Source organism: Siphateles boraxobius, unplaced genomic scaffold, assembly GCF_051911475.1.
Source record: "Siphateles boraxobius isolate OS27281-9 unplaced genomic scaffold, OSU_SipBor_1 19, whole genome shotgun sequence".
NCBI classification, from domain to species: domain Eukaryota; kingdom Metazoa; phylum Chordata; class Actinopteri; order Cypriniformes; family Leuciscidae; genus Siphateles; species Siphateles boraxobius.
In genome coordinates this window covers 6,250,045-6,322,133 of record NW_027508799.1, presented here as the reverse complement: position 1 = coordinate 6,322,133, position 72,089 = coordinate 6,250,045, and the positions used below count along the sequence as shown (strand labels likewise).

Here is a 72,089-nt window from a genome sequence, read left to right as displayed (position 1 = left end):
TCTATGGGCAGTCTGGTGATCCTTCAGCATCACTTAAGGCTGACGCTGACGCAGATGAGGGACTCAGAGAAGGTGGACTTACTGGATGAGCCCATAAGCCCCATGGCCTCTTTTGTGGCACTGTGGGTTCCTTGTCAGACTGCTTCTGTGCCTAACGTACTTCTCTAAAGCTCTGAGCCATTTCCTGTCTAAAAGGAGTGCAGCTCCAAGATCATCCTCCGCTCAGCATTCATATAAGCGCTAGGACAGACAGATCCTGCTTTGGCAATCAAAAGATTCTGAGGCAATGTTGATGAGCGCCGAGCTATATAGCGCATGGCTCCACACCTAGCTTGCGCACTGAAATGCCATAATTTTTACTAGCGTGATGCAATCAGGCTTCAGTATTCGAGGAAGGAGGGGATACCCCATAGTGTTAGCACACAATGTCCTGTTTCCTCCTCTCAGGGAAACGAGGTTTCAAGAGAATTGACATTGAGCGGATCTCCACATGTTGAGATCACATGACCAGACAAATACTAATGCTGCCTTCAGTGGCACCTGAGAAGATCCTACTTCCAAGTTTGGCATTCGTTATTACATGTCACTTATTAAATTAATAGGCTAAATAAAACAATTATTTTGTGTAACATTAAACCCAGTATCCATCTAATAAATTAATGTTTTTTATTGTATTCAATTCAATCACTTAATGCAACTGTATCTAACAAAAACATTTATTTTGCTTAAAGCGAACCATAAAACGTGAGTGATCAACTTTACTTTTGTTGTCTATAAGTAGGGCTGTGCAATTAATTGAATTTCGATTTTGGCTCCCAACGATCACCAAAATAGAACAATCGAGTAAAAATGTTCTGCCATGTTCTGTTTTGCAAGAACACTCTTATTTTGTCTTGTGTTCTGAATGACACGTGCACGCACACATCCGCCCCTTCCAAAGACATAAACTCTCTCAGCTTGAATGCTTAAACTGATAAGACTTAAAAAGAAGTGAAAATTATCAACTTTAGTTATGATGCAATGCTGGCCTCATTGTGCTAATGACAATGTTTCGACGCCTGCCTTGTCCAACCCATTTTGAGAGACGGAGAGAGAGAAGACGCAGCATCGCTGGTTTGTGAAATTGCGTCTTGGAGAAAGTTTTAAAATGATTGATTTGATTTTATAATCTCTGTGGATTAATTTAGGCTACTCATACAATCTACATGCTAAAGTGAATCAATGTTTGCGGGGAAATTTACCGCATTATAAGTTGTAGACCTGCGGGAATTATTAAATACTTATTGAAGTATTATCTGTTATATTATTTATTTTAATAGTTAAAGTACCATAAATGTTCATATTTCGATTTTTTTCAAGAATTGTTGAAATCTTTTTAATAAATGCAACACGTTCCCAAAGTTATGTGAAGTAATCGTGTTACATAATCGTGATTTCAATACTGACCAAAATAATAGAGATTAGGATTTTTTTCCATAATTGAGCAGCCCTGTCTATAAGCAACTTTTTTCTTCTAATCTTCAAAAGCCTTTGGAGTATCAGGAAGTACCAACATTTAAAGGAAATAAGATTGAAAAACATAGCCTAGCTATCCAATCATGAAAAGACCAAGTGTAAATGCCCTCTGAAATGCATTTGAGATGGATTTAAATCCGATCACTTAAACCACTACAGGAGGTTGTTTGAGACCAGAGTTGGTTATAACGCGTTACAAAGTAACTGTATTCTAATTACTTTTCGTGATAACGCAGTAATGTAACTCATTACATTTAAAATTTATGTAATTTGATTAGTTACTGATGGCAATAAAATTAAGTTACTTGCGTTACAAATGTATTGTTAAGAATAAAAATGGTAAAATGCATTTCTAATCACGTTTTGCCGGCTGCGTCAGTTAATGAGCATGCGCTTTAATGAATTACTGGAGAACGTGCTTCTTGAGGCACACACACGCAAGGTCTCTCGCTCTCTCCCTCTCCGCTGTAAGCGGGCTTCACAGTTTGGAGCACAGTCTCTTCTGCCTCGCATGCGCACTCTTGCGCGCTCGCTCGCTCTAGATTCCGGGAGATCTTAACTAATTTGCGGGCATCAGGGAGCCGCTATCAATACGTGGGAGACTCCCAGAACTGCCGGGAGGCTTGGGATGTCTGCAATATTAAATTACGTAAAGAACTGAGTTTCACTTTGAAAACCTATTAAAACTACAAGAATACACTACAAAGTAACTTCAAAGTGAAGTAATTAGTAATCTGTTTACTTTTTACATGCAGTAATCAGTAATGTAATCAAATTACAATTTTAAAGTAGTTATTAGTAATTTGTAGTGGATTACTTTTTTTTTTGAGTAACTTACCCAACACTGTTTGAGAGGCATTGTAAATGCATCTGGTTGTTGAAGCAAAATGGTAATAAAATAAACACAAGAGCGTGTTATACAAGCTCTCGGTAGCCAGATACGACAGCGCTACTGCAACAAGTATTGCCGCACACTAAACCTGGATAAGTTGAATTTGCTAAAAAAAAAAATGGAGGTAGATAACTTGAGTGAATGAATTGATTACTTGAGTGAATTAAACTTAAAAATCCCAGCCCTTGCAACATCAGTTGCCTGTTGCACAAAGCCGGTTTCAGTTTCTACCAAGGTAAGTTCAAGATGAGCTTGAACAAACTCTGATTTTTTTGGGCTCAAGAAGGTCTGTAGGGTTTTTAGCGGGTTTCATTGCTATGGTAACAGCTAACCTGCTCCAGAGCAAGTTTTAAAGATCGCAGACCAAAACTCGTCCAATCAGCTGTGAGTAAAGATGCTATAAGCCTCTCCCACTGTATTTCTTACTCTGAATTAAAGTAGTTTCAGTGAATCAAACAATACACTCTCCATGTTCCGTTTATTTGGCTGTTTGCTGCACTTTCAGGTGCACACCCTTTAGAGTTAATCTCAAACCCTGGATTAAACCTGAGTTGACAGGGAACGAGCGTTGTGAGCCTGTTTAGTCTGATCTAAATCAGGTTGGATTTGTCAACTGCAAACCTTCTCTAGTTTAACTAGCTCCATGCAACAGGCCTCAGGAATCGTATGCAGTGATGTACAAACATTCCTGATGTAACAAGGAAATGGTTCTATTCTTGTATAACTTCCATGTTTGAGACTATAATGTTTTAATAGGTGTACTTACTACTCTCTTTTCACAGTTATGAGGGCAATATTTAAACTGCCAAATAATCTCTTCCTGTGATCTGCACAAAAAAAGATAGTATGTAATTAGAGAGCTCTTAACCTATATAAAACAGGAGTACATCCAACTGTTTTTGTATTAACCCTTGTGCATCAATTAAAAAAAGTTACACATAGGTACATAGAGGACAAAAATGTCCGTATCCAAAAACTGTCATAAAAATATTATAGATTTATATTTTTTTCCACTTTCACTGACATCATTTTTTTAACCAGCATCAGCTCTAATCATAATGACCAAACATTCATAATGACCAAACATTCAAAAAAAAGCTACCACTCAGGCCCATAAAGGACAAAAATGTCCATGTCAAAAAAGTGTCATAAAAATATTATAGATTAATATTTTTTTACACTTTCACTGACTTAGATTTTTTACTAGCATCAGTTCTAATCATAATTAAAGCTGCAAGCAGCATTTAGCGGTGTTCAAGCAGTTAAGGCCGTTAAGCACAAAAGCATCAAAAGACATTAAGTTTTATGTAGCAAGCATTTAACTACTGACATCATAGATGGAATAGACCATGTTTTAGCATGATTTACAATGATATACCACATTTCAGTTTGATTTTTCTTGATTTACCATGTTCCAGTATGATTTACCATGTTCCAGTATGATTTACCATAGTTTACCATGATATACCAAGTTCTAGTATGATTGACCATGATTTACCCTGTTTTAACATGGTTTATCAGAATTGAACACATTCTAGTATGATTTAATATGATTCTAACATGGTTTACCATAGTTTACCATGATTTATCTTAGTTTACCTTGATTTACCATGTTATAGGATGATTTACCATGATATAGCACATTCTAGAATGATTTACCAGGATTCTAGCATGATTTACCTTATTTACTATGATTTACCATGTTTCTGGCGTTATTTACCACGTTGATAGACATTATGTGAAGCATCAGAACAATTGAAGTGATAAACTCTGACAAAATATGATTGTGTTATAATAGTAATTGTTATATAAGTGATTTATTATTGTCTATATATATGAATGCAAAAGCACATGTGAAAAGACTATTAATAAGTAGAGAGGGCAATAGAAGACCACTTACTGACTCACTTTCATTTTGAACACACTTGATTTCACCAGTATTCTGCACTAAAACAAACCAGTTGTTAACTATATTATGCATGCTTACACACACACACACAAACACACGGGATATGTTATTGTGAAAATCTCTTTTAATGGTATATAAGCATTTTGACAGTTATAGCATGCTCTGCATGCTTCTTCACCATGTCATGACACATGTGCTCATCTGTTTTTGTGAAGTTCTGAGTTTTTATTTAACGGTCTAGGAGTTATGAGCAATTTAGTACTTTTGGTTGCTGTAGCGCCACCTATGGGCGCCCCCTTTTCTAAACGACCCTGTTACAGTGAACCAAAGGGCAAAGTTCAACTTTTTTTGATAATTATTGATCTAAAGAGTCCAGAGAATTGTCCTAGACTGGTCTGGTTCCGATCAGGCAAAAAACCAGGGACTAGTTCGCAAAAGTAGGATTTGGACAAAATCGGCCATAACACATTTTTTGTTGCTCAAATCAGGAATCCGAGATATACACCTTGTCCGTCTTGAGCCAAGGAACACAGTGGTGCAAAACAGTGGTGATTCCAAGTCAAACGGTCTAGGAGTTATGAGCAATTTAGTACTTTTGGTTGCTGTTGCGCCACCTATGGGCCAATCGGGGTCATACTCTGATAGGTTCTCCCCAAACTGAGGCCCTACCACCTGTCCAGGTTTCAAGTCTCTAGGCCTTACGGTTTGGGCTGCACGATGCGTTTTAGGTTTTTTTTTTTTTTTTCAAATAGCAATTACAATAGGTTTTCAGCACTTCGTGCTTGAACACCTAATAATAGGCGACCTTTTTGACAGTTATAGCGCCACCTATGGTCCGATCTCCATGAAACTCTGCATGCTTCTTCACCATGTCATGACACATATGCTCATCAGTTTTTGTGAAGTTCTGAGTTTTTATTTATGATTTATAGGCTTTTGAGTGTATTTTGACACGCCCCCTTTTCTAAACGACCCTGTTACAGTGAACCAAAGGGCAAAGTTCAACTTTTTTTTGATAATTATGGTCTAGAGAGTCCAGAGAATTGTCCTAGACCAGTCTGGTTCCGATCAGGCAAAAAACCAGGGACTAGTTCGCAAAAGTAGGATTTGGACAAAATCGGCCATAACACATTTTTTGTTGCTCAAATCGAGAATCCGAGATATACACCTTGTCCGTCTTGAGCCAAGGAACACAGTGGTGCAAAACAGTGGTGATTCCAAGTCAAACGGTCTAGGAGTTATGAGCAATTTAGTACTTTTGGTTGCTGTAGCGCCACCTATGGGCCAATCGGGGTCATACTCTGATAGGTTCTCCCCAAACTGAGGCCCTACCACCTGGCCAGGTTTCAAGTCTCTAGGCCTTACGGTTTGGGCTGCACGATGCGTTTTAGGTTTTTTTTTTTTTTCAAATAGCAATTACAATAGGTTTTCAGCACTTCGTGTTTGAACACCTAATTACCAAACAGTCATTAATTTTCAGAATTTTAACCCTTTTAACGTCGGTTTCTTTACATAATGCCACTGGTGATGTTTATAAAAATTAGAATAATAATAATAATTTTCTATATACTAAATTCTAAGCAGGATTTTTTTTCTTTAAATATTACAGCCTTGGATATGTCAATATTTAACAACAATATTAATTTTGATGCCATCATATTTTTTATGCAGTATCAGATAAAAAACAAAACTACCACTCAGGCCCATAAAGGACAAAAATGTCCATGTCAAAAAAGTGTCATAAAAATATTATAGATTAATATTTTTTTACACTTTCACTGGCTTAGATTTTTTACTAGCATCAGTTCTAATCATAATTACCAAACAGTCATTAATTTTCAGAATTTTAACCCTTTAAACGTCGGTTTCTTTACATAATGCCACTGTTGATGTTTATAAAAATTAGAATAATAATAATAATTTTCTATATACTAAATTCTAAGCAGGATTTTTTTTCTTTAAATATTACAGCCTTGGATATGTCAATAATTAACAACAATATTAATTTTGATGCAATCATATTTTTTATGCAGTATCAGATAAAAAACAAAACTACCACTCAGGCCCATAAAGGACAAAAATGTCCATGTCAAAAAAGTGTCATAAAAATATTATAGATAAATATTTTTTTCCACTTTCACTGACTTTTTTACTAGCATCAGTTCTAATCATAATGACCAAACAGTCATTAATTTTCAGAATTTTAACCCTTTAAACGCTGGTTTCTTTACATAATGCCACTTGTTTTTTTTATAAAAATTATAATAATAATAAAAATATTCCATATACTAAATGCTAAGCAGATTTTTTTTTCTTTAAATATTACAGCCTTGGATATGTCAATGGTTAACAACAACATTAATTTTGATGCATTCATATTTTGATGCAGTTATCAGATTTAAATAAAAAACTACCACTCAGGCCCATAAAGGACAAAAATGTCCAAGTCAAATCATTGTTTTATTACTCCTATTATCCTCCAAAGTTTTTACTTTTTGATAGAATATACCTTATATTGCACTAGAAATAAAGCAAAAATACAAGATCATTTTGAACAAGAACAAGATTTATTGTTCAAAACTCAAGAACACTCAGAACAGAAATGGTAGGCATATGTGCAGAGGACATAAGTAGAGAACAGAAATAGTAGGCATTTGCGCAGAGGAAATTAGTAGAGAACAGAGAACAGAAATATCAGGCATTTGCCTACTATGAGGGAATTCACTCACAGCAGGAGCTACAGTATGTGATTGTGTGGACTTTGCAGATATGCTTGCCACACTTGTTGCAGGTGGAAGCACTTTTTTTCTTTTTGTCAGTGCAGGACACGCATAACTTCCTATTTTTGGTTTTTGGGTCTCCCTGCTGTTGATCCTCCATCATGGTGGATGTAGATGGTGTGCGGGGGATGCGCTGTCTTCGTGACATTTGCGGCATCACAAGCGCTTTCCCCAGTTCCTCCAAAAACAGCCTCCGTCTGAATGTTTTGCCTTGGTTCCAGGAGGGATCCACGGCTGACCACAGAACAAAGGAGTTGAAGGAAGACACATCTACAAGGTTATAGAACAGAACCACTGGCCACCGACATGTTCTTCTCCTACAGCTGTAGGTGCAGCTCAGTGTCGTTTACAGCTGGTTCGCGGTGCTTGGTACTAAGGAGCAGCACATTCTTTCCTCGTTTGGGTACATAAGACACCAGTGTGTGCGTCTTAGTAAAAGCAAAGAGGGAGGACAGGAGTGCTCTATGCTTTATCTGCAGCAGCTGTGGGGGAAGCTCTGGCTTGTTCCTGCGAATTGTACCGACTAGGGCCATCTTCTCTTTAGAAGCTCCTCCGCCAGTCCATAGGAGGTGAAAAAATTATCGCAGGTGACAGTGTTCCCCTGGAGCCCCTCTGTCATTTCCAGAACGACCCTTTTTCCTTGGTTCACCTCCGCAGGACTTCCAGGAGACTTCCCCGTGTAAATTTGCATCTTCCATGCATAGGATGTGGTGACATCACAGGTGACCCAAATCTTTATGCCATACTTGGCAGGCTTGCTGGGCATGAACTGGCGAAATCCGCATCGGCCTTTGAAAGGGACGAGCTGCTCATCCACACAGACATCCTGGCCTGGGTTGAACAGCAGGGGAAGGCGATGTGTCCACTTCTCCCAGATGGTCCGAAATGCAGCCAGCTTGTCATGCATGTAACGTGCAGGTCGTGTCATTCTGTCATCGAACCTCAGGGTGGAGCTTAGGAGGTTGAATTTACGTTGGGACATGGTGGCTCGGAAAATGGAACGTCCATTTTCCACATCCCACAGGCTTCTTGTTGATTCATTTCGGGACCTGTACACGCCGGCCAGAATCAGCAGACCGATGTATGCCTGAATATCAGTGGAATCGAAATCAATCCAATCTGTCACAAAACGCCTCCCCTGTAAATTGGTGTTCTCCAGAAGAAGCTGAATGATTTCATCGGTGATGAAAAGGTCGAAGCAGGACTGCAAAGTTGTGATGCGGCAGTGGCGTAGTGTGTGGGACCAGGTGTCATACCCTTGGCAGGATTGTAGCGCAGCGTCTCAGTGTGAGTGGAAGACCAGAAAATATGCCCATTTTTTGAATTCCACTGAGGATCTGCAGTCTCTTCTGTGTCCTCACTCTCAGTGCTGTCATCAAAGGAACAAGAGCTATCAGAGTCAGACTCCAATGCAAACTCGACTTCACCCTCTGAAGTCAACTCTTCATCCGCACTTTCACATGTACCCGGGTGCTCACTGTTGGTGGGCACAACTAGCTCCAGAGCTTCCCTTGCTGTGAAACATCTCTTCATCTTGCAAACAATGAAATGACAAGGCCCTCAAGCATCACATATTTATAGGTTTGGCTGTGAGAGCACTTGTGTCAACGAAAATCTTCCAGACAAAACAATCACCATTTTCTCGAGGTGAAAACAAAAACAATGTGTTGTGGAGCTTCTAAACTTCTACATCAAAGTCAAGCTCACCTTTTATCTTTGTAAAAAAACAATAACATATGAAAAGGTGCAAGCAAGTAATAAGAAATGTGTTTGAATGAAAAAAATCTTCAAAGCTCAGTAACTTTTTGACCTTTTCAGTTTTCACATTGCAGGATCTGTGACTCTGCCAAGGGTATGACTCATTTACATGTGGTGGGATTTGTGATTTCCAGTACAATATAATTTCTTTCTTTCAAACTGAAAGAAAGAAAACCCACACACACACCTAAAACTTTCAGTACACACATACAAACCACACTCTGACATCCATACCAACACACCCACACAATTATAGCTTCATAATTTATCTAATTGGCTCTATAATATGCATAAGCCGAAAACAGCAGAAAACAACAATAAAGTGATCATTTGCTTTATATGCCAAACCTGAAAAAATGGCACAATCTGATAAAAAATAGTAAAAATGTAAATTTTGAAGCCTTGCCAACAGAATGAAAGCATGTTAAGAAAGATTGCATCATTTTATAGTTGAATGGCACTGGGATTAAAAATCGCAGTTTTAATGGGTTTCAATGGGGACATTTTTGTCCAAAAGGCGCTGAGTGGGAGTATTTTTTGTACCTAGTGCAAAATAGATTTTTTAAAGGAAATGAAGGTGAAATATTAAAATTCCAATAAAAATACACACCTGTAGCAAATTTCATGCAGTTAGCATTAACACAGACAAAGTTATCAAAAAAACAAAACTGAAAAGGACAAAAATGTCCATAAGGATGCACAAGGGTTAAAACTGTTGATTAACTTAAAAGGTAGAGTAGGCAATTTTCGGAGAGGCTAGCAATAGCAAGCTAGCTTTGAAAGTGTAAGTTGGCTTTCCCTTCAGAGCGTCTCCAAAGCCACGCCTCCTTCTCAACACATATGAACTTATTTCACTTATTTCGATATATAGATTTTTTTTGTTCGTTTCATCACAATCTTCTTGTGTTTATTTTCCTGTTTCATTGCTGTCTTTTTTTTCTTTCTTTTTTTGTTCACTGAATATGTTACTCACCTGTGTCTAGTTTAGTTCATTATCCTGTGAATTCAACTAAACTTATCCTCTGTTTATATACTTTGTTTCCTCAGTTATCTTTATATAAAGTTGTCACGTTTGTTTCTCCTTGGATCATCATCTTGTTTTGTTGAGTACAATTAAAGACTGCTGCACATAGTCTTGTCTGCATGACGTTACTGAACAACTGACCAAGAGCAATTAAAAATGTATTTGCCAGCAGCAGTTCATCTAATCCTCCTCACCAAGGAAGATCACTCCCTGAAGGATCACATCAACGTATTCCTCAGTGTAGCCAACCAGATCATTTCCAGATTTCCTTTTTAATTTTGCACTGAAGCAACCGCTGAAATCTGTTTATTAAAAACCTTTGAGGGATGCTGGCCCAATTTTTAGAACTGGCCCAGAAAGCAGTTGAATCTACTTGGACCTTGGGTGAGGAGGATCTAGACCCAGAGTCAATACCTCTACCACGGACTCAGAGACAGTGCCAATATCCCCGGGGCTAGAACCTGTCGCCATGTCCATCCCGCTGGTTCTGTCCAGTCTTCTAGCTTCGCTTCCTCTGTTGGTTCTATCCAGTTCCTTGTCTCCACTGGTTCCATCCAGGTCTCTGGCTCCTCCATATCCTTCCAGCTCCACTGACATGATCCTTAGTTTCCTCAGTTCTCTGTCAGTTATTGTCTTTGTTTGGCTCTACAAACCTGTCACGTTTGTGTTTCTCCTTGAATCCTCTTTTTGTTTTTGGTAAAAATAGAGATTGCTGCACATAGATAATCATCTCAACCCTGCAAATGTTACAAGAACCTGAACCATGCTAATGCCAGCTTGTACACAAATGGCAATATAATTCTCAAGTCATCATGCATCTCATACATCTAAGCGGATGTTGTTGTCTGTTGTCAAAACATCTAATAGCACTAGAAATGAGAGCCAAAAGATTAGATTAAATGCCAAAAGCATGTAAATCGTAATTTTTATATGGTGCTTGAATCTTGACTGAAATTCTGCACCATTCTCTGCAAAACCAAACACTATTTTTCTAATGTTTTTAGATATAAATGCTAGATTTGAGATCAATCTACTAAGAAGTTCTTCTAGGTCAATTTCCCCCCCTAATATATAAATAAGGGGTTTGATATCTGCCAGCCTGAAAGTATTTGGGACACATCCTAAAGAAAGCAAAGTGTTAACTATTGAGAAGTGGTTCTGAGAGTGTATGTATGTATATGTTGTTGTTTTTGATACTTTACATGTCTAAATGTTGAGATGTTTGTTGCTTTTTGCCATTAAACTGGGGTTATTTGTCTTTTTTCCCCTTTCTCCTAAGACCTGATGGCACTGGAAGAGGAGAGTCAAGAACTGAATGAAAAGGAAGAGAAAAATCAGAATGGGAAACATCATTATTTCATAACTGGAGAAAAATCTTTGAGTTGCTCACAAACTAAAAATACTTTGTCACAAAAAGGAGCTCAAAAGACAGGAGCTAGAAGTAATTTCACTTGCAAACAATGTGGAAAGAGTTTCACTCAAAGTGAAAGCCTTAAAAGCCACATGAGAGTTCACACTGGAGAGAAGCCTTTCTCCTGCCAACAGTGTGGAAAAAGTTTCACTCAAAAAGGAAACCTGAAATTCCATATGAAAATTCACTCTAGAGAGAGTCAATTCACCTGCCAACACTGTGGAAAAAGCTACACTCAAAAAGGAAGCCTTAAAGTCCACATGAGAATTCACACTGGAGAGTACCCTTTCACGTGCCAACAATGTGGGAAAAGTTTCACTCAAAAGGGAAGCCTTAAAAGCCACATGAGAAGTCACACGGGAGAGAGGCCTTTCACATGCCCTCAGTGTGGAAAGGGTTTTAAACATAAACCAACCCTTACTGCCCACATGAGAATTCACACTGGAGAAAAGCCTTTCACCTGCACTCAGTGTGGTAAGAGTTTTACACATAAACCAACCCTTAGTGCCCACATGAGAATTCACACTGGAGAGAAGCCGTTTGTATGCAGTCAGTGTGGAAAAAGTTTCAGATTTACAGTTATTCTTAATGAGCACATGAGGATTCACTCAAGAGAGAATTGTTTTAAATGTCATCGGTGTGGAAGGAGTTTCACAGACAGGAAACATCTTATGAATCATGTAAAAATTCACATCGGCGAGAAGCCATTCATGTGCGATCACTGTGGAAGGAGTTTCACACTTAAAGGAAACCTTAAGATTCACATGAGAGTTCACACTGGTGAGAAGCCTTACACCTGCCCTCAGTGTGGAAAAAGTTTTACGATTAAAGGAAACCTTGAGGTTCACATGAGGATTCACACCGGAGAGAAGCCTTACAAGTGTCAGCGGTGTGCAAAGAGTTTCACATATCAAAGAGACTTGAAATGTCATTTAAAAACTCATTCTGGAAAGAAATTACAATGTTATGAGTACGACAAGAGGTTAACAAAAAGGAGCAAATTAAGAAATCACCTGCACATTCACTCTGGAGGAAGGCGATTTAATTGTGATCAGTGTAAAAAAACATTTCTTTTGCCATCACACTTAAAAATACATATGAAAAGTCATACAAATGTGAGACCATATTCTTGTTTTTATTGTGGAAAGCGTTTTAAATGGCTCAGCAATTTAAAATGGCACCAGAAAATATGTATGTGTGTGAAATCGAAGCTACGTTCACGTCCTATAATTTCCATTGTATAGAAGTTGTCACTCATATATTTGATTCAGTATAATACTTTATCAGTGTATTGAATAAATACATCTGCATGGCTTTCTGATTGTATTCAGACCCATTTCCTTATGCTAAAATGCATTAAAAAAACTCTCTCATTTTTAACCATTACCATTTACAAGTATTCAGACCCTTAACTTTGTTGAAGCACCTTCATTGCAGCCATCACAGCCTCAAATCTTTTTGTGTGTGTATGATTTATAAAGCTTTACACAGCTGAATTTACGGATTATCTGCCATCTTTAGATCCTATCGAGATCTGTCGGTTTGGATGTGGACTTTCAGTGAACAGCCATTTTCAGGTTTATCCACAGATGTTCAATTGGGTTCAAGTCTTGGTCTGGATTTGGCTGGGTCATTCAAGGACATTTACAAAGTCGTCCCTAAAGGTCCTAACATACTTACTGCAAAGTTTTTTTTTCTGTTCTTTACTTTCGGGTAAAAGAAGTTCGAAATATATGACCAACGGTAAACTGTTAGGAAACATTCCGACGCCATCCACGCTGCTGTGAGCCCAGTTTAGATTAATATGTAATGTTTGGAGGCAATCAGGATTGTCACATTATTTGCCTTTGCAGATGCTAAACAGACACATCTCTAAGTCTTTCCTGTGACTTCAAAGACTTTACCAGGCACGAATAGGCACAGATATGTCCCTGCATTTAACTCATAATCAAACTATTCCGAAATGTATATGATGTATTCCTGTGTTGTATGTTTGTCCCTATATTATATTAACCTAGTTATGATTCTTTAGTTATGTTAGGGTAACTTCAAAAACTGATATCCAGGTTTAAGTATGTATGACGGTTTTAAATGTTTGCATACCCCCTCTGTTTGGTATTGAAATGCTCCTCTCTTTAAGCCTTAATGTAAGGAGGTAGAGTACATTACTGTAAAATGCATTATACTTTTTCATTTGTTACTATACTTTGGTGTAAAACTGTACAAATTCCTAGACCACCAATAAACATGCAAATATGCTGCGAAGGAAGACAAAGAAAATGTCTCCCGTTCAAAAGTTCCTACCTCAGATTGGCCATTGTACCAAAACTGATGATTGTGAACTGATTTGGCAGGCCCCGATGTTTGGTATTGAAATGATCCTCTCTTTATGCCTTAATTAATGGGGTAGAGTACATTACTGTAAAATGCATTATACTATTTTTTAACTACAAAGTCCTAGACCACTATTAAACATGCAAATATGCTGTGAAAGGAGACAAAGAAAATGTCATGCAAACTTACCTTCAAGTTAACTTTGTTCAAACTTCCTGTGGACAACCGATCTCCAGAAGAATCACTTCGGCTCACGGACTCACCAAGAATCTCTGTATTCTACATGCATCCAGGACTCTTGTTCAGCACCAAACCAATGCAAGTAACGTTTCTTAGCGATCTTTAGATGCGTTTTAAGCGTTGGTGATTTGATTCTCTGATGGTTCTCAAAGGTTAACTGTTTGTAATTCTTGCCATTCTTTGCTCTTCTTTATTTCTTTCCTTTTCATTATGTATTTATATTATTTGCTCAAGTTTAGTTCTATGTATCCGGAGTTTCATTTATTAAAAATATTATATCCACGCTCGATTGTCTGTGTTTGCTGCTCACACATCAAAATCACTTTAACGTTTGATCTCGCTACATACTTTTGTACTGTTAGTACTATATAGAACAGGAAAGGTTATTCTTCTTGGCCAGAAGAATAATCTTTCATAAGAGTTGATATTAGATTATACTGTTGGTTCGTTGGATGAACAGAGCAGTCGATTTAAAGTTAATTGATATAATTTATTCTGAAAGTTGATCTAGCCTATATATGTTTATAATTAATTATAATCCATTGAAGTTAATACACATATAAACACTATATTGCCAAAAGTATTGGGACACTCCTTCAAATAAGACTGCTTCTACAAACATTTGTGAAAGAATGGGTCGCTCTCAGGAGCTAAGTGAATTCGAGCGTGGTACCGTGATAGGTTGCCACCTGTGCAATAAGTCCATTCCTCACTGTTAAATATTCCACGGTCAACTGTTAGTGGTATTATAATTATTAAATATATTATAACGTCGGATTCAGTGGCAAAGAGTTGTGTTGCACAGTAAAGAACTTATCTGAAGCAGCAGAGCAACTGAAGCAGCAACTGGCTGTGGTTGAGACGGAAAGAGTCTGGCTGGCTGTGTACAGGCCGCCATGCTACGGTTTCGAAAATTTGAAGAGTCTGTTGGTTTATTTGTATAGTTTGCGTAGTAGCCTAATTACAGTTATTACGTGCCTGTGTATTTTGCGTGAATGAGGATTGGTGTTTGGACGGATATTGTGTTTTTGGGTAGTATGCCATACGGAACCGTTGCCACTGACCGCTTTAACGTCCGCAGTGGGGCTCGACAGCCTTAGTCAAACGGGTTGGCGCGTATGGTTGGGTTGTGGAGAGGTTGTGAGAGATTGTGGTTAGGGCACATGTGAACTACGAGGAAGGAGCAGCCTCAGCAGCAGGAGGGATGTAAAGGACAGTAAGCTGGGCTGAGTTGAGTGAGGGACGGAGGGGGTGACTCTGGGATGCCAGAGTCACTGTCGAGCCCTCTTGAGGTGTCGTGGGCTAGTCGACGAAACACTGAGGACAGAAGGTGCCCACTTGAAGACCCTAGAGATGTGCCCTACTCTGCTCAATCCAGACGGTTGTCATGAGGGGACCGCACTGTGGTTGCAGCAGTTGTGTGTGCAAATACACTGCAGCTATTAACACCAGACAGAAGGAGATTCACATCACCATTTGGAAAGAAACGTAAATGGATGGAGAAGCATAGGTTACTGTAAAGCTACGTCTTAGTTGGTGCTTATCTTGGCGAAAGCAGAGTACAAATCAGCATGAAGTTTTAACATCTAATCTCGTGTAATGGAAATCATAACAAAGTGGAAGCAATAGGGAACAACAGCAAAGTGGTAGGCCACGTAAATTCACAGAGTGGGGTCAGCGAATGCTGAGGCACACATTGCGCAGAAGTTGCCAATTTACTGCAGATTAGCTCAAGAACAGTGCGTAGAGAGCTTCATGGAATGGGTTTCCATGGCCGAGCAGTTGCATCCAAGCCTTACACCACCAAGTGCATTGCAATGCAAAGCGTCAGCTGCAGTTGTGTAAAGGACGCCACCACTGGACTCTAGAGCAGTGGAGACATGTTCTCTGGAGTGATGAATCAAGCTTCTCAGTCTGGCAATCCGATGGACGAGTCTGGGTTTGGCGGTTGCCGGGAGAACGCTACTTGCCTGACTGCACAGTGCCAAGTGTAAAGTTTGGTGGAGGGGGGATTATGATGTGGGGTTGTTTTTCAGGGGTTGGGCCTGGGCCCTTAGTTCCAGTGAAAGGAACTCTAAATGCTTCAGCATACCAAGACATTTTGAACAATTTCATGCTCTCAACTTTGTGGGAACAGTTTGGGGATGGCCCCTTCCTGTTCCAACATGACTACGCACAAGTGCACAAAGCAATGTCCATAAAGACATAAATGAGAGAGTTTGGCGTGGAGGAACTTGACTGGCCTGGACAGAGTCCTGACCCTCAATTCAATAGAAGACCTTTGGGATGAATTAGAGCTTGTTTGTCTGTTAACATTATTGTTTTCAGATCATCAGTGCTTTTTCCGCAGTGTAGAGTGAGCATGCGCAGGGTTGCCAGATTGAGTACAGATTAAGTAAAACACCTGGCAGAAAATGTAAGAGAAAAGCTCTGCTTGGGGGATTTAAGATATTTACACCTGGCAACCACAAATATCAACGCTAGTGGGGACTTGCTACCAAAGTTAACGCAAATGTCAAATAAAAAAGCGTTTTCAGAATAAATAACGAGCGGGCAAATATCGCAACAATAATATAAATGAATCGAGAGATGCAGATATGGTTAACGCAATTAAAATATGATTAATCATGCAGCCATAACTGAAAGATTTTAATCACTCTACATAGTGTGGCCTAAATGCAATGTACTGTACAAAGGGAAAGGAGTAGTGCTACAGAGTGAGGGGACCAAATTTACCTTTTAAACTAGCTGCAATAATAATTGACAGTCAGCCCTCAATACACCCCAACCCCTTAATTGTCACTTGTCACTTTATTAAAGCAAAGGAAGGATGAGTAGAGAAACAAAACAGTCTTTAATAAGTCCAAAATAGAACACTCAGGAGATTGCAGGTGAAGCAACCACACTAACAACGGAACAATGAACATTAAAAAACTAAGGGCGGGGAGCTGGTAGAGTTATATTTTAGAGTTAGAGGTATGTGTGCAATGCCACGTTCACTGATCAGAGATGTTCCAATGATGATGATAAATTAAATGTGTACATGTTCTTTACAAGGAAAGGAATGTTTCAACTTATGCAGATGTACCACTAATATATACACAGAGGGATAGTGGATTGTGCCATTTGTAAGCACGAGGTATACATTCCATTTTAAACATAAGCAGCATGTTTTTCTACCTTACAAGGAAGTTGAAAGTCGCTCAGTTGTGTATAAAGCTCAATCCTTACTGTACTGCGGCGGAGAAACACGGAAACGCATAGACCCGGCATGAATACAACATCTCAAGTTTCTCTCCTGACATATAAGAATAAAGATTTTTCTTGGCAAGATAACTGGTGTCCGGTTATCTTGCCAAGATATCAATGAGATATCTATGAATCAAATAACAACGGGGAAAAGGCTTAATTCCAAGTCTACATCCTTTTAGGCATCCTAACATTCTAACTTTTAAAAAAAATATACTGTTCGAAACTAGTGAAAACTAATGACTTTGGTTGTGTGAGTGTAAAAATAACAAATATGGGAAATGAAACTAGACAGATGTCTGCTACGTCACACGTAGGCTCACTATTGCCCGACGCTGGTCATGTGTGTGTAGCGTGTGACGTACAACAACAGAAGCTTACGCTATTATACTAGTGAACTGACTCGAGGCCCAGAGAGAAGGAAATGAATAGTTGAAATAAAGTTGTTATTTTTGTTTTTTTTTGCGCACAAAAAGTATTCTCGTCGTTTGATAAACTTAAGATTGAGCGACTGTAGTCACTTGGACTATTTTAACGATGTCTTTAATGACTTTTCGGGGCTGGCAAGTTTCAATCCCTGAAGAAGCCTATGGACTAGTATGGAGGAGTGATCCAGCTCTCAGATTTCATCAAAAATATCTTAATTCGTGTTCCGAAGATGAACGAAGGTCTTACGGGGTTGGAACAACATGAGGGTGAGTAAATACTGACAGAATTTTCATTTTTGGGTGAACTACCCTTTAAAGCTTCTTCTTGGTAGATTATCTGAAAACTGCTCGGGAAGATCTCCCGGCCGTGATTAAAGCATTTAGAGGACATTTGCTGAAGTCTGTTTGTTACTGCTGCGCAGCAAGCTAGTTAGGGGTACAAGTTAGTTAGGGGAACAAGTAGTAGGCTCAGCCGACGTCGATGTGTAGACGCGCTGGAGCATAGGATTAGCACCCAGCCGACGTCGATGTGTAGACGCGCTAGCGTATAGGGTTAGACTCGACCAACGTCGACTGTAGACGCGCTAGAGTATAAATATTATAGGACATAGTTAGGTTTAGGGAAAAATCTACCACAATACACAATGAATAATAAGGGAACAAATGACCGACAGTCAAATGTAATTAGTTATTTATTTTTTAAAGGGATTTATAAAGGTAAAATATGAACTGGAAAAATCGATTAAAGGGGGCAAATATTGTCCCTTAATGGAAAATGTGTGACTGCAGTCTGAGTGGAAGAGAGCTGGGACGCAGAAGGACGTTAAATGCCTCAGGGGGTACGGCACTCTAAAAAATGGGAGAACCACTGAACTAAGGAAAAGGGATTTGTAGAATTGCACAAATACTACTGCTAAAGTGTGCAATGTAAATACAGCCTGTTACCTTGATTCAAATGTCTCAAAAGCTTAATTGAATTGGCCTAGAGAGAAAAATTATAATGACATTTTTTGTCTAAAGACTACATATAAAATAGCTGCCAAAATTAATGTTGCAGTTTGACTTAAAGTTGACAAGAAATGCAATGACTTTTCGTTGACTAAAACCTGAGTCCAAATGACTTAGGAGTGCCCCAAGGGTCAGTTCTAGGACCGTAGTTATTTTCAATGTATATAAATGATCTCCCAGATTGCTGTAAGGGTGTAAACTGCCAGCTTTATGCTGACGACACAGTTATCCATGTGTCAGCAAAAACAACTGCGATGGCTGGGCAGCAGTTAACACAGGCTTTACATAACCTCTCAAAATGGCTTCAGCTGTCCCATTTAACTTTAAATGTTCAGAAAACCGTCTCAATGTGTTTTTCTATCAACTGGACGTCCCCTGATAGCATCTTTGAAGCTCATTTAGACCATGAACCCATCCATGAGGCTCATGAAACGAAATACTTGGGCATAATCATGGACAAACATCTGAAGTTTCAAAGTCAAGTAAACCATGTTTGTAGGAAAGTCAAATCAAATCTAAACTGTTTTCGCTTTATTAGAGGAGAGTTGCCACATCACGCGGCTTTATTGTTTATGCATACAATGGTTTTTTCACATTTGTCATACTGCATTACAGCATGGTCACAAACATCAGCATCCACTCTGAAACTAGTCACTTCTCTATATAAACAGGCAATTAAGATATTTGATAAGTAACCTATGATATGGCATCATTGTGATATCATACAAAAGCACAAGCTTTTTACTTTTGAAAATTTTGTATATTTTAGTATTTTGAAATTGACTTTTAAATGTTTGAACAACTGTGTGTCACCACTGTTCTCTGGCCTCATAGAGAGGCGTCAGGGCTCATTTAGACCTTCCACCAGAGCCTCAGTTAGTGGGGATTGTGTGGTACCAAAGTCTAGAAAATCTTTTGGCCAGTCTAGCTTCTCCTTCAGAGGGGCTACACTATGGAATTCTCTCCCAATTGGATTCAAACTGCAGAACAATATTAACATCTTTGCCAGAGAGCTCAAATAGTGGCTTAAATCAGGCCAAAGTTGTTCTCATGTGTAAAATGTGCCTTGTCTTGTTTAACAATGTGTTTTTTATCTGTTGTAAAAGCCCCTATTGACAGGTGTTGAAAATTAGCACATGTGCTATTACACTTTAAACAATGCATCTGGTTTGTCGAATGTTATTGCTATGTCCATATTAAATAAATAAATAAATAAAATAAAAAAACTATAAAAGACAAAAATGACAAAAATGTCACTAAGACTAATAAACATTTTCCTCTGAAGATGAAGACTACATCAAATATGGCTGCCAAAATTAACACTGTCACCCACATAAAGATAAAATAATAATAATAAAAATTAAATAACAACAACAGAAGGGAAGGAGAAGCCCGGACCAAGGTGCCTGCTTGCCTATTGGCAGTTGCATACGGCCATCATACACGCCATGCCACTCAACCCGTAAAAATGTGCACACTTGCTCTTCCCACAGCAGAGATGACACAGAAAAGCCCAGTATATGCTCCATGAAACAAGTGGAGCAACACATGCTCCAGGCGGTGAAGGCAAATTCGCACTCTGAAAGACCCACAAGCCATCAAACATTTGAATCAATGCACTCTCGGAAATCACCTGAAGCACGTCATAAATGCCCTTGTGGTCAGCCCCGATCGGTTCCTTAAGTCATGCAGGGCATTGCTCTCTAAACTATTCCTACTACAGTAGGCAGCAACTCACACAAATGACTCTTGACACCTGAGACTTGACTTATTATCTTTAATTAAAAAGTTGTAAAAAAAAAAAAAGCTTGATTTTAATTGGATTGAACTGTTACTTTGATACTTTTTGGTGCTGAATGATTATATCTACATTTGAACATTTGATTGCTACTTTTATTTATCTACTACTGATTCATGGGTGAGATCATAATTTTTAGTCATTTTTACCAAGGTATTTTTATGCTAAATTAACTTTATAGGTCTACATTTTAATATTAGAAAAACATTTCAGTACTGAAATGTAGCTGTTAGGAATGGAAATGAAATGGTCCAAACGAAAAGTGCCCCAAAATCTTGGTTCTTTATTATGAACAGATAATACAATAAACCAGCGCTGGTTGGAGTAGAAGCTCAACCCAATATCCTTTGTCTAGGGTTTATATAGTGAAAGTCTTAAACAAAAGAATACAAGTCTAACCAATAAAATCAAACATTACATCATAGATATCATATAGACGTTATATAACAGCTTCTTAATATGGGCAATATCCTGTTAGAGCTCCACAGGATCATTTGGATCCTAGGAGCTTTTCAAACACACAATGTATAGAAAGGAACGAACATTGAGAAAGGAGGGGCTGAGTAGTCCTCTCTTAACGGATACCAGATGTTTAGCTTAAACACAAAAGGAAAAATGTACAGACGTGGCAGTTTTGCTGCCTAGTATAAAAATCATACATAGACTATTGTTTTGTATGCTGAAGGAGAAAGATATTTCTAACAATGGCCACTTTGATAAGATGATTATAATAGAATTATCGTATCACATACTTTTCAGCATACTCATTCTAGTACAATAATACATGAGATATTCTTCAATCAAACATTTCCTTCAAAATCACTAATACTTAACAGTTCTGTTCATCAAAGCATATTGGGAGGATACAACAGTATTCATAGCATGATGAATCTTAATGGATTCAGTTATAATTATTGCTAATCTCAATCAGCAATCTCGTTCTTCGTCTACTTCTCTTCCTCGTTCTCCTTTCGATCACTGCTTCCGCATAGGCTTATGCGTTCCCCTGGGATGGAGCTGCTTTCACTCGGCTAGCATGGATCCACTGGGGCTGGAGATCAGTCAGAACACCTGTCCTCGTCACAGCGATAACAGTGGATGGTCCTAAGTAGTTCGGCTCACCGAGTTTCGTGGGCTTCAAACACTTTATGAGCACCTGCTGTCCTGGAACAAACGGGTGCGTTGGCTTTTCAATTATCTCCCTCCTCCAGGACAGATGTAGACACATCTGGCCTGCAGGCAGTCGAAGTTTGGAGTCTGGTCAGGCAGTCGTGGTCATCGCTCTCAAATTCACCATCCGTCAACAACCATGATCGCTGCAGCAGCCACTGCACGTAAACAGGCCGGGAGTCCCCGAGCCACTGGATCAAGAGTTTTAGACAAATAAGCTACTGGACGAAAGGTACCCCCATGCTCTTGGGCCAGGATTCCCGCGGCCGTGCCCCCACCTTCGTGCACGTACAGGTGAAAATCGTCGGTATAGGACGGAAGGCCGAGGGCAGGAGGCCTTAACAGGGAGGACTTTAAATGTCTGAACGCTTGGTCCATTTCACTTGTCCATGTAATGTCCTCTTTGTCATCCAGCGTAGCATCTCGCAGGACTTTGTCATACATGGAACAGTTCGGTACCCATGATCGACAGTAATTGACCAGTCCCAGAAAGCTTTGCATTTGCTTTCGTGTTGATGGGTGCTTGAACGAAGCGATAGCTTTGACTCTGTCCGCCGACAGGCGAACTTGGCCTTGTGACAGTTCATGGCCGAGGTAAGTGACTTTCCTCTTCACCCACTGAAGTTTCTCTTTAGATGCCTTGAAACCAGCCTCTGCTAAAACGTTGCAGACAATAGTAGTGGCAGCAGCACACAGGTCCGCAGAAGCACCAGTAACGAGAATGTCATCAGCGTATTGGAGCAGACAGGTGTCAGGAGGGAGTCCGACATCCTTCAGCGTTGCGTGCACTACAGCGGAGAAAACGGCCGGAGAGTCCTTAAATCCCTGGGGTAATCTAGTCCAGCTGTATTGGCAATTCTGAAAACAGAAAGCAAAAAGTGGCTGTGTTCGTTGGTCAACAGGAATGCTGAAAAAGGCGGAGCATAAATCAATAACAGAAAAAAATGTATGTTCCAAAGGAATAGAATTAATAATAGTCTGTACATCTGGCACAATGGGAGCAAGTGGTTTTATCAATTCATTAATTTTTCTCAAATCTTGCGTTAAGCGCCAAGAACCATTTGCTTTCCTGATTGGATTAATTGGTGTGTTGTAAGGTGAATGAGTGGGGACCAGAATGCCTTGAGCCAGAAACTGATCAATGAGAAGTCGAATTCCCTCCTCTTTTTCCTTTGAAAGCGGGTATTGTTTTTGAAACACAGGCCTATTCGTTGTCAAATTAGCCACATAAGGTTGAATGTCGAGTAGGCCTACGTCATCCTTATGCGCCGCCCACAGTTTCGGGTTTACCCCAGCAACTTCCTGTCCGAGCTCAGTTGCAGACACATCCTCGAAGGGAGCACTTCCTGTGTCGGTCGTAAGAGAAAAGGCTGCTGGAAACATGAGTTGCAAAGAGTCAGAGTCAAATTCCAATTTAACACCCATCTTGTGCATTAAATCTCTTCCTAACAAGCAGAATGGAGAATCGGGAATTATTGCAAACTCATGCATTTTGAATAATGATGGTACATCATTAGAGGTAACTGGTAAAGTTGGTGTCAAATTACAAACCACAGGAACATTGTCTATTCCTATAGAATTTAGTTTTTTTCCTGTAATTGGTCCCTCATACACAGTAGAAGACAGCGATGAGATGGAGGCGCCGCTGTCAATTAAAAAAACATATGGCTTGTGGTCAACATTCAATTCAATAAAGGGCAAAACATTTGACTTGTTTGCATAACTCATTGAAATCTGTGAAAAGTTATCAGAAAAATGCAGCACCTTTTCTCGGCACAGTCATTGCTTTTGCCATGCGTTCGGATAAACAGGTCTCTGTCTTTCAGAGGGAGGAATGAAGGGAGGGGGTTTTGGCATCGGGCCATCAGAGCGCCTGAACATCTGTTTATCATTATTTCGCTGAAATCTCTCAGCTCTTTTCTTACAAAAGCGTTGCGTGTGTCCGCGACACCCACAGAAAAAACACATTATGTCCCTTCTGTCATTGGGTGGCGGGCGATTTTGGACAGCGGAACTAACTTGAAACATTGCGGGAACTTTTCCTCTGGAGTGGTCAAATGCCCCAGCAGACGAAAGTTCACGCAAGCGTCTTCCCAATTCATCAACAGAAATGTTACTAATGTTGGTGGTATGATTCGAATCATTTGTGCAGTCTCGTTGTGCATGTTATTCAAAAACGTGTTCACAAACAACAAACAATTATCCTCATCAATAGGAATCGCAGATTCGTGAATCCAAGCATTTCGAAATCGATTAAAAAATGCAAGTGGACTTTCTCCCACCTTTTGCTTTGTGTTCTCTGCGTGAGAAATGTCCTGTTTAGCAGAAGACAACTTCACTAAAAAGGCAGTCAGTTGTTTGAAAAATAGTTTCAGTTTACCAGGACTGGCCCAAATCCAGTCGGGATTATAGTCCCCGTAATCAGCGATCCTCAATGCGCTTGTGGGGTCGGACAAATCAACAGGATCCGAATCTTTAAACACAATACCCCGGACGGGTGGTGAGTCGTTCACTGGGTCTAACAAATCAACCTCAGCAATTAATTCTTCCTCTGTAATGTCGGCAGGCAATGTTTTAGTCAAAATAAAACGATAGTCACGACCAGTAAGTTGGCTGTACGCCGTTAAGCGTTTAAGCATCGAAACAAATTGATGTGGCGACCGTGCTGGGTCTGGCAATTCCTTAGAAATAGCCATCACTTCAGAAATTTGCAACGGATGAACTTTGAATCCTTCTGAAGTTTCAACAAAAGGACACAAAGTCGCAGTCGTCAGATCGGGGTACAATCTATTTTTTGTTGGTTCAGAAAGAGTCGGAATACACTCGTATTTTGGAGGTAGGGGGGTTTTTGCTACAACAGGCTGCGGGACAACTTTCTGTTCCACAGACTGTGAGAGCCTTTTTTTCTCCTCCATAGGCTGCGAGAGCCCCTCCCCTAGCAGAGAATTTCTGTCTCTCTCGGCCGGAGAAGAAAGGACGGCAGAAACTACACTCTCTCTCACAGCCAATTCAGTTTGTGGAATCATATTATTGCCTGTATTGTCAACTCTTTGTGGACCTTTGTTCCAATAACATTGCATGTCCTTCCAAATTTTATAAGATTGTTTCATGTAAGAATAATCCCAATCGGGGTCGCCCCAATTTCCAAAAATCATATCTTTTGCTGCGCGTAAATCCGCGTCTTTGAAGGAGCCGTCACGGGGAAACGGATCTAATTGTGTTTTGCCAGTTGACCAGCCAGCTAAATTTGACAAATATGGCTCCGAAAAAAATGCTTGATTATTTCTAATCATAAAGTCTTTCGGAGATTCATCTTTTAACGGTGGACTAATTTTATTCCCCATTATCAACACAAAAATTTCTCCGTGATGCAACTTAAACAAATAAGTATGGCCAAATAGAAAGCAAAATAAAAAACATGCAGTAGAAAATTAATTGTGTTAGTATATTGGCCAATAAAGAGAGAAATAAGAGAAGAGAAAAAACTGAGAGAGAGAGAGAGAGAGAAAAAAAAAATAATAAAAAAATAATAATAATAAAATAAAATAATGTATTATCTATCCATAACCAAGACCAAAGGTAAATCGAAATATAATTTGCAAGAGAAAAACCGAATATCTCGTGTCAAATCTATATTTCCAAACGGAGGAAAGTGATCAGTTTTCCTTCCGATCTTCCCGCGTTCAAACACAAACACGAGGATAACGTCCCGTATTTATTTATACGACGGACAAACGTCCCGCATTTATTTATACGACGGACAAACGTCCCGCATTTATTTATGCGACGGACAAACGTCCCGCATATACGACGGACAAATCGTCCCGCATATACGACGGACAGGCGTCCCGCATATACGACGGACAGGCGTCCCGCATATACGACGGACAGGCGTCCCGCATATACGACGGACAGGCGTCCCGCATATACGACGGACAAACAAACAAATTTCACCAAATATGGTGAAAATCACGGCACTATAGGTAAAATTTTCTCAGCAGACAGGAAGAATCAACCTTTTCTTTTGTAAAAAAAAATTTAATTCTTACCTGTCTGGAGAAATCCCGGACGAGCAACCCAAATTGTTAGGAATGGAAATGAAATGGTCCAAACGAAAAGTGCCCCAAAATCTTGGTTCTTTATTATGAACAGATAATACAATAAACCAGCGCTGGTTGGAGTAGAAGCTCAACCCAATATCCTTTGTCTAGGGTTTATATAGTGAAAGTCTTAAACAAAAGAATACAAGTCTAACCAATAAAATCAAACATTACATCATAGATATCATATAGACGTTATATAACAGCTTCTTAATATGGGCAATATCCTGTTAGAGCTCCACAGGATCCTTTGGATCCTAGGAGCTTTTCAAACACACAATGTATAGAAAGGAACGAACATTGAGAAAGGAGGGGCTGAGTAGTCCTCTCTTAACGGATACCAGATGTTTAGCTTAAACACAAAAGGAAAAATGTACAGACGTGGCAGTTTTGCTGCCTAGTATAAAAATCATACATAGACTATTGTTTTGTATGCTGAAGGAGAAAGATATTTCTAACAGTAGCCATCAAATATTATTTATGAACACACATTATTTTTTGACTCATAAAATAACATGTCACTATTTACATTTTAATACAGGGATATGGTCTTAATAGTGCACATAAACATTACAGTTTTGCCATTTACAAAGACTCAGTGATTGAGAAATATTTCTCTCTCTCTCTCTCTCTCTCTCTCTCTCTCTCTCTCTCTCTCTCTCTCTCTCTCTCACTCACACTCACACACACACACACACACACACACACACACACACACACACGTGTGGCCCCAATAGGCCTTTTTCACGGAAGTTAGAACGCACATCTGGTTCAGCGTTTGTTGTGTAAAGCGACTTCCGTTGAAATGGAGTCAGGAGCGCTAACGTTACTCTTCACAACTTCCCTGAAGAATCTACCGGCTATTACATCAGCGGATGTTTTTCGACTTGTGGAGCTTCATTCGATCGTTCCGCACTCAAAACTCAACAAAGGGTACAAGTTCTTCCACGAAAATTACATCTTTAATTACGAAGGTAAGTAACGAACACATTAGCATACTTTTGCTAACGTGGTATTTCTATACTTACCTTTATTTACATTGTAGACTGCGTAGTAGTTAAATAGACAAAAATAGTAAGAAAATGTGTCATTAAAATAATATTAATGTGATTGTTCATTTTTTCATGCAATATTCAGTGTCGAGTGTGAGAAACAGGGAGGTTATCGTGAGGTGTAGGTGTTATAGGTCGATGAGGAAGCGTGAGGAGCCACATTCTCTGCAGGTTTGATAAGAAATGATAGCTTGGTTTCACAGACAGGGTTTAGCCAGGATTAGGCTTTAGTTCAATTAGAACATTTAAGTAGTTATATATATATATATATATATATATATATATATATATATATATATATATATAATGCATTTATACATGCATTTTAGTCCGAGACTGTGAAATTTATTCTGTCTTGTCTGTGAAACCGGGGGGATCGTGATGATAAAGCTAACCCCTTACACTAGAAGTTCAGAATTTCTACACCCAACATGACCCCTACTTGCACTTATCAAAAGTGATGCAGTACCATATTGAAACTCTTAGGCTTGCAGTGTAAGGGGAAGTTTTTAATCGTTTATTTTCTTACTGCGGTTGCAATTTTCTATTTTGATGGGATTTATCCCTTAAAATCTGTTCTTTTTTCATGATGTTCTCATGAATGTTCTATGGTCTAGTATACAACTATATTAAAATACACTGATATTGGCTTTTGTCTTTTACTTTAGATCACTTTGAATGCTGACACAGTGCCTGTTGAGTTCACTAGCTCGTCATGCTCGTGTACTGCAGGAAAAGCTTTATGCAATCATCTTGTTGCCTTGCTTTTCCAAACTGCCCACTTCAACATGATGCAGATGCAGACAGTACCACCAACTACGGCATGCACAGACACTCTGCAAACATGGCATAGACCAAGAAAACAGGTAACATTACAACTAGCTATACATAAGTATTGCAAATTAATGACAGTTAATTAAAAATATAGAGGGGGGGTTCAGGGAGACAACAGATCAGTTGGTGGTTAAAAAGCCAAGGATGTCTTCCAGAAGTGTATGCAAATCTACACTCTACAGAGCATACACAGGTAACAAAGAAACTTCATTAAATAAAATCTTATATCTTACATTACATAAGAACTAATCCATGGCCAGCTGTGAATAAACAATTTTAATGCACAACATGGAGGCAAAGAATCACCCGAGATTACATTTATTTGAATTAGGTTAAAAGTACAGTGGTGTCCCAGATGTGAAACTCCTTCACTCTTCTGATGGCTCTCTCAACAAGTATTCGAAGACGAGCTATGGCTTGTGTTCTCTCTGCATTTTCTTTGCTGAACTGAGCTGCTGTTTTAAAAGGTGGTATGATGAGTTTGGCCCCCCGTTCTGCCAGCATCTTCTCAATCTTCTCAATGGTGAATCCTTTGTCAGCCATACAAGCATCACCTGGCTCCAGCAAGTCAAGAATCCCTGACTGTTTCGTCAACTCTTGATCGGAGATGGAACCTGTGTACAGGCTGGATACAAAAGTAACTGCTCCGCAAGGAGCAATACCGATCAACCCCTTGAAGGTAGTGGTGTTTTTATATGAAGAGAACACCTCAGACTGGAGCGTGAGTGAAGATGGATTCTGGCATCTTATCTCTGTGCAGTCAATGATGACCCTCACCTCTGGACAAAACTGCCTAAATTTGTCTGGCATGGTGGAGTTCACTTGCTCTCTGCTCATCCATATGGGCAATGATCCAAGGACAAGGTAAAGATAGCTAGCCCAAGTTATGATGATGCGGCTAACAGTGGAGACACTTACTTTGAAAATGTCGGCCAACACTTTCTCCTTCAATCCTGCAGCAACACGACAGCAGTACAAAAAAAACTCATCAATCAGTGGCAAGCTGCGGTGATGACTGTGAGAAGCTTCCGCAGCAGTTGCCTGTCCTTTCTTCTGGGCCTTAGACCAGTAGACAAGCAAGGATGCTGAGGAATCAATGGCCTTCCAGAATGCTTGGAAGACCTCTTCAGATGGAAACCTGGTGTAAAAACGTATGTCTTCATCTGAAGCACAGAATCTCTGAAACTGGGACAGAGAGTGGCCCATTCTCAGCTGCATGACCTCACTTTCCAGTTTTCTGACTTCAGCTTCCAAATCCTGTATTCGTGCAGCTGCTGCATCCTGTGCACCTAGATTCATACAAAAAAATAACAGTTTAACAGTGGCAAACAATTATTAATTACTTACGTAAACAAATATTATTATAACTACATATTATACCCAAAATTAGAACTTTTGCCCACTCAGACCCTGTGTCCATATCTCAAAGTTGTTGTGCAGTGATACAACCTGTCTTATTTACAAATTCATATGTATAATTATCTGGCAGTTACTATGATTCAAAACAAATGTTTATTGTAATAGTCATTTTAGATCATTTTAAGACTTTGTCTATCTTAATTTTATTACTGCTCAGTTGTGGCAGCATTATGTGGAGAAATAAAGTATGGTGATATTTTCCTGAAACAGTAATTTGTGTCAAAATGAACTAAAATTACATTATTACTTGAAAGTGAAGGAACATAAATGTACTAAAGGCTTCAATAACAGATTTAATAAAATAGAACGGGAAAGTTGCTTCATAATTTGTTTTCAGAAATGCATAACTTAAACATACCTGGATTAGGAGTGACTGCATAGTAATGGTCTGCTCCAGCTGTTACCTCACTATCGATTTCGTCGTCTTGGGTGTCGTCAGAGGAAGGGATAGGAAAGGTTCCCTTTCAGTCGATAACGTCGGACGTAGTCGACGCGACTGAAATGGGATCACGCTAGGGAGCCTATCGTCTTCGAGTATTATTGAACGAGCCAATACACATTGGCGTGCGAGATTTGCATCTCACACTCCGCCCCGCAGCGCGGGTATAAATACGGAAGTGGATGCACGCACCATTTGCCTTTCGCTTCGGAGCCGAGCTTCATGTCTGGATCTGAAGAGTGTTGTTGTACAACGAGCGAGTGTGTCGGCGCTTCTTTGGGAAGTCTCTCCTGGTGTCGGTGGTTACAGCGCGAGTGCAGCGGTGATCGCGAGCTTCAAGCTCTCAACTGCTGTTTTCACAGCAACCAAATTTCTGTTTGTGTTTGTTTGTCTGAGGGTCGGTTGAGGGCGAGAAAGTGAGTGCTTCACTGGCACAGGGTGCACCATTCCTGTGTCAGTGTTGCCGCGGTCATTCCCCTGTGTGCTCCGGCACTGGTGAGAGGTTTTCACTTCCTAAAAGAGCAACACGGGTGCGTTTGCGTCTTTTTCAAGATGTCATTCCGCCCGTGCGTTTCTGGGTGCGGTCGTTCCCTGTCTCTCTCTGATGGTCACAATTGTTGTATCACGTGTTTGGGCTTACAGCACGCTGAGGCAGCTTTTGTGGACAGCTCATGTTTTCACTGTGGGAACATGACTGTCGCAGTGTTGAGGGCGAGACTCGCCTTCGTCCGCGGAGAGCGAGTCCCCATTGCCATGCCCCACCCCCGGGTGCTGCATGGGATGGGTGACCGGAGGGTAGTGTTGGATGTCCCGCCCGGTAACCATTCCCTGTGGGCTCCTCACCCCTCCCTTCCACTGCTACCATTAGAGCCTCCGGTGTTATCTGCTGGTCCATCTGTAATGGGTGGGCCAGCGGTTCCACTCGGGGCTCCCCTGGGGGACAGGATGTCGATTGCAGCATCGGAGGGTGAGCTGATGTCTGGAGATGACGACTCGGCTGCGTTGTCTCCCTCCGGGAGTTCAATGTTGCCCGAGCCGGATCCAGAGTTATCAGCTATGCTGAAACGGGCCGCCGAGGCTGTCGGGCTCGAGTGGAACCCTCCACCGTGTCCTGTTCAGTCTCGGTTGGATGATTGGTATCTCGGGGCGGGCCGTGCTGGTTCTCAGCCCGCCGCCCCAGTGCCCTTCTTTCCCGAAGTGCATGAAGAGCTTACTTGGTCGTGGACGGCACCTTTTACTGCTGAAAACGACTTGAGTAGTTCTTCCTCCCTCACTACCCTTGTCGGAGGAGCGGTGAAGGGTTATGAGGCTATCCCTCCAGTGGAGCGGTCTGTTTCGACTCTTTTATGTCCAACGGCCGCTGCGTCCTGGGTGGGGGATCCTTGTTTCCCCTCGCGGGCCTGTGAGTTCGCGTCAGGATTGGCGGTCAGAGCTTACAGAGCTTGCGGGCAAGCCGCTTCCTCTTTGCATGCCTTGGCGTTGTTGCAGGTCTACCAGGCCAAGACACTCATGGACATGCACGAGGGTAGTTTGGACCGGGCGCTCGTGAGTGAGCTCCGCACCGCCACTGACCTCGCCCTCCGGGGTACGAGTGTCGCGGCGTGTGCGGTCGGTCTAGCGATGTCCACTTTGGTGGTCCAGGAACGCCATCGTTGGCTCAGCCTGGTTGAGATGGCGGATGCGGACAAGGTTCGGTTCCTGGACTCCCCAATTTCCCAGGTTGGGTTGTTCGGCGACGTGGCGGAGAGCTGCGCCCAACAGTTCTCTGCCACCCAGGTTCGGACGGAGGCTCCCCGACACACCCTATCCCGGCGGCCCGCTGTTGCCTCCACCCTGCCGCCGGAGATAGTCCCTCCGCCCGTTCGTCGCCGAGGGCGCCCCCCTGCCGCTGCCTCCGGTTCCGCGGGGTCTCCGCAACAGCCTTCACCCAGGCCCCAGCGTAGAACCAGCAGCAGGCAGGCCGCCCAGTCTGTCTCAGTCACCGCCCAGCCAGGGGGCGAGTGTCAGAAACGTTCCTGAGACAGGCCACCCAGGGATGGGGGGACGAGCTCTTCAGATGGTTACCGTTCCACCATTGGTTCTCAGGAGTCCAGTGGTACCCCAATTGTCAGAAGAGCGAATTTCTCCGTCCCTGGGTCCCAAGAGGGCGAGGCTGGCGGCTTGCGACCCTGTGGAACAGCCTTGCTCCCCCCAGCCCCCTCTTGTTCGCCAGCCCGCAACACGAGGCGGTCGAGGACCCGGTCATCCGCCTTCTCTCCCGTCCTCGGTTGCCCCGTGGAGACAGGTAAGTGCAGCACGGCTCACTCAGACCCCGCTTCGGGCCGCCCACGGGCCTTCCGAGCCGGGTCCCTGCCCTCCACCGCGCTGCCCCACCCCGGGTATGCCTGTGTTACCCTTGGTCCCCCTGGTTCGGTTCGTCGAGGCCTGGAAAGTGCTCTCCAACCCGTCCGGCTGGCTCCTCCGTACCATCAGGCTCGGCTACACGATTCAGTTCCGCCGGAGTCCGCCCAGGTACAGTGGCATTCGCCACACTTCAGTGTCGAGCGAATCTGCTCCTGTCATGCGCGCGGAGATCGCGGTCCTGCTGGCGAAGGACGCGATAGAGCCGGTGTCGGTAGCCGATATGAAGGCCGGCTTTTACAGCCCGTACTTCATTATACCCAAGAAAGGGGGTGGGTTACGACCAATCCTGGACCTGCGAGTCCTGAATCGGGCCCTTCACAAGCTCCCGTTCAGAATGCTGACGCAGAAACGCATCTTCCAATGTGTCCGTCCCCAGGATTGGTTTGCAGCGATCGACCTGAAGGACGCGTACTTTCATGTCTCCATCCTGCCGCGACACAGGCCATTCCTGCGTTTCGCGTTCGAGGGTCAGGCGTATCAGTACAAAGTCTTACCCTTCGGGCTGGCCCTGTCACCCCGTGTCTTTACGAAAGTTACGGAGGCAGCCCTCGCTCCCATGAGAGAGCAGGGCGTTCGCGTTCTCAACTATCTCGACGACTGGCTGATACTAGCTCAGTCTCGGGAGCTGTTATGCGAACACAGGGATTTGCTGCTCCAGCACATCAGCCAGCTGGGTCTTCAGGTCAACTGGGAGAAGAGCAAACTCGCCCCTGTGCAGAGGATCTCTTTTCTCGGTTTGGAGCTGGACTCGGTCCAACACACGGCGCGCCTCACAGAGGATCGCGCCCGGTCGGTGCTGAACTGCCTGAATTTTATCAAGGGCAGAACAGTGTTTTTTCTGAAACAGTTTCAGAGGCTCCTGGGGCATATGGCAGCCGCAGCCGCAGTTACGCCGCTCGGCCTGCTTCATATGAGACCACTCCAGCACTGGCTTCGCGACCGAGTCCCGAGGTGGGCGTGGCGGAGAGGCACGCTCCCTGTGAGAATCACCGCGGCCTGCCTCCAAACCTTCAGCCCGTGGTCGGACCTTTCGTTTCTCCGGGCCGGCGTGTCCCTAGAACAAGTGTCCAGGCATGCTGTGGTCTTCACAGACGCCTCCAACACTGGCTGGGGGGCCACGTACAACGGGCATGCAGTAGCTGGCACCTGGACGGGGTCCCACCTGCATTGGCACATCAACTGCCTCGAGTTGTTAGCAGTACTCCTTGCTTTGAGACGCCTCAGGACGACGCTGCTCGGCAAGCACGTACTGGTCCGGACGGACAGCACTGCGGCCGTTGCGTACATCAACCGCCAAGGTGGTCTACGTTCCCGCCGCATGTCACAACTCGCCCGCCACCTCCTCCTATGGGGTCAGAAGCATCTGAGGTCGCTTCGTGCCGTTCACATCCCTGGCCTGCTCAATCGTGCCGCCGACGAGCTCTCACGACAGATTGTGGCCTCGGGAGAATGGCGGCTCCATCCCCAGGCGGTCCAGCTGATATGGGACCACTTCGGGGCCGCACAGATAGATCTGTTTGCCTCTCCGGACTCGTCCCATTGCCAGTTGTTTTATTCCCTCGAAACGGATGCACTGGCTCACAGCTGGCCCCGGGGCCCCCTGGCCCCGCAAGTATGCGTTTCCCCCAGTGAGCCTTATTGCACAACTACTGTGCAAAGTCAGGGAGGAAGAGGAGCAGGTTTTGCTAGTTGCCCCTTATTGGCCCAACCGAACCTGGTTCCCCGAACTTTTTCTCCTCTCGACAGCTCCTCCCTGGCCTATTCCTCTGAGAGAGGACCTACTCTCTCAGGGACGGGGCACCATATGGCACCCGCGTCCAGACTATTGGAGACTCCATGTGTGGTCCCTGGACGGGACGCGGAGGTTTTAGGTAGTCTACCACAGGCAGTCGTAGATACCATCACGTCAGCGAGAGCCCCCTCTACGAGGCTTGCTTACTCCCTGAAGTGGAAACTGTTCGTTGAGTGGTGTGCTTCTCAAGGAGAAGACCCCCGAAGGTGTTCGGTCATTTCCGTGCTTTCTTTCCTGCAAGAGGCTTTGGAGCGTCGGCTGTCCCCCTCCACCCTCAAAGTGTATGTCGCCGCTATTGCCGCACATCACGATGCAGTAGACGGGAAATCCCTGGGGAAGCATGACTTGATCGTCAGGTTCCTGAGGGGAGCGAGGAGGTTGAATCCACCTCGCCCCCCCTCTATACCCTCTTGGGACTTATCTCTGGTGCTAACCGCACTGCAGAGACCGCCCTTCGAGCCTTTGCAGGTAGCAGAGTTAAAAATTCTGTCCCAAAAGACAGTTCTCCTACTTGCTTTGGCCTCCATCAAGAGGGTAGGGGACCTGCACGCATTTTCGGTCAGCGAATCGTGCCTGGAATTCGGGCCGGCTAACTCTCACGTTATCCTGAGACCCCGGCCTGGATATGTGCCCAAGGTTCCTACCACCCCCTTTCGGGACCAGGTGGTGAACCTGCAAGCGCTGCCCCCGGAGGAGGCAGACCCAGCCCTGGCTTTTCTCTGCCCCGTTCGCGCCCTGCGCTTGTACGTGGACAGAACGCAAAGCTTTAGGACCTCAGAGCAGCTCTTCGTCTGTTATGGAGGACAGCGGAAGGGAAAGGCTGTCTCCAAGCAGAGGTTGGCCCACTGGATAGTGGATGCCATCATCTTGGCGTATGAGTCCCAAGGTGAACCCTGTCCCCCCGGACTGCGAGCTCACTCCACAAGGAGTGTTGCCGCTTCTTGGGCGTTGGCGCAGGGTGCCTCGCTGACAGATGTCTGTAGAGCTGCGGGCTGGGCGACACCTAATACGTTTGCTAGATTCTATAGCCTACGTGTCGAGCCGGTTGCTTCCCGTGTGCTCTCTTCTCATAGAAGCCAGTAACACCGTGAGCCCCGGTTCAGTGTCGGCTTGCTGCGCCATTCCCCTCTTACGGACCGGATACGTGCGCCATTTCGCTCCGGTGGAATTCCCTTGTCCGGAACCTGTTGAGCTCCTCCGTACCCCCCCCAACGTCGGACGTGGCGGAACGTCTGGTGTTAGGCCTACCACTCGTATGCAGTGTGGAACCTGTGTTAGGCTGGGTCCATATGTTGCGGTCCCTACGGCGACCCCATATGTGTATTCTTCCACGATACGGCTCCCCAAGGTGAGCCCGTGTCTTTCCCTTGGCAGAGTCCTGCCGTCACTGTAAATTGGTGTGTCTCCCCCCTCTCTAGGCTGGAGCCCCCCCAGTGACATTCCATATGTTATACTGCCCGGCTCTCCGCCCAGTTCATATGTGTATTTCCCCCCCCCTTTCGGGTTGGTTGGGCTCCGCAGCGTCCCTTCCTTCCAATGTTGGGCACGCTTTCCCAGTGTTACCAAGTCTAACTGAGTGGGTCTTGTGGAACAGCAGCGACTTCCTGGCCTAAGCCCTGTCCTTTTCCGCTAGAACGTCGGGAGGATCAGAAGGCTTTTGTCTAGGCACTGGAAGGTGGCAGCGTTAGTGGCGTGTTCAATGGTTGATCCCATTTCAGTCGCGTCGACTACGTCCGACGTTATCGACTGAAAGGGAACGTCCTGGTTGCGTATGCAACCCACCGTTCCCTGAAGGAGGGAACGGAGGACGTAGTCCCCTTGCCACTACCGCTGGACCACCGCTGACTCCGAGTTACGCTCGGCTCCTCAGCGAAAAGCAAATGGTGCGTGCATCCACTTCCGTATTTATACCCGCGCTGCGGGGCGGAGTGTGAGATGCAAATCTCGCACGCCAATGTGTATTGGCTCGTTCAATAATACTCGAAGACGATAGGCTCCCTAGCGTGATCCCATTTCAGTCGCGTCGACTACGTCCTCCGTTCCCTCCTTCAGGGAACGGTGGGTTGCATACGCAACCAGGACGTTTCTATGGTTTGAACTCGAATTCTTTTGTAAACCGACTCCCGTGAAGTTTCTCCCCAGTTGTTCCACTTAAATCGGGACGGGACAGCCCCTTTTCTGAGGCGCTTACGACCAGTAGCGGCAGTGTAATTAGCGTCGGTAAAGTGCCGGCTACAAACAAATGTGCTGCCTCTAAGGATCTTAAACATTGGGCCTTCTACGCGTCGAATAGCATGCATCCACTTCTTTGTCTGACAGTCGTCGCTTGGAAAAGCATGAAAACTCAAATATGGTTGTCGCTGCTTATTATTTGTGCAATGAGGGACGCTACAGTGACACCTCGATGTTGCTTCAGCCATTGTTGTTTCGACCGGAAGTCGCTTTACACAACAAACGCTGAACCGGATGTGCGTTCTAACTTCCGTGAAAAAGGCCTATGGGGCTTTTATTTTGGTCTGGCGGCAAGACGTCATAAAGCTGCGCCGCATCCCTGAGTTTGTTGAGATTCATCTGAACACGGGTTTGTGCTCATAAAGACGCTTAAATCGATACAAGCGATAAAAATACTTATTATTGAATACAACATTAAATTGCTTTATCTAACGTTAATTAACGTTATTTGTATGTGTACAGCTCATCCGCACACGAGTAACAGAGAAGGTGTGTCTCATTTCGCTCCCTATCGTAAATCAGTTTATTGTAAACACGAATTCAGTCACTGGCAATTAGTGATGAGAGAAACGTAACTTTTTGAAACTCCGAATCAAGATTCAATGACTACACTTGCTGGTTAAAACGATGTAAATGCAACCAGAAAACAAACATTTGTCATGACAACTTTTACTAACCAATAGCAAATGTTCTGATAAAAGTGTCATCTATTAAATATAATATAAAATACATTAAGAAGCAAATATAAATCGTAAGTAAATATGAAGTGTCTGTATAATTTAAAAAACAATATTATTATTTGTATTTTTTGTTAATCGGGTAATTTAAGTCCATTAACTCACTCTGACTGACTCTTACCAGTGCACTGAACTAGAGCTGATTGAGATTCACTCAGAGATTTAGTGTGGATTTATTTTTCTTTCTGTTAATTATTCTCATCTTAATCATGACAATTTGTCCAAACACACAGAAAAACTCCTGGTTAAGTGACTGAGATCCACGTGACACTATTATGAAGGATGGTGTTTATTAAAGTGGAAAGTGAAGACATGAAGATTGAAGAAGCATTCAGTGTGAAACAAGAAGATACTGAGGAACAAACAGGTTGGTTTCATTCTCAAAGCTGAATTCAGTCATTTGATCCTTATTAAAATGTCCAGCTCTACAGAAATTAATTATATTTTTGAAGAATATATCTGTGTTCTGTGTTGCCTTGGCTTTTGGCTTGCTTAGTTGGGGAAATTTAATATTCAATAATATTATTGATCTGCCTTACTTAAGGTGGACGTTGACTCAATTTTCTTTTAGAAACAAACTCTGTTATATTATTTTCATGTTATCACTGTGAAGCTGCTTTGATACAATCTGTATTGTAAAAAGCGCTATATATAAATAAAGGTAAAAAAAAAAAAAAAGATTATCATATTAGTGTCCTAATTCAAGTAGTTTTATTTGACATGGACCGGTTTCCTCAAAATACTAATGCTGCCTTAAAATGCTACTACCTACTTCCCCGTTGGGCATTTGTTATTATAAAGTTACACATTCAATCGGGAAAAATATGAATTAGGCCTAAACAAAGCTGATGTATCAAACCGGTGTCAGACTTTCCAGGAGGCAACTGTGCGCCCTTTACTATAATTTGTTTTGAATTCACTTAAAATAATTAACTTTTAAAAGGAGATAAGACTGAAAAACATTTGGTTGGCAGTGGGAGAGTAATCCCTAAATGATTATTTTTTAGAGAGAAATGAGAAATGCAAACAAGTCCTAGACCGGGTCAACCCAGCCTGATCTGCTGGCGATTTGATTTCGCCCTTCAGCTCAGGCTGGAAACCTGTACATTCTTTTATCCTGCTTCTGTTACAATTTTGCAGGGACCAATCACAAACTGGCTTATCCACCTGGCACTCTATTGGCAGGTTTAATCAAATCCAATTCCTTTTAACCTCTCGACGATGCTCAATGGCTTCTTTTGATTTAGCAAACAAATTGCTCGAGTGGGTTACCACTCATTTTCATGTTTTTTTTGTTGTTTTTTTGCACATCCTGCAAAAATCGCTCTATGCCGTTGCTCCTTCTGCAAACCGCTGATCTAAACCAACACATTTGTTGACACGTTTCCTGCCTAGAGTTTTATCTGCAAAGTGATTGGTTGAAGGACTATCCAATTGCGTACAGAGTCATTTGAACTATGCCCGTTGATCACGCCTCTTGTGCAGTAGTAAATACAGAGTAGACTCCCCAGACCAATGTTCAATCTTAAAGGGGTGGTAAAGTATGATTTCACTTTTCTAACTTTAGCTAGTGTGAAATGTTGCTGTTTGAGCATAAATAACATCTGCAAAGTTACAACGCTCAAAGTTTAAAGCAAAGGGAGATATTTGCTTTTAAAGAAAAGGACTACAAAAAATGGCTGGTAGGGACTACACAACATTCCTCCCGAGTTAGTGACATCAGCAACCCTAAAGTTTACATAAAACCCGTCCCCGGGACACGCAGTCCATGTTGAGAAGAGGAAAAGTTGTAGTATAAGAGTGTATTTGTGAGTCAGCTGAAACTTTAGCATCGTTCTTTTCACATGCAATAAAAAGTCACTCTGTGTGCATCTCACAACAGTTCCTATAAGAGCGATTTATAGATTATCATGACAGAATATGCTAATTGAAGATAGTTAACTCCACATCAGCATCATAAATTCATCAACTAAACCATTCAGAGACGTCCTGTTGCATTCTACATGTTGTCACTTCTTCTTGAGTCTCTCCATCTTTGTCTGACTCTGTTTTCACAACAAAGGCAGAACAGTTTCTGTAATTTTAGTGTGTCTGCGTGAGGTAATCGCTCTGCTAACACAAGAGCTATTGAAACCCCGCCCTCTGCACCAGCTCATTTGCATTTAAAGGGCCAGGCACAAAACGGTGCATTTTTGCAAACCCTCAAAAAGAGACAACTTTAACATGCTATATAAAAATATCTGTGGAGTATTTTGTGCTAAAACTTCACACACACACACTCTGGGGACATCAGAGATTTATTTTACATCTTGTGAAAATGCCATTTTACCACCCCTTTAAAAGATTGAGCTTGGTCTGGTGATAGCGAGACTAAACAAGTCCAGCACTGTCAGTGAAATACTCTTTCCGCTCTTTAGGGACAGTTGATGGAAATGTCACTGGTCCGATTGTCCATGGAACAGCATCGTTATTAAAATCTATGTGTTTGCATGTTTTTTTAAGTCTTGCTAGTTTGAACTCTCAAATGATTTTAAATAGTTCAAAAGCACAAAGAGAACTCATTTCGGTATTTGCATGCTGTCTGACAGGGTTTTTTGTGTGTCTGTATGCAATGGATCCATCTAAGGGAATTTTTACACAACAGCAATGTACTAAAAACAGACGATAACGTTGTCAAAACAATCCCCATTCACACGGATCTGTAAAAATTAGAAAATTGTCCGTATTCAGTGTTGCCAACTATTTTCAAAGAAAAGTAGCCAACACCTTCCCAGAAAGTCGCTAAATGTCGCTAGATGACATCATATGTTAATTAGCATATTCATGATGTCATCATGTCGTACTTGCGTCCTGCATGCCTAATGTGTTTTCTCTCCAAATTCATGCTCACATACTGTATTTTTATATAATATAATATAGCCGAAATGTCTAATAAAGCAGTTCTCAATTCCTATATATTTTTGTCAGACAATAGAACGAGTGTGATATATTGAATGACTACATTTCTTTTTGATGTGCGATGTCAATATCTTAGAGGGCAGGCTGGCTGATTTAAAGCCGATATTTATTTATTTATATATATATATATATATATATATATATATATATATATACTTTTTTTAAATAAATATTTAATAAATATATTAAATAAATATATAAATAAATAAATATTTAATAAATTAGAAAACAAATCCTTCAAATAAACATGCTTATACTTTAGATGGGAAACGATATGAATATGACACAGTGGACAACTGGATATAGCATGGAATATTTTAAAATGAAGGATTTAAAGATTTTCAATCGCGTCTCATGTGAAGCTGATCTTCTGTTCACATTTACTCACTTCGCACGGACCGTCACTCGCAGGAACACGTTAATGCAGGCTACAAATGCACATTTCACAAGATATCACAGCTAGATTCGTTTAAATCTGCAAGGTTTGTAAAATTAAATTTTTATTAGATATTCAGAGATTTGTTTAAATGTAGATGCGCATTTGCTGAATGTTGACCGTAAATGAGAAAGTATTTTAGCCTGATTGTTTGCCTTTTCTATTACAAATAATATAAAAGCAGCGGTTTACTTTTTCACATACCATTTACTGTCTTTGTTTACCAGTTCTAACAGAGAATGTGAGTGAGCGCTGTGTGATCAGGCGCTGCCGTTCTCTTCTCAGGTGCTGGTTTTCTCAGCACCGCCCGTCAAAATAAAAGTCTGGAGCGCCATCAAAATAAAAATCCCGCTTCCAACACATCGGACGATAAGTTTTTCTGATCGGCCAATGTGTTGGAAGCGGGATTTTTATTTTGACGGCGCTCCAGACTTTTATTTCACAAACCTTTCTCAGAAAGAAATGGAAATTAAAACAAAATTCTTTAAATATAAAACAAAATAGAAACATAAGTAATAAGTCTGTGGAAAAACGTTCACGTCTGTCAGCAGCCGTGCGCTCAACAAATGAATGTGCTGTTGCTCCTCTCAGCCATTCACTGAACAGGGTAGACGCAGAGAGAGTGATGTCAAGGAGAAAGCAAGGCCCTGTGCTCGCAGGACAGTATTGGCTACATTTGGAGGTTACTAAATTTTGTCCAAAAAGTTTCTAGGCGCTTTTTTTTAAATGTCGCTAAAGGGTCTGAAAAGTCGCTAAAATAGAGAAAGGCGCTAAAGTTGGATGTATTATGCATGCCAGGCCAGTAGTTTGCGATGTCGCTTTGTCAAGAAACACCCCATGAACACTTAATACACACAAATAAACACTCAATGTGCATGGCATCCCCGCTTTTTCACAAATTCACATTTTTGTTGTTTACACAGAGACAGTAAAGTTACCATTTTCAAAAGCTTACGTTTTCATGGCTCCCGAACTCCGATGTTGTGTAAATGAACAGCCAAAATGCATAGAAAGGTTTCCATTTTCAGTTGAATACATTGTTGTGTAGAAAGATACCCTTAAAGTGACAGCAGCTTGTTTTATATCCTGTTTCTTGTTAATGGTAATTATACTGTTTACATGTCATCGGTAAGCTTGAGGGCTATATAACATTAACAATACTCTCCAGAAGAATATTACTTCTTTAGCGGCAAGAAAACTAATTCCAAGTCAAATGAAAATTACATCTTAGTTTACAATCAATATATCATCTGTAATTTTATTTTCTAAAGATATTTCCAGACAAGCAGTCTACCAATAACATAAGAAGGAACACCCACGAACAACTTACATTAACGAGACAAGTGATGACAGTGTGAACAGGGCTTAACTGCTTTTTATTTATTTATTTTTGTGGTGGGGCCAGTGGAAATAAAGATGTTCATCGGTGATTGTATATCAAGAACAGGAACATGTTTATGTTCAATTTGTTTTGTGATTTCATTGGAACAAATAGAGTGTCTCCGCAACAGCATTAAGTGATAGATTATAGTGCTCGTTTGTGTGAAGACATGAGAGCCAAAAGAACACCGTTGCCTTCCTCCACTGATAACAGCTGGAACCAGAACGCAGCATGATTTCAAAAATAACACATTTAAGCGCCAGTTTGCCTCTTATTTAACACACAAATAAATTAATTAGATCAAATAAAGATGTGTCTTTTGTATTAGGTTACGTGCAGGGCAACCACCCAGTAGAGCATTACAATAATCTAGCCTTGAGGTCATGAACTAATATCCAACTAACTGCATTTTTCATTGAGTGCATTATTAATTTAGAGAGCAAATTTAGGGGTTTTTTTTTAAACGGAAAAATGTGGTTTTACAGATGCTATATGTGTGGCTTTCAAATGAAAGATTGGTATCAAAGAGCACAGCCAGATTCCTAACTGACGACGAAGACTTGACAGAGCAACCATCAAGTATTCTAGGTTATAACGTGAGTTTTTTTTTTGGTTAAAATCTCTGTATTTTCAGAATTAAGTCATTACTAGTCGTCCAATTTTTTATATCATCTATGCATTCTGTTAATCTTGTGAATTGGTAAATTTTGTCAGGGTGCGAAGAAATATAGAGCTGAGTATCGTCAGCATAACAGTGAAAACTAATGCCATGCTTCCCAATGATATCTCCCAAGGGTAGCATGTACAGAGTGAACAGCAGCGGGCCAAGTACTGAGCCTTGTGGTACACCACACTGAACTTGTGATCATATGACATCTCTCCATTTACTGCTACGAGCTGATAACGGTCAGATAGGTATGATTTAAACCATGCTAATGCAATTCCATTAATGCCAACATAATTTTTCAAAAGATGGTGGTTGATGGTATCAAATGCTGCACTACGATCCAGTAATACTAATAGTATTCTTTTGCTTGTTCAGTGTGCAGTGGAGTGGGTCTGTTTGGCCACAAAACCTTATCAACAATGTTCTCTCTTGCTAAACAGCGGGGTAGTAGCATCTGTTGGGTTTAGAAATGGAAAATATGTTGGTAGGTTGAGCATCAAAACATGCAGATGGTCATTTAAACCAATTGCGGACCAGGGTTCAGTTGCCCAAAAGCGTGGTTAGCCGACTATGGTCACAAGTTTCTTTGAATTGTTGGTAATGCTGGAACTTGTGACCATAGTTGGCTTTGGTAAACACACCGCAAGGCTGTCCAGTGTAAACTTAAGTTGTCCCAGATAGTGTTGTCACGGTACCAAAATTTCAGTATTCAAACATTATTAAAAACAAGTGAACAGTCAGTAATAGAATAAGAACAAATACACAAATTACAAGCAGAGATAAATACTAAATAACAAAAGTTACAAAGTCTAGCAGTAGTAGGTCTATTCAGGTACAGAAATTAATATTTTAAGCCTCAATGTAAAATAACACTTTATTCATTGTTGAAATTAAATATAGTTTAATCTTTGTGAAAGCTGTATTTTTTTGTTTTATTAACATTATTGACACAGACAACAATAGGAATATTAGGTCTCTGCTGTCACTTTAAGACCGAATGCATGAACCGAAAAAAATTACAAACATCCAGTTTCTTTCTCAACTGTCCACCTATGACATAACCGAGAAGAATTTACTTGCTGAGACAGGTATTTAGATGAGTTTAACATAATTTTGTGTGCATGTGTCCATTCAAGGGCAAGGAAATGCAAATGAGGAATCAATTTGGTGTTCGAGCGCTATCTGAAACGCGCTTCTCTCTCTGCGTGTGCGCGAGTCCCGATTTTCGCCTCTTTTTCTTCGTTTAAAATAGTTTAAATGTGTAAATTGGCAAGACAAAACACATCCAAATTATAAAATGTTAGTCAATGTTGGTTAAATTTAGCAGTTAATCAGTGAATCACATGTGTGCCAAACCGTGGTGCAGCTGGTCCGCACGGAGAACGGATCAACTGTGATCTGTTGCACCCCTAATCTAATGTATTTTAATGCATTTCATGACCCCAAAGTACATAGTAAAAATCTGACCTTGTCAAAAAAGGCGCAGTGCTTTCTGCAAATGGGTCGGGTCATGTTCAAACCTTAAACAAACCGTACCAGAGTTGGTTTGGAACTGGTCTGAGACCACCTCTTCAGCTTGGTCTCGGTACGGTTGTTTGGTCCACACTCGAGTGCGATTGCTGTATTCACACCTCCCCAAAAGATCCACACAAAGTGGGGAAACTAACCCAACAAGCCAGGTGTGAATACACTAAGAAAATTACTAACCACCCCATCTTTGACATCATTTTAACACACACAGCACTAACTTGGAGAGTTTTGCACAGGCTGTACATGTATGTTCAGAAGTGCTGAAGACTGCTCCAACCAATCATAAAATAACATCAGAAAATTGCTGAATTTTTCTGGTTTTATTAGCTGAAAGCAATGGGGTGTTATACAATTATGAGGCGGCTTCATGAGATAAAGACCCTCACATCATGTAGAGATGTGTTTATAAATTCGGTAAAAATTAAATGCAGGTTTCACTTGCCAGTGAAGAAACTACAGGTCATTCTCAAAAAATTAGCATATTGTGATAAAGTTAATTATTTTCCATAATGTAATGATAAAAATTAAACTTTCATATATTTTAGATTCATTGCACACCAACTGAAATATTTCAGGTCTTTTATTGTTTTAATACTGATGATTTTGGCATACAGCTCATGAAAACCCAAAATTCCTATCTCCAAAAATTAGCATATTTCATACGACCAATAAAATAAGTGTTTTTAATACAAAAAAGTCAACCTTCAAATAATTATGTTCAGTTATGCACTCAATACTTGGTCGGGAATCCTTTTGCAGAAATGACTGCTTCAATGCGGCGTGGCATGGAGGCAATCAGCCCGTGGCACTGCAGAGGTGTTATGGAGGCCCAGGATGCTTCGATAGCGGCCTTAAGCTCATCCAGAGTGTTGGGTCTTGCGTCTCTCAACTTTCTCTTCACAATATCCCACAGATTCTCTATGGGCTTCAGGTCAGGAGAGTTGGCAGGCCAATTGAGCACAGTAATACCATGGTCAGTAAACCATTTACCAGTGGTTTTGGCACTGTGAGCAGGTGCCAGGTCGTGCTGAAAAATGAAATCATCTCCATAAAGCTATTCAGCAGATGGAAGCATGAAGTGCTACAAAATCTCCTGATAGCTAGCTGCATTGACCCTGCCCTTGATAAAACACAGTGGACCAACACCAGCAGCTGACATGGCACCCCAGACCATCACTGACTGTGGGTACTTGACACTGGACTTCAGGCATTTTGGCATTTCCTTCTCCCCAGTCTTCCTCCAGACTCTGGCACCTTGATTTCCGAATGACATGCAAAATTTGCTTTCATCCGAAAAAAGTACTTTGGACCACTGAGCAACAGTCCAGTGCTGCTTCTCTGTAGCCCAGGTCAGGCGCTTCTGCCGCTGTGTCTGGTTCAAAAGTGGCTTGACCTGGGGAATGCGGCACCTGTAGCCCATTTCCTGCACACGCCTGTGCACGGTGGCTCTGGATGTTTCTACTCCAGACTCAGTCCACTGCTTCCGCAGGTCCCCCAAGGTCTGGAATCGGTCCTTCTCCACAATCTTCCTCAGGGTCCGGTCACCTCTTCTCGTTGTGCAGCGTTTTTTGCCACACTTTTTCCTTCCCACAGACTTCCCACTGAGGTGCCTTGATACAGCACTCTGCGAACAGCCTATTTGTTCAGAAAGTTCTTTCTGTGTCTGACCCTCTTGCTTGAGGGTGTCAATGATGGCCTTCTGGACAGCAGTCAGGTCGGCAGGCTTACCCATGATTGCGGTTTTGAGTAATGAAACGGGCTGGGAGTTTTTAAAAGCCTCAGGAATCTTTTGCAGGTGTTTAGAGTTAATTAGTTGATTCAGATGATTAGGTTAATAGCTCGTTTAGAGACCCTTTTCATGATGTGCTAATTTTTTGAGATAGGAATTTTGGGTTTTCATGAGCTGTATGCCAAAATCATCAGTATTAAAACAATAAAAGACCTGAAATATTTCAGTTGGTGTGCAATGAATCTAAAATATATGAAAGTTTAATTTTTATCATTACATTATGGAAAATAATGAACTTTATCGCAATATGCTAATTTTTTGAGAATGACCTGTATGTGCCAGAGAAAGACAAAAAAAGGTTCAGTAGCTCTTTAGTCAATGTACATACTGTATACCGGTAATACTGCAATAAGTTTGCATAGTAACATCTCTCATCCCTACCTCATCTCTTCATAAGCAAAGTTGTAGCAGTCAGATAGACAAGATAAACCATGCTAGCTCTTGCTCCATAATGCCAATACCATTGTAAAAAACAGTTCAAGAGAATGTTGTGGTTTATGTTGCTGAAAGATCCAATAGCACTAGATGTAATCTTAAGCATAGTTTCTTTGCTGTGATGGGGCTTAAATCCTGACTAAGGTACACCATTTCTAATATTTTGTACATGAATGGTAGGTTTGTGATAGCGCTTTATAATTCAAGGTTTGAACAAGTTAAAGTGTTAAAACAAATATTAATTTTCAAAGTTTATAGTAAATTAAGAAAAACTTGTATTTTATTAAAATCCTTGAAAATAATAAAAATAATCAGGTGCAGGAAAGATGTTCCGGGATTTTTAATGAGGTGGTGCCTTTGAACCTGAAAACAAACCAGTTGTCCCATGATCAAGCGGTGTTTGATAAAGGGTTTGATAACAGACAACTTAAAAGTGTGAAAGTTAAGTGCGAAGAGTTAGAATATTGAGACATGAATCAAATCTTTGTTGCCTTTTTTTGTACGTTTTCGTGTCTTATGTTGGTTTTGATGTCTGCTGCTCTGTGTAACTAAACTGGTGTAAACTTGTTTTTTTGTTACCTTAGACCTAATGCCACTGAAAGAGGAGAGTCAAGAACTGAATGAAATGGAAGACAAAAGTTGGAACAAGAAAAATCAGCATGAGAAACGTCATGATCGCAGAACTGGAAAGAGATTCACAAAGAATAAAAAGACGAAAAGAGCCCAGAAGACCACATCTAACAGCCATTTCAGCTGTGAACAATGTGGAAAGAGTTTCAGTATAAAACAAAACCTTGAAGTGCACATGAGAATTCACACTGGAGAAAAGCCTTTCACCTGCCAACAGTGTGGAAAAAATTTCAGCCAAAAATCAAACCTTAATACCCACATAAGGCTCCACACTGGCGATATCCCTTACACCTGCAAACAGTGTGGAAAAGGTTTCACTAAAAAACAAAACCTTGTACTCCACATGCATATTCACAAGGTAGAGAACCCTTTCACCTGCCAACAGTGTGGAAGCAGTTTCAATCAAAAAGGAAACCTTAAAGTCCACATGAGAATTCACACTGGAGAAAAACCTTACACATGCACTCAGTGTTGACAGAGTTTTACACACAAAAACACCCTTAAATCCCACATGAGAACTCACACTGGAGAAAAGCCATTTAAATGTAATCAGTGTGAAAAGAGCTTTACAACAGTGCTAAACCTTAGGTATCACACGAACAGTCACACTGGAGAGAAGCCGTTCATATGTGCTCAGTGTGGAAAGAGTTTCACACGTAAGGTAAGCCTTACATTCCACATGACGATTCACTCGGGAGAGAACTCATTTAAATGTCATCAATGTGGAAAGGGTTTCAATCATAAAACCAGCCTCCGCCTTCACACAAAAAGTCACATTGATGGGACGCCTTACACCTGCAAAGTCTGCGGGAAGAGCTTCTCACATAAAGGAAATCTTAAAACTCACATAAGACTTCACACTGGAGAGAAGCCTTTTGCGTGTCTTCAGTGCGACGTGAGTTTTACATACCGAAGAGACCTGAAAAGTCATTTGCAAACCCATTCATGATAGAAATTGTAGAGTTCTGAGTGTGACAAGAGGTTAAAAAGGTTTGGACTGTACAGGTTCAGGACACTGCCCTAAGGATTTTTAAAGATATCTGGAAATAAAATAATGCATATCTAAAGTTCTGAAAACACTGTTTGTTTTAACTGTGTACTTGGAACAATGCAAATGACTTAAGAGGGATAAGAGTATCCTCAGGTGGACACTGTTGTTCTGAGTTTCTGATCTGATGAGGAAAGGGACAACGGCACAACCAAGGTTAAACTTTTAAACCTTCGCAGCGCCACGACCTATACAGGTAAAACTTGAAAAATTAGAATATCATGCAAAGGTTATAATTTCGATGATTATGGCTTACAGCTTATGAAAACCCCAAATTCAAAATCTCGGAAAATTAGAATATTACATGAAATCAATTTTAAAAAAAGGATTTTAAATACAGAAATGTCGGCCCTCTAAAAAGTATAGTCATGCGTATGCATATAGTTATACCTTTTAATTTGAATTACTGAAATACATGAACTGTAGCATGATATTCTAATTTTTCACCTGTAAATGAGATTGTCATTTATGTAGAGGTTGTTCATATCTAGGGTTGGCTTGTGAAGGATAGAAACGTTATGCTTGCTATCTGAATTCATAATAAATGCATATTTGTGATATGTTATGAATACTCGTGTCATCTTGAGAGACCACACATGACTTTCCTAAGTATAACTGTTATTCATCTGCTTGCCATTCATTTCATTTTAAGTTTGTATTGGTTGGTAATTTCTGTCTTGATTATTGATTATTTTATCTCTTAGTAGTTTATTCATCCTTCAAGTAGTATTTAGTATGTGTGATATTTACTCTTGTATATCTTTTCAAAAAATAATGATTGTTACCATGTTTCATCGTGTTGATAATCAAAGGCTTTACAACTTAGCCACAATCTCATGTACATTTACATTTAATCATTTAGCAGACGCTTCTATCCAAAGCGACCTACAAATGAGGAGAGCAATAGAAGCAGTTGACTAACAATAGAAAAACAATATGCAAGTGCTATGACCCTTCCCAGTTTAGTCTATTTTAAAATAGATATAGATGAGAAGAGTAAATAAAGTGTTACTTTTAGATTAACTTGATCCACTAATGCTATTTTAGATTATCAAAGTGATTACTATTAAATGTAATAAATTACATTACAATTCAATGTAAACTGTTTGGGAATTTGTAACCAATAAGTCAATTGTTGATTCTCAGAATAGTGTCACATCCCCTTACAAACTGTCAAAGACACATAGAGAATCTATAACCTGAATCTGTTTCAATTTAATTTATATAGCACCAATTCATAACAAAAGTGATCTCACAGCACTTCACCAAAAGAGTAGGTCTTGACCGTAGTCTTTATAATATTATTAACAACTGAGACCCAACGATTCCCACCATGAGCAGGCACTAGGCGACCGAGGCAAGGAAAACTTCCTTTTAAGAGGTAGAAACCTCGAGCAGAACCATGTCTCAGGGTGGGCGGCCGTCTGCCTCGACCGGTTGGGGTGAAGGGACAGAGATGCAATGCTTTACAAAATGTAGACCTGTATTATTCTTTAGTTAAAGGCTAACTCAACCCCTGGTCAGAAAACCCCTGTTTTTTTTTCATTAACTAAAAAAAGTTGTTTTAGGGTTTAGTTACCCTTTAACTTATTTTCCCCACTTTGCATAGAGTGAAATGGTGTGCCAAAACACAAGTGGAGAGACAACCACTGTTATGTCACTTATTTCAAATGAAATCTCCTTAGCAGCTTTTAAAATGGCTTCCAATTGGTTCCTTCCATAAAAGGATGGCTTCTTAGGGTACAAAAGTGCCCTTCTCAGCAACTTTTATGGCCATGCCCTGATTCACCAGGGACTGGTAAGGGCGCCTTCCAGTACAATCTAGCCTCCCCTGAAAGACACGGGCACACATTACACAATGTTACACAGTAGGACAATTGTGACTCTCCCCTCCTCTTGATAGCCAGTGTGCAGGCTGCAAACAGTCATTTTGGTAAGGTGTCATAATCCTATGGTTGTATGGGTAGATTAGATAACCTAATATACCTTCATGAATCCATGGCATTATTTTCAAATGAAAAAGTAATTTATCAAGATAAGCAGTTTCTTTACATCAGTCTTAAAAAGTGTTTGAACATATGCTTACTATATTTTTGGTTGAACAGATCTAGCACTTTTCCCAACAGCACATTGACTTCATCTTTGGTACTGGGTGTTGCAGCTGAGGAGCTGGCTACTGATGTAACAACAGACAACAATTAATATCATAAAACTGTATTATGTATATTTGCACTATTACAGGGCTGAGCCCATTTCTGTGGATTTACATATAACCAATATTACATTTGAAATGCAGTGCAAAGTTGTTCACGGTGTCCATTGAGTCAAGGAAATCAGTGGCTCCTTTGCTGCTCAGTTCATGTCACATGCAGGTTGAAGCAGATAGGATGCAGGATACTCCGGCAACTCTGGAGCCCATGGGATGATCATCCTTTGTGGCCTTGCCCAGGGACCCAGGCCCGACCTTTATGACAGTGGGCATATAGCCCCCCAAAAAAAATTCTTGGGGGGAGCTAGTCGTTTGTAGGCTAAGAGGGATTCTGGGGTGAGCTTGGCGGCTGAAGGGTCTATCTGGGGTGAGCTCGGGGACGGGAGACTGGAGATTCAGCCGTGGCGGCGGACATCTTGACCGAGGGCTCTGGCGTGGCAGCGGACATCTTGACCGAGGGCCCAAACTGGAAAAACTGAGTCAAACACCAAACGTGACATTATACACTTCTAAGCTGGACTTTTGGCGGTCAAATGACAAAATGGTCGTTTAGACACCCAAAGCCTGGACACTTTTACAATATTTAGATAAACAAGACAACCACAAAAATAGTAAATAATTGATTATACACAAAATAGACAAAACTTACGTTTAAAAATCAAACGTACACTGAAGAAACAACTCTTAAAGGATTAGTTCCCTTTAAAATGAAAATTAGCCCATGATTTACTCACCTTCAAGCCATCCTAGGTGTATATGACTTGTGAGTTTGTGTAAGAAAAATATTCATATTTAACACTTTACAAAGTAAAATTCTAGCTTCCAGCCAAACGCAGTCTACTTGTCCCTAATTTGCAACTTTCGAAATTCATGACGTCAGAAGTAGCGTAGTGCATCATGGCATAGCGTAAAAATCAGCAGTACGTCGCATTACTTGCATATGTTGCGCTTAACACTTAAGTGGACTCCGTATGTTCGTTTGGATGGAAGCTAGTTATTTTTCTTACACAAACTCATCGTTTTGCTTCAGAAGGCCTTTATTAACCCACTGGAGCCGTTTGGAGGTCGTTCACGATGGATGGATGCACGTTTTTGAGTTTCAATCTGTTTGTTGCAATCTACTACCATTATAAAACTTGGAAGAGCCAGAATATTTTTTAATTTAATTCCGATTGTATTCGTCTGAAAAAAGAAAGTCATATACACCTAGGATGGCTTGAGGGTGACTAAATCATGGGCTAATTTTCATTTGAAAGTGAATTATTCCTTTAACAGGACTAGGCAATATATGAAAACAGTGTTGTCACAGGTGGCAAATAAGTGGTCAGGGACCACCAGTGTTACATTAACTATGTATAGTTAATGTAACACTGGTGGTCCCTGACCACTTATTTGTGGTCAGGGACAAGCTGCACTTACATAGAGTCTTGGACAGATTGTCTCTGTACGAATGTACTTGAAAAAAAAGTTAAGTTTTCAGTGGCTCTATTTTTTAGATAGCATTAGGTGTGGTTCACTTGGGTTGTGAAACCCATTTCTCTGTAACAGCTCAGTAAAAACAAGATAACGTTTGAAGTAGATGATCTGATTATTCTTTTCAAGACACACAGCAGCCTTACACTGACGAATACAACTTGCGTATGTTAAGTACTTGCCAAATACTATCTTGAAAATATGTTTCACGACCCTTGTAAACCCCTGATGTAAACAGGGCAGCTATGTACAAAAAACCATTTAGCATCCGTTAAATATTGTTTCTCACCTTTGTTTCTGAGAATGTCCCTACAAAAAAAGATTTTATGGCGACAGCTTTCGCGTGTGAACTTTGGCCTTTGATGGCCAGGGCTCAGATGAAGCTTTAAATGACCTTTTGTAATTACCAATCCAGTTCTGAAAGAGAAAAACGAAAAATAACGAAAGAGTATTACACAACTTAAACGGAATGTTAACATAACACTTCATTTATACCAGCAGTACAGCAGAATGACATTTTTATTTGACATGTTGATTGTTAGTGTGGCACTAAAGTAAATCTTACTTCTATGACATGTATGACACTGGTGTCCAAACCAGTTGCTGATGCAGCTCGTGGTATTAAGGGTGAGCCAACATGTGACATTCCCTCCTTAAAAAGGATTTCAAGGTTTCCCTTTGTTCCTCATTAATGTTCGTTCTCTCTTGTTGAATAACAACAAAGAAAGAAAAAGCTAAAAAAAGCTAGTAATAGAAAAAGTAATAAAAAAAGTGTTGAGGGTAAGTGTGGATTTTGCAGATCATACCATCGTTCTCAGACACACTCGCCTAATGCTTCTAGATGAGCAACTGTAAGGCTTACCTCTCTTCAACCTAAAACATAAACAGGGAGAAACTTGCACAATATTTCTTTCTCTAAAGAGCTTGGCACAAAACTTAATTTTGGATTGTTCAACATAGGCATAGAGCAGACCTGGGCATTGTACGCCCCCCGGGCCACATCAGGCCCTCTGGCTGTCCTTGACCAGCCCGCGTGAGGTATTTGGTTAATTAAAGCTGGAGTCCATAACTATTTTTTTGTGTTAAAATTTTAAAAAAATTATACATTGAGCGAGTACATCATGAATCAATTTTCCAAACCGTGTTTTTTGTCTTATCCCGAATCACTATAGTACATCTATAATCAGTGTTTATATTCTGACTATTTTATGCCAGTCGGGTTAACTGCTGCGCAGCTGCAGAGTAGCCCAGTGCCTGCGTGACTCGTCATAGACATGAGAGAAGTAGCTCCGGCTACAATGTTCTTCCGCAAGACACGTGCAGTTCTGTTTATTAACCGCTAGAGTGCCAAAAGTTATTGACTGCTGCTTTAAAAGTCGAGGCAACTGTTGGTTTTTTTTCATGTCAGTCACAGTGGGTGTGATGCACCTTCACTAATATGTGTTCGCGATCATGCAGCACACCTTTCAAGAAATGTGAGTTTGCTGTTAGCCTTGAAATATGTTAGCTAACATTAAAAAAAGAAAGATTGCAGAATGTAGAGTTTTTAACAAGGCATGGACTTCTAAGTATTTATTTACTGAAGTCAAAGGTAAAGCTGTGTGTTTAGTTTGTGGAGAACAGATAGCTGTGCTCAAGGATTACAATTTGAATTGCCAATACGAGACTAAACATGCAGAAAAATACAAGAATTTGACGGACGCAGAGTGGGCACGGACATCTGACGCGTTGCTAGCTAAGTTGCAAAAGCAGCAAGGACTTTTTAACAAGCTTCACGGATCCAGGGATGCAGCAGTCAAGACCAGCTTTGTGATATCCCACAAAATCGCAAAAAACAGTAAGCCATTCTGTGATGGGGAGTTTATCAAAGAATGTTTGGTGGACTCTGCAGCGATAATATGCCCTGAGAAAAAAGACACATTTGCGAATGTGTCCCTCTCCAGGCGAACAGTAACGAGACGAGTCGAGGACATCGCGGGAAATCTGGAGCTTCAGCTGCAAAACAAAGTGGACAATTTTGACTATTTCTCCTTGGCTCTGGACGAGAGCTGTGATGTCCGCGACACAGCCCAATTACTTATCTTTGTACGTGGGATAACGAAAGACTTTGCGATGACGGAGGAGCTGGCAGCTATGCGGTCAATGAAAGAGACCACAACGGGGAGTGATTTGTTCACAGAGGTAAATTTATCCATGGACAAACTGGGACTAAAATGGGACAAACTGACAGGTGTTACAACCGATGGTTGTCCAAATCTGACAGGGAAAAATGTTGGACTTTTGAAGCGGATGCAAGATAAAGTGACTGAAATAAACCCAGAACAGAAATTGAAATTTTTGCATTGCATTATTCACCAGGAGGTGTTGTGCAAGTCAGTGGTAAAAATCAACCATGTTATTGATGTTGATACTAAAATAGTGATCTTCATCAGGGCAAGAGCACTGAATCATAGACTATAAAACCAAACCAATCTCTGTTACCTTAAATTATATGTTTATCTCTGTAAAGCTGCTTTGAAAGAATCTACATTGTTAAAAGCGCTATATAAATGAGGATGACTTGACTTGACTTGACTAGGGCTGAACGATTATGGAAAATAATCTAATTGCGATTTTTTTAACCAATATTGCGATTGCGATTTAATATGCGATTACTTTAAGTTCTTTACCTTCTGTATTAGTCGACAAAGACAAGCAATAAATCATTGTACAGAAGTGATGGGAATCTTTAGGCAGCTCATGATCCGATCTCATTTTTTTCTTATTAATTAATCTTAATAATACTTAAAATATGTATTTAATTAGATGTGTAATTAAAATATATATATATATATATATATATATATATATATATTAATTAAACCAATTACATGTTAAGAATTTTAAATGGACTATAAATTAATATAGCTTCAACATAAAAGCTAGTAAATAAAGAGGAACAAAAAAAAAACATTACAAGCAATAAACAAAGAGTGCTTTCAGTATTTAAAAGTAGGCTGTCGGAACGTTTTCCATTCAAGAGCTGGAGTGATTTTCCCCCTATACGATAAATTGCATTCACACTAATGCACATATCTCTTTTGAAATTGTAAATGTAGTTTGTCCTATTGGTTTAAGATATAACTGACCGTGTTTACATTAATTTCGCGTCAAAAGCATTTTGAGATGCAATTACATTTACCCAATGAGTCGCATGCACGAGCACTCTTCACAAAGCGCGCGTAAGTATTTTAAAATGAAAGCAGCTTTCTCAGTGATTTTCATAATTTTAATATATGAGCCAACTGCATTCCAAAAGACATAATGCCTTTGTGGAGCATTTGTAAGGAAAATTCCGGCGGCCAAGACCGCGCACTGCAAGAGTAACATCAAAGCGGCAAAACCTGTGCAATGAAGCCCGCGACTGTCCTTGTAATTCGCTTATGCCCCGAACTTTATGAAAGCTTATTTTTCGGAAGGTTCGAGCGGTGTCGTGTGTGTGTGTGTGTGTGTGTGTGTGTGTGTGTGTGTGTGTGTGTGTGTGTGTGTGTGTGTGTGTGTGTGTGTGTGTGTGTGTGTGTGTGTGTGTGAGAGAGAGAGAGCGAGAGAGAGAGAGAAATTAGAGGCAAGCAGAATACGGTTGTTTCTAAAGCACGCGCACCGTCATCACGCATGTGTGTTTAAAAACTAAGCTCAGATTAATTTCTGAAATTCTCTGAATCAATCCAGAATTGTTGGCGAGAGAATAAATAACACATACCACATATATAAAAAATAAACTGTTCTTTCCTGTATGCCAGACCTATGCGTAGCGTGCCAAGTTGATTCTTGATTTGCAGACTGCTTTTCTCTCGCGTGTCACATGACCAGTGTAATCGCAGCTTTTGCGGTTACAAAATCGCATTTCATCATATCGCGATATTATCGCAAATGCAATTAATCATTCAGCCCTATCATAGACAGTTTGTTGCACTTTTGGAAGAGTGTGAAAGTGAACATATGGCGCTTTTCCACTACACAGTACCAGCTCGCCTTGGCTCGGCTCGACTCGACTCGACTCGCCTTTGTTTGGTTTTCCACTGTGTAAAAGTTGTACCTGTACCTGCTTTCGGGTACTTTTTTTCGTACCACCTCCGGCGAGGTTCTAAGCGAGCTGAGGCGAGCTAAGGCGATACTAAAATGTGACGTGAAAACAATGCCGACTGCTGATTGGTCAGAGAGAATCGTCACTATTCACTGCGTCATCATTGCACGCGCCAGATGGAGTATCCAGAATAACCCCGCCTTTTTTAAATAGTTTAGCCAGAGATAGTTACTAAACTTACTACTATTATTATGGCAACTCGGAAGAATACGCCGTGGTCAAACGAGGAGGTGCAGACATTCCTTTGTTTGGTTGCCGAAGAGAGGATCCAGCGAGAGCTTGATGGGGCAACGAGGAACGAAAGGCGTCGCTATGACGACCGGGTACTATTTGTGGCGATACTTTCTGCAATGGAAAACGGAACGAAAAGCGAGCCGAGTCGAGGCGAGCCAAGGCGAGTCGAGTCGAGTCGAGCTGGTACTGGTAATGGAAAAGCGCCAATAGTGACATAGGCTACCACACAACTGTCAGATGGCTCAGCCTGGGCAAGGTGCTTAAAAGAGTTTGGGACTTGAGAGCAGAAATTCAGGAGTTTTGTGAGATGAAATGCAGGGACACCCCAGAGCTCTCAGATGCAGACTTTATAGCAGATCTGGCTTTTGGTGTTGATGTGACTGCATTAATGAATGAACTAAATACTAAGCTGCAAGGTAAGGGCCTCTTTGTACATGAAATGTACAGCTTGGTGACAGCTTTCATGAGAAAGTTGAAGTTTCTTTCAAGCCAATTGGAGGGCAACGTTCTTACCCACATGTCAACATTGAAAGAAGTCACACCATCAGCTAATCACCTCCGCAGGTACTCATCCATGTTAGGGGCACTGCATGATGAGTTTTCAAGGCGATTTGAAGACTTCAAAACAGTTGAGGGTGAAATGCACATGATTTCTTCTCCCTTCACTTTCAGTGTGGATAATGCACCCATTGATGTTCAGCTTGAACTCATTGATCTGCAGTCTGATAAACTATTAGCAGAGCACTTTAAGTCAGCGCAAAAGATCCATGCCAATCTTCTCTGTTCGCCCCCTTGCGGCCCCCTGCGCACCTGGGCCCCACCTATTCACCTGAGTATAAATGTTGTGGCCCCACTGTGTGATATGAAGATCAGTTTGATTCAGTATCCTAAGAAAGCATTGAAAAGCATTAAAACATTGACAAATGGCAAGGAAATCAGGATGGCCTCCAGTCCTCCCCAGACGAGAGCAGCAATGGAGGGAGAAGCTTTGCCTGAGATTGGAAGCAGACTTTGCGAGCACAGTCATGCGTGTCAGCAAGGCAGAAAAGGAGAAGACTTTGTTAAAGTTCTCCAAACCTTACTGGCCTCCAATCATTTCTTCAGAGGAAAAAGAGAGAAGGAGACTTTTCAGGGAGAGCCTGGATGAATCTCCTAAAACCACCCCATCCACGAGCAAGCAGTGGCCTCCAAAGATGAAAAGATTGAAAGTGTCAGGTAAGATCTTTAAACTATAAATCAATGTAAAAGAATGAAATCATATCAAATGCAACAAAAGTCTAAAATAACTTTTTTTTTTTGTCTTTACATTTCCTCCATGCGCTTCGCTGGCTGTGCTCCCTTCTCCATCAGCTGTGGCTGAGGCGGCCCTTAAACGGGTGCCGAGGGCCACAGCCTGGAGAAGGAAGAAGAGGGCAAAAGAAGATATAAAGGCCTTAAAGCAAGGGAAAGCCACGGCCAGGAGAAGGGATCCAAGAGGGTTTCCCTGCAGTCTGTGTGGGAAGCCCAAGCGTTTGGAGTTTTGGCACAGCTTCTTCCGTGGCAAAAGCTTCTGTGCCACTTCTGCTGGCAAGACAGCCTCTCAATGGCTGTCTGACCAAAAAAGGATTGCGGCTGAGGACAATGTAACCGATGTGCCTAGGACAACGGCCTGGAGGAGGAAGAAAAAAGAAGAGGCAATTTCCCTAGGCCTGCCCCAGAAAAGGCCAAAAAAGTGCACGCCGATTACTTGCAGTCTCGGCCATCAACCTAAAACGAAGGAGTTTGGGCACTCGCGTGATGGAGGAAAAGCCTTCTCTAGCTCCTATGAGGGTAAAAGTGTGGAACTTTGGCTCGCAGAGCAACGGGCACTTGCAGCTACTTAGTAAAACTTTAATTTAAATCTTTTTTTTTTAATTTAAATCTTTAATTTTAACTTTATTTTAAATCTTTAATTTATCTTTTATCATCTTTGCTTTGTTTTTGTTAACTATTTTTTCTGTTGAAGATTTATTTTAATATTTGTATTTTGTTTGCATTTATCTATTTTTTATCCTTTATCTATTTAATAAATCTTGTATTACATTTAACTTTTTTGTACTCTTTCTACTGTTAATTTGTTTTCTTTTAATATTTGCATTTTGTTTACATTTATATATTTTATTTTTATAGTTCTAGTGTGAACTATTTAATAAATAAAAAAATAAAAATAAAAAAACAGACTGTGTTTGACTCTGAGATGTATTTAGGGAAACATTAGAATGCTAATGAATAATTTAAATAAATAAAAAGCTTCACAAATAAAATAAATGGGTAAGACAATTAACATGAACTTAATGAAGGTAAAAAAAAATTCTAAAATAAATAAGTCTTTTATAACTGTTTAATGACCATTATGAGAGCAAATAAGTGTTCTAAAAAAAGAACAAGCATTTAAGACTATTAATATGACCTTTGTGAAGGGAGACAAGTATTCTGAAATAAAGAAGGACTGTTTCATGGTTTTTAGGAGGGCAAATAAATTTGCAAAAGTAAAAAACAATAATTTAGCAAAATGTACATGACTTTCATGAAGGCAGATAAACCTTAAATAAGGGTTTGATATATTAACATGGCATTTATGAGGCAAATGAATGTTCTGAAATAGAAGAACAGTCATTAAATATTTTTAAATAATTAATAATTATCTATTTTTTATCCTTTATCTATTTAATAAATCTTGTATTACATTTAACTTTTTTGTACTCTTTCTACTGTTAATTTGTTTTGTTTTAATATTTGCATTTTGTTTACATTTATATATTTTATTTTTATAGTTCTAGTGTGAACTATTTAATAAATAAATAAATAAAAATAAAAAAACAGACTGTGTTTGACTCTGAGATGTATTTAGGGAAACATTAGAATGCTAATGAATAATTTAAATAAATAAAAAGCTTCACAAATAAAATAAATGGGTAAGACAATTAACATGAACTTAATGAAGGTAAAAAAAAATTCTAAAATAAATAAGTCTTTTATAACTGTTTAATGACCATTATGAGAGCAAATAAGTGTTCTAAAAAAAGAACAAGCATTTAAGACTATTAATATGACCTTTGTGAAGGGAGACAAGTATTCTGAAATAAAGAAGGACTGTTTCATGGTTTTTAGGAGGGCAAATAAATTTGCAAAAGTAAAAAACAATAATTTAGCAAAATGTACATGACTTTCATGAAGGCAGATAAACCTTAAATAAGGTTTTGATATATTAACATGGCATTTATGAGGCAAATGAATCTTCTGAAATAGAAGAACAGTCATTAAATATTTTTAAATAATTAATAATTAATTTATATGACCGTTATGTAGGCAGATAAACCTTTTGAAATAAAGAACAATAATAATGGAATAAATACATGTTTTTTATTAAATGCAAATAAATATTACTTAATAGAAATAAACAAAGGACATTTACAATATTTACAAATAAATAGTTATTTACAACAAAGAATATTTATAAAGAAAATAGTTATTTACAACAAAGGATATTTACAAATAAATTGGTATTTACAATGAAGGATACTTACAAATAAATTGTTATTTACAATGAAGTATATTTAGAAATAAATTGTTATTTACAACGAAGGATATTTACAAATAAATAGTTATTTACAACGAAGGATATTTACAAATAAATAGTTATTTACAATGAAGGACATTTACAAATAAATAGTTATTTACAATGAAGGATATTTACAAATAAATTGTTATTTACAACGAAGGATATTTACAGATAAATTGTTATTTACAATGAAGGATATTTACAAATAAATTGTTATTTACAACGAAGGATATTTACAGATAAATTGTTATTTACAATGAAGGATATTTACAAATAAATTGTTATTTACAATGAAGGACATTTAAAAATAAATAGTTATTTACAATGAAGGATGTTTACAAATAAATTGTCATTTACAACGAAGGATATTTACAGATAAATTGTTATTTACAATGAAGGATATTTACAAATAAATTGTTATTTACAATAAAGGATGTTTACAAATAAATTATTTACATTTAGGATTTTCTTGATTTCTCTTCTCCTGCAGCCACTCTTCTACAGTCTTTCCCTCTGCTGTGGCACAGAAGAAGAAGCTGCCCACCCTGGTGTGCCCAAACTCTTTTTTTTTTGCTGCCCACATCGACTGCATGTGTAATCTTTTCTTTCACGTTTCTGTGGAGGGGGCAGCCCTTGCTTCTGGGCTAAAAACTCTTCAGCCTTCCTCTTCCTCCACAAAGTTGTTCTGCTCAAAGATGGAGCAGAGAGTGACGCCGGCGGTGGAGCAGAGAGTGACGCCGGCAGTGGAGCAGAGAGTGACGCCGGCGGTAGAGCAGACAGGGCGGGTGCTGATGCGGGGGGAGGATGTCGTGCCCACGTCGTACTGCCTGACCTGACAGGTCAGGGTTAACAACAAAGGGGAAAGGTGGAAGTGCTGATTGAGGTGCAGCGGGCACTGACGTCTTCTGTTTGGCTACAGGAAGAAGGGTGTTAGACACCATGCGGATCTGAGAAAAGGGCACACTCAGAGCCAGCACGTCTGCTTCCAGCTTCTTCCTGTAGTTGTTGTACCTGTTTAAAATGGCACAATTAATAGGATGAACAGAATATGAGAATTGTAAAATTCCTTTTATAGCTGGCTTTAAAAAGAAACTACTTACCAGACAGAAAGCGTCCGCTGATTGAACTCGAACAGCTGAATCCTTGCCCGTCCCCTCAGAGCTGGGCAATTCCCCACCAGCCTCCGTATGGCCTGGTAGTCGTGTAGAACGGCAGCCCAGCGGTTCAATGAAACGCCCCACTTCACCTTCCCCACTGGATGAATGGAGCAAAGCTCCAGACATACTGCATCTACAATTCGACTAAAATTGGGCCATTGCGCAGGGCCCGACCCCTGCCCCAGCGCACACCTGTAAAATAAAATAGGGAATTATTAAGCATAAAGTCATTTACATTATTAAAGCTCTGTGTGCAAATATTTAACTTACCGCTTCAGGCTCTCCTTACAATGACAGGTGGAGGTTTTTGAGTGGGTGGCCTTGAACCTGCCTTTTAAGAGTCTCTCCTTGTGTCTCGGCGGATAGGAAACACCTTTTTTGTCACTGTCCGGCCGTATGTCCCACAGCCGAACAATGTCAGTGGCTTCCCTATCTGAGACACAAGGCTTTTCTCTCAGCTCGACGAGGTACCTGGCCAGGTCCACCACTCTGTCAAAACCTGGTGTCCCGTCTGGTCCTCTGCACACCTAACAAGAAGGAAGAAGAAATTAGTGGATGGATAAAAAAAAGTCCTCCATATGATGGCATGGAAAGGGATGCCTGCATGCATACATACATCTTCTTGGGGCTCAGCAGGCAGGTCCTGGGAGGACTGAGAGGGTGACGCTGAATCCTGAGACAAGCGTACAGCTTCCCGGGTGGACACTAAGGAAAGAGGGGAGATGGTGTGGTCCTGCTCCTCTGCCTCATCCCCAAATCCCTCATCTTCTGCCTCCCCCAAGTCATCTGAGATTCTATCTGGGGCATCTGGGTCCCGCCCAAAGTCCTCCCTGAACTCCCAGGACTGCTGCGAGCACAGGTACTCCACCCCGATGAGCTCGCCTGACAAAATAAAATTAAATTGAAAACAAGGTTTTAAAACAGACACCTGTGCATTACAAAGAAAACAACAAAGCATGGCATTATAGACACATACCCGTGTACTGTCCTGGCTTTGAATAGTCTTGTACAAGACTACAGCCAAGAAGACACTGACTGAGATCATTGAGGCTGTGCTGGAACGAGGCACTGTCGCAGCGCAGGGACGACGGGCCCTCATCCATTACGGTAGCAGCAGAAGTGCGGTCCTCGTTCCACCGCTCCAAACCCTCAAGCAGATAAGCCTGGAACTTTTCCAGGTTAGCACTTGTTCCTGATTAAAAAACAAACAAACATTAACACTAATTTACAATTACAAAAGAGATGAAACAGACCATCACAAAAAAAACACATTGAGGTGATTGTGTGTAATCTTACCGGGTATGAAGCGGTTGAGGTGGCTGTGGAAGGACTCCAGGGAAGTGGAACCCCGAGCACAGCGGTAGACAGGAAGTATGAACCCTCCCTTTGTCGTACTTCCTGTCTGGGTGTACAGCTGCACAACAGGGGGGTCCTGGATGCAGGGAAGATGGCGTCTTTGGGTCGAGCGTCCATCCTCTCCTGGTCCACCAAGGGGATGCCCATGGTTTCCCTGGCGTCCTTGAAGGCCTCCAGCAAATCACCGATCAGCTGCTCTGTCTCCTCCACGCCACGTGTGCAGCGTCGACAGTGCAGCGCCAACTGTCTGGAGGTGAGCCTGCTGGTTAGCTGGTCATCAGTGAGGCCTCTGATGCCCTGCTGTTGCTCCAGCTCCCTCATTCTTTTGCCTCCCCCAGCAGAGCCACATCTCCCTTGTTCCAGACAAAAATGCAGGCGGAGAGCTTCGCCATGAACAGACCGTAGAGCGGGTGGCTGTCAGTGTGCAGACCGGCGGCGAAGCGCCGCATGAAGTGCCACACATCAAGACGTACCACCACGTCACTCCAGCCGCTGAACATGGCACCTGCTCTGGAGGTGCCCACAGAAGAGCAGCAGTCTCTGTCCACATAAAGGAGTGTAGGGGGAGTGACTCCAGGCGCCTCGTACCTTTTCACCAGGCCTGTGGTCATGGGCAGCAGTCCCTGACCCTCATGTGAGGTGAGCACAGACATGAGGACCTGTCCGTGCTCATTGCCCACATTGGTGACCCAGGCTGCGGTCCCAGCTGCAGATCCCGCCAGTTTTTTGGCCACCTATTGTTGGAAAACAGAAAATTCAGTACAGATAACCTAAAAAATATTTATATACACCTGTACATACACATTTGGGTATATCTAATATTTGATTAATATGTTACCTTTTTTGTTGAGTCCATCTTCAGGATGGACCCAAAGACAGAGGTGACCCTGGCTTTGAGCTCACCATAGCGGGACAGGATATCCTCTGCGTGGACAGAGAGGAGCCACTTGGCGGTTGGTACAGGCGGCTTGGGTGGTGGAGGTGAGATGGGCTGTGTGGTGGTGCCCTGGAACTGGTGACACACGGAGAGATATTGCAGGGACCTCTCCATCCATTCCTCACTATGCTGTTAAAACAGGTTGTGATACAGCATAGAGACGCTGTTGCCGAGAGATCGCTCCCTGATCAACTTTGCCACATGTGTGACCCGAGCGTGGCTGACTCCGGACCGAATCGACTACGCCACCTGGTGCCTCTCACACCAAGATTTATGTATATTTATACTTAACTGTGGAATCTCTAACATAAGGCAAACAGGTTCGTGGTTATGCACCCAAGATGAAACTATATAGAGACATGCTTTGCGTACAAAAGGTAACAATGCTTTATTGAGCCATCATATAAAAAATAAAATCATCAACAGCATCAGCATCATCCCATGGGCATGGGAAGTACAAGCGGAGAGGCTTGACCGCAAACGAGGAAGACCCAGACTGGTGTTGGCTGTTACCAGCAATGATATATGAATTAATAGAAAAATGTTGGTTTGCTGTCAGGGTAGGTTACTTGTCCAGAAATAGTGTGGAACTCACCAACCGTGCTCTGAACTCTGATGCCTAAAGTCAACCACACACACACATACATGGGCACCACCATGCAAATAGTGATTCAATCAATATATAGTGAAGTGCAGTTTACCAATATAATACACCGTGCGCAAAGACGGACCCAGGAACCTCTCGTGAACAGCCCCCTGGTACTCTGGCGGGTAAAGACAGAAAAGTTATTATCGCCAGCAGAATAGTTTCAGTTGGACCAGATCCTAAAATGCTGGAACAGCCAACACCGCCTCAATCGAGCGGAACAGCGGGTGGAAATCACCGCTGCGCAACTCAACAAACAAAACGAAGAAAAATATAAAAAAACAAAACTAATAATACACGTAATTTAGGCAAGGCAAAGCAGCAGGAACAGTCTGCATAGAAACACAGCAGCATTAAAGTTAGTACTTGACATACCCATACATAAATGGTCACGTAAGATACAAAACATTCCACTTTTCTTTTACCTCGATGTAGCGCATCAAATGACCCGGTGGAAAAACCGGCCTTGCACTGGTCTTCCAGAATCCTACAATCACCACTGTTACATAAAACATATTCCTTAAATGTGTTTCTATTAAAAAAAGAGTAACAATCATTGCATCGAGACTCAGAAAATACAATCGGTCTCAATCCACATGTATTCACAGCTATTAGTCCTAGATCATCGGTTATATTCACACAATAACCATTTACCTTTTAGGTATCACTTCTGGCTTTATATACCGCTACCAGCGGGTGCCTTGCCCAGGACCTACGTGCGAAGTACATTCGTTACAATACATATCATGTCCCGACAATGATGTGCACATTATAATATTAAAAAACAAGACACACACAATTACCTTCGGCAGTAACCAACGTGACTACCCGGAAGCGTCTGGCAATCGGTCTCACCCCTTAGTTGTATACGCGAACCACTTCCACGATAACAAACAGTATGGTTGTCCGGACACTAGGATTCTCTCTTTGTCCGACTGTGACAACCTATTTCATAGACACTGACTTAGTTACCAATGAATGGTTAGCCACCCAGCGGCTACTAGCCACCGTGACGTCAGTGGACTACCGTAGCTGCAGAGGGACAAACTTCACCCGGACAGTAGCTAATCTGCCGGTTACACATGCATATCACAAGAGAACCTGTTAAAACACACAGACAAAGGCAAAGTTTATTAAAGTTCCTTTAAAGTGTTATTTTTTCCAGAAAGGTGCGATGTTTCCCATTCAAAAAGATAAAAAAACTGTACAGACTTTGATACTGTTTTAAGTCTGACATCTATCTAAGGTCAAGCGAGGTCAAGCAAGGCCCAAGGGGGGGCCGTTAACACATCTTGAATAGAACCTCAGCTGTCAGACTAGGTGTCTCTAGGTGTTGGAATGCTATTGTTCTGAGTTTGACACCTTTGAAAGGTCAAGCAAAGATCAATGGGGGTGGGTCGTTCACACATTCTGTATAGAACCTCGACTGGCAGACACAGTGTCTTGTGGAAAAACTACAAAAGCTTGTTTTGTGTACAAATTACGTGTAATTAATTTTAAAAGTACTAACAAAAATATTATTTTTAAGTCGTTTAAGTTACATTACTACCATTACATTATTACATTATTACCATTACAGCCTAGTTAACAGTATAACATGTTAGTAGTTAATTGCACATGCAGTAAGAATAATTTTTTCATGACTCACCGGTTAATTGAGGATAGCTGGGAACATCCTGCTGTGAGCCGGATCCAGCTGGTCCAGGACGTCATAGGACCACGCGGCCAGCTTCTTGTGGGCAGCGCTGACACTCCAGGTACTCTGTTGCCAGAAAATACCAGCCGTGTAAATTCAGCACACGCCTCACTGTCTTGTAGAGCCCACATGATGTCAGTCGCCGACCAGACCGTCTGCAGTCTGGCGAGCTGCAGATCAGCTTGTAGGACCACATCCTGTTGTGAGGGCTGTCACCCTCACAGCCAGGTAACGTGCCCTCTCTCTGCCTGCGCACTTTAATGGCTTCTGAAACCATCTCAAATGTGCCGGCATATTGGAGAAAGGCATCCTTGTTAGCCATAAGGGCACTTCTGTCCAATCTGCCAGCCTCGCACTCCCGCTGATGCCCAGACAGGAGCATGAGGGAGTAGCCAAGGTCATTCTCCAGCATCCATTTGAAGGATTTCCCCCTGTATTGACCAAACTGAATGGCACTTTGACTTGCCACCAGCAGGTCATCAAAGGGATCCCCTCCACCTTGGATGACCCTGACCTTGGCCTCTCCCAGCACAGCCTCAGGGTACTTTGGCGCAAAGGGCACCCTTTTAGCCACTTGAGAAAGGTGGACTTTCCTCACGGCGGCTGTCCGCTTAGAAGGCCTAAGCACCAGCTCTCCAGCCTCCACACGCAGGTTGGGTGTGCTTTCCATTCTGCAATAGTAAATGCAATGCAAACAGTGAAAACCCCCACTGAAAACCCCCATACACAATAAATATTCATGGAAAATTTTAAATCAGTGGCATCAGTACTCATTTCTTTTCTTTTTAGTTATATATTTTTATTATTTTAAACAAATTTCGTTTTCTTTTTTCATAGTTGTTGATTATTCGGATAATAAAAACTGACATAAAGTGAGTAAAGGGTCAAACGAACGCTCATCAGAAGAATTCTGCATGCATTCTATTTTTGAAAAAAAGTGGATTTACTGGGTGTCGATGAAAATCATGAATGAAACTGTCCATTTTATACAGAATTATATGTTTTAGGCAGGTCAAACAGCGCAACTTTATGAACTGCTCGATATATTAGCCCATTTTTTTTCTCCCGCCTCTTCTGCATGCATTGCACATAGTTAAAAAGAGAGAAAACCAGCACATTTACTGGGTGTCGATGAAAATCATGAATGAAACTGTACATTTTATACAGAATTATATGTTTTAGGCGGGTCAGACGTCAGCGCAACTTTACGACTCACCTCAATTATGTTCACCCGCCTCTTCTGCATGCAGTACACATTGATAAAAGGCTTATTATATGGCTCTTTTAAAAAATACAATACAGATAAAACATTCTCTTGGTCGGCATTACGTCACAAATCATGTGACCTGCATAGCAACAAGCCGCCGCCGTGTTTGAAGGGTAAAACAAACCAAAGGCAAAGCCCGAGGCAAATCAAAAAGGTATCTATTCACAGAAGTTTTGCTATGGATTATGTCAGTTATGGAAACTATCGTACTACTTTGTATTAATGATGAATGATATCTGTGTATGAGAATGTATGTCGGTGGTGAGAAGTGAACGTAATAAAACACTCATGTAAAGCACTTTGTAAATAGCTAACGTTACATGTCTATGAAAGGCGCTAGAAGCTATATGAATACAGATCTTCTTCTTCTATTACAGAATGTCTTATCAATATATAGACAGTCTCCTAGCGCCTGCGTTGACCAGGTACCACAGAAAGCTTTCGCTTGTAGGTTTAGCATTCCAATCTTGTCACTATCGGCATCCAGCTGAGTCCTGGGAGAACAACCCAAAAGCATGGCCCAGGCTCGAGTATCCAGACATATACATTTACCTCATGAAATCCCCTGGTATGAACACCATGTGTACATACCATGTGTCCTACACTTGCAGTCATGTTTAAATACCCATCAAGCATCGATTACATTAGCTATGTAATCGATTTTTTATTCATTAAAAAAAAAACCAAAAACTGTTCATTCAAAAGCAGTGTGTTACAAAGTGGCTGGAATGAGCTCAGTCTGTCAGTGGCACAGCTTGTACAATGTCAGTGAGGGACAGTTTTTTCAAAAAAGCCAATAAAGGCTAACTGCATAAATGTATCTTATTCCCCACACAACTAGTGTATTTCATTGTTGCTTATCAGAGTAGAGCTGCCGACCATTATGCATAGCAATGTCATAACATAGCAACAGAAAATTGAGTGGCCATCTCTGCAGTGGTATTATTTTGTTATTCTTTGATTTGTCCCTCTTTGATATGTGCATACCCTATATTACCCAATACTCCTGAAATTTGCAGACGACACCACTGTCATCGGTCTCATCCAAAACGGTGACATGTCTGGTGCAGTTAAAACAACCTTGAGCTGAACACTCTCAAAACAGTGGAGATGATCGTGGACTTCAGGAGGAACAGCCCAGCACTCCCCCCACTCACCATCATGAACAGCACTGTGGAAGCAGTGGAGTCATTCAGGTTCCTTGGTACTATCATCTCTCAGGACCTGAAGTGGGACAATCACATTGACTCCACTGTGAAAAAGGCCCAGCAGAGACTGTACTTCCTTCGCCAGCTGAGGAAGTTCAACTTGCCACAGGAGCTGCTGATTCAGTTCTACTCACCCGTCATTGAGTCTGTTTTATGCACTTCCATCACTGTCTGGTTTGGTTCAGCTACCAAATCAGACATCAGGAGACTACAACGGACAGTCCAGACTGCGGAGAGGATTATTGGTGCCCACCTGCCAAACCTCCAGGACCTGTACTCTTCCAGAGTGAGGAAGAGAGCAGGTAAAATCATCACAGACTCCACTCACCCCGGACACCTCCTGTTTGAACTGTTACCGTCAAGACGGAGACTCAGATCACTGGCCACAAGAACATCTAGGCACAGGAACAGTTTCTTCCCACAGGCCATCTCCCTTCTGAACAGTTAACATATCTCCCAAGGCATATGCCTGTAAGTGCAATACTCCCACTGTTTAGTGCAATATCTTAAAAATTCAGGTGATATTTATATTTATTTATACTATACAAAATACTGTAAATATGTTCATTATCTGTAAATGTCTATTCTGACAAAACCCAACTGTGACCATATATTTTTATAGTATTTTCATATTTTTTATAATTTTATTTGTAAAATTTGTATTACTATTTGTATTACTATTACTTGTTGTATCTGTATTTGTATATGTGCACTGGAAGCCTCAGTACCAAGGAAAATTCCTTGTGTGTGCAAGCACACTTGGCAATCAAGCTCTTTCTGATTCTGATTCTGATATTCACTTTTTGCATTAACCAGTCATCAGATTAAATTTTATTGAATGTAGTGTCTAACGACAACATCTTCCAGGAAATGAGAGGAGCAAACGTAATGGTAATCTGATGTAGGCCGCCATAGCTTTGTGCTGTGTGAACAAACACCTCGTCTAATCGCCTGGAGCCATTTCTCTCTCCTTTCTGGCTCAGTTGCCTCGCTAGGTATCATGTAAAATGAGAGGTAACTCGTCTTTACGCTGTTGTTTGTGCAACTAACAACACAACAGTTTTTAGGCATGATTCTCGGCGTTTGTTTATCTTCCGCTTTTGTGTTGCTTAATGGCGGGCGCTTGTTTGTTTTACCCTTCGCCGCGTTGCTGTGCGCGCGCAGTGCATTATGGGAGTAAAAGTCCCGGATTTCCGACCTTGAGAATGAGAAAGGGAAGAAATATTACGTGCTCAACGAAAAATACAGGGTAGAAAAAAATGCTAAAAAAAGCAAAAAGGCTAAAAAAAAGAGAGCAAAAGGCTAAAAATGATCCGTGTATAGAAAAATGCAGCGTTTTTAAAAAAACGTTTGTGTTAAATGTTGTTTTAAATGGAGTAAAACAGCAAAAGAGGGTTATTTCGGGGGAAATTCGTGATTCTGACAGAGTGAATGACGTCCGAGTCGGCGTTGGCGCTGGCGACGTGGCCTCGGCCAATGGGAGCTGAGGCGGGGCCTCCGGCCAATGGGAGCAAACAATCTCCAAAGGAATGTGGCCACGTGCACCAGAGAGAGACAATGGGGAAGACAGAAACCCTCTGAAACAATTCGTCGGCCGGCCAATGAGGCGAGGGGAGCAGAGGCGAGGCGCGGTGAAACAATTCGTCCGTCGGCCAATCCGCGAGCCGAGGAGGCTGAAACAAATTGCAACAATTCACCCGAAGACCCGTTTCGCCATAGAGGAAAACTTTCCACACATAAGGAGGCATGCTCAGAGGATGTTGGTTCTCTTTGGATCTACCTACATTTGTGAACAAACATTCTCAGTGATGAGGTTTAACAAATCCAGATACAGATCCTCTCTCAGTGATGATCACTTGTGTGCTGTCCTTCACATATCCACCTCAGATATGCAACCTGACTTCAGTGCACTTGTTAAAGCCCAACACAGGCTAGATTTCTCTCACTGAACAAGAAAAAAAAAAACTTGGGTAAAACAACCAAACAAACAACACTGGGGGCATTTATTGCTTTTTTTTATTTAGTTAATGTGATGCTGGTCTTTGAAATACTGAAAAAAATGCACATTTCAAAACAGTTTTTGTGAAATGTTTATTAAATAGTGATTCATTTCATTCATTTCCTGTTTTTTTTATAAAGAGAAATAATATATTGGGCAGAACTGAGTTAAGTGTATTGGTCCGGCCCTCTACAACCTACCCAGTTTCTCATGTGGCCTCTTGTGGAAATTAATTGCCCACCCCTGGCATAGAGCATGTACGCAATAAAACAAACTTACCACAGAAGTCCTTGCACTTACAGAAACCCGCTGGAAATTGATGCTATAAAGGTAAACAAAAAAGTTAGGTAAAGAGAGACAGATAGATAATAAACAGACAGCAGACAGGCAGACCTGTGCCTTTGGCTTTTATTTTTCAAGTTCAATGTTGACAGCAATAAATGTTTATGTTAGCGTAAATCACTGCTGATACACAGAGACACAGTCTATTTATTTCTAATGGAGAATAATATAGCTTCACTGAAGCATTATCGAGCAGATACACAATATATGCAATAAGCCTTACTGTCTTGCAGTGTGGAAAAAGTCATTTTTATAGGCTAACTTTGCGTTAAAGTAGTAAACTAAATTCCCCCATTAGCTTCAGACACGTAAAACATGCTAATTAGTAACGCTAATGCTCACGTAAAGCATGTAACTGTAACGAGGCATCACTCGAAGTGGGATCCATAAGCAAGCTTTTATTAAATTCGTGGTCAATCAGGCTATGGTCAGATACCAGTAAACACAGCAACATGGGACAGACACAGTCGTGGTCGAAAAGCATGCAGGAGATCAGGGCAGGCGGAGAACAATCATAGATAAGTAACAAAGCAGATAGTCCAAAAGGCAGGAAGCAGAGAATCATAAACAGGGAACAAACTGGGTCACAACAAGTAGGCAATACAGAAATAAACACTCAAAAATGCAAACTGTGGTAATACAAAACTTCGCAAGGAAGAGTGCTGGAGAGACAGTTTATATAGGTCCAAGAATGAGCTACAGCTGAGCAACGTAATCAGTGCCAGGTACGGGGCTGATGGGAAATGTAGTGTGAGAGTGAAAAGTCAATATTCGGGTGAGGGAACCCTCTGATGGCGAGAGGAGGGAATCACTGAGTTCGTCTCTGTGACAGTAAAGTAACGTTAGGCTAATAACATAATATATAACGTTTACAAACAATTGTTTAAAACACTGTTATCTCATGTCACGCCACCTTAAAACACGTTTTCTGTATTGTTTTCGCTTATTGACTAATTAATCAGTTTAAATGCTCGGTTTTTATCATTTAAATGGTCTTCCCTGAAAATATCAACTGGGAAAGACTGCAGCATTACCTCGTTATCCAGTAGACTTCCGGTTACCGTGTAAGCTGGATTCCTCTGGGATTGGATCTGGAGTCTTCTCTTGTATTTGTATCGGTGATTAACCATGTGGATGGATGATAACAGCCTTCTGAGCCTACCAGTAGGAGCAGTAGGCCCCTTATGGCCCATCTCTATGAGCTGATAACCACTGATAACGCCCGTTCAATCGAGTGATAACATTTGAAGCGTGTGTCACGGCCCTGCTGCAGTGGGTTCATATTATACCAGTCTACCATTTAGATCCCTTTACAGTTAAACCACTGTGTTGATTACTTTTGACTCTAACAACCGATATTACTAACAATATTTTGTTATCCCTCTGATGCACATCTCAATAAATATTATTCAGTAACGATATATCAATAATGTGATTTATTATACATTGATGTGATGTTAAAAGAAACAAATAGTTTTATAATTTGTGCAGCAAGATATTAACACATTGTAATGACTGGTCCACTGAAGGCAAGCTGAGGTGAGCACCCAAACACAATTTATTTAGAAACAAAAAGAACACAATAAAACATTAAACAAAAACATGGCAAGGCATGAAAACTCTGACCGAAAACAGGAACACGAACATAGACTTAGGAAAAAAATAGGGTTGCCAACTTCTGGACAGGAAAATAAGGTACAATTGTGGTTCTTTATAGGAAAAAAGGGACAGAATAAGGGACACTCAAAATATTTGTTCTGTACCACATAGTGCATGTGATTACAGTGTCTGCAGTTAAGTAGGCCTATGTGTAGTTTATGTCTGAGAACCTTTCATACATTTGGGTCAATTCGTGTCAAAATCAACCAAATTTCAGAAACTTTCCAGGCTCAAATGTTTGATTTTGTTAAAAAAACAAATCTGAAGAAAGACAAACATAAATGAGGAAGAAAGTCAAAATATTAAATGTGATGGATGTATATTTACTGTTTTGTAAAGGGGGTCAAAATGACCATTTTCACCTGGGAATTGGAGTCAGATTACAGGGGGTAAAAATGACATAAGAACAGCATCATTTTATTTTTTACAAAGGTCTATTAGTTAAATCTGTTGATTGTTTTAGTAATCTTTGTTTCATTATATGCCAACAGTGACATTTCAGCTCTAGCCCACTTTTTGCCCAAAGTTTGTTCTAATTCTTAAACTTTTCTTTTGGTTTCTTATTTTTCAAAGGCCCAATATGGTTAATTTTCTCATAGATATAGGGATGTTAACGTGGCTCCATGAGTAAATTGGTACACATTTTGAATGGTTGCACATTTTCTGAATAATAAATAATGTTGAAACTAGAAATCTATCTCGTTTTTTTCTATCAACACAATTGAACATTTCTGAGTGCCATAAATAGTATTTTTTCCAAAGTTTGTAAGCCGTAAAATGATTAAAGATATCTCAATATCGTTCT

General features: G+C 41.1%; 2 protein-coding genes, 2 long non-coding RNA genes and 1 pseudogene across 7 annotated transcripts in view; 3 read left to right on the top strand and 2 right to left on the bottom strand.

Annotated features, from left to right (window-relative positions):
• The window catches only part of LOC143742460 (uncharacterized), a 20,535-nt gene extending 6,389 nt beyond the window's left edge, over positions 1–14,146 (top strand). For 2 of the 3 annotated variants that reach the window (XM_077235329.1, XM_077235328.1), the window contains one exon: positions 11,158–14,146. In XM_077235329.1, the coding sequence (XP_077091444.1) occupies positions 11,163–12,533 (1,371 nt within the window). In that variant the 5' untranslated portion in view covers positions 11,158–11,162 and the 3' untranslated portion in view covers positions 12,534–14,146. Of the gene's footprint in view, positions 1–10,309; positions 10,437–11,157 lie in introns of those variants that run through there. The other variant, XM_077235330.1, reaches the window with a different exon arrangement.
• A 22,040-nt stretch (positions 14,147–36,186) lies between these two features.
• LOC143742483 (uncharacterized) lies at positions 36,187–47,712 on the top strand (annotated as a pseudogene). The gene is made up of 2 exons (XR_013205439.1): positions 36,187–36,891; positions 46,305–47,712. The product of XR_013205439.1 is annotated as an uncharacterized LOC143742483 (transcript).
• Positions 47,713–49,944: 2,232 nt separating this feature from the next.
• On the bottom strand, positions 49,945–51,858 carry LOC143742573 (uncharacterized). The gene is made up of 3 exons (XR_013205488.1): positions 51,646–51,858; positions 51,370–51,497; positions 49,945–50,073 (listed from the first exon to the last, which is right to left on the bottom strand). It is a non-coding gene; the product is annotated as an uncharacterized LOC143742573 (long non-coding RNA).
• A 674-nt stretch (positions 51,859–52,532) lies between these two features.
• LOC143742383 (general transcription factor II-I repeat domain-containing protein 2B-like) lies at positions 52,533–56,584 on the top strand. The gene is made up of 4 exons (XM_077235242.1): positions 52,533–52,555; positions 53,024–53,526; positions 55,012–55,063; positions 55,648–56,584. Exons 1-4 carry the CDS (start codon positions 52,533–52,535, stop codon positions 56,582–56,584), a joined length of 1,515 nt encoding a protein of 504 aa, XP_077091357.1.
• A 6,246-nt stretch (positions 56,585–62,830) lies between these two features.
• LOC143742539 (uncharacterized) lies at positions 62,831–64,002 on the bottom strand. The gene is made up of 3 exons (XR_013205454.1): positions 63,911–64,002; positions 63,768–63,825; positions 62,831–63,612 (listed from the first exon to the last, which is right to left on the bottom strand). It is a non-coding gene; the product is annotated as an uncharacterized LOC143742539 (long non-coding RNA).
• Between the last annotated feature and the right edge of the window lie 8,087 nt (positions 64,003–72,089).

Coding starts and splice junctions, on each gene's coding strand:
- LOC143742383 (XM_077235242.1), top strand. CDS start 52,533: ATGCAGCACACCTTTCAAGAAAT. Junction 52,556..53,023: donor CAGCACACCTTTCAAGAAAT/GTGAGTTTGCTG, acceptor GTCCCTCTCCAG/GCGAACAGTAACGAGACGAG. Junction 53,527..55,011: donor CATCAGGGCAAGAGCACTGA/ATCATAGACTAT, acceptor TCATTCAGCCCT/ATCATAGACAGTTTGTTGCA.